This window comes from Microcebus murinus, chromosome 16 (genome assembly GCF_040939455.1).
Source record: "Microcebus murinus isolate Inina chromosome 16, M.murinus_Inina_mat1.0, whole genome shotgun sequence".
Taxonomy (NCBI): domain Eukaryota; kingdom Metazoa; phylum Chordata; class Mammalia; order Primates; family Cheirogaleidae; genus Microcebus; species Microcebus murinus.
The window spans coordinates 45,706,438-45,758,212 of record NC_134119.1 but is presented as its reverse complement, the minus strand read 5'-3'; the positions used below and the strand labels follow the sequence as shown (position 1 = coordinate 45,758,212).

At 48.2% G+C, this 51,775-nt stretch overlaps 3 protein-coding genes across 3 annotated transcripts; 1 reads left to right on the top strand and 2 right to left on the bottom strand.

Moving 5' to 3' along the window:
* Window positions 1-1,124: 1,124 nt before the first annotated feature.
* Window positions 1,125-5,061, bottom strand: LOC105857093 (cystatin-12-like). The gene is made up of 3 exons (XM_075993390.1): window positions 4,867-5,061; window positions 2,105-2,215; window positions 1,125-1,166 (listed from the first exon to the last, which is right to left on the bottom strand). Exons 1-3 carry the CDS (start codon window positions 5,059-5,061, stop codon window positions 1,125-1,127), a joined length of 348 nt encoding a protein of 115 aa, XP_075849505.1.
* Window positions 5,062-26,510: 21,449 nt separating this feature from the next.
* Window positions 26,511-30,189, top strand: CST11 (cystatin 11). Its single transcript, XM_012739190.2, has 4 exons — window positions 26,511-26,735; window positions 27,647-27,751; window positions 29,662-29,737; window positions 30,035-30,189. Exons 1-4 carry the CDS (start codon window positions 26,511-26,513, stop codon window positions 30,187-30,189), a joined length of 561 nt encoding a protein of 186 aa, XP_012594644.2.
* Window positions 30,190-34,017: 3,828 nt separating this feature from the next.
* CSTL1 (cystatin like 1) lies at window positions 34,018-39,669 on the bottom strand. Its single transcript, XM_012739219.3, has 4 exons — window positions 39,531-39,669; window positions 38,821-39,150; window positions 35,256-35,366; window positions 34,018-34,175 (listed from the first exon to the last, which is right to left on the bottom strand). Exons 2-4 carry the CDS (start codon window positions 39,037-39,039, stop codon window positions 34,092-34,094), a joined length of 414 nt encoding a protein of 137 aa, XP_012594673.1. The 5' UTR covers window positions 39,040-39,150; window positions 39,531-39,669; the 3' UTR covers window positions 34,018-34,091.
* Between the last annotated feature and the right edge of the window lie 12,106 nt (window positions 39,670-51,775).

The following is a 51,775-nucleotide window of genomic DNA, read 5'->3' as shown; positions in this document are numbered from 1 at the left end:
ACCAAACTGTGGGAGGTGTGACATTCCTGCACACAGGCCGGTCGAAAGGCCAAAGCTGGCTCAGGATCCCGTCCTTGTGCTATGCCCACTGGAGCTGCCCAGAGCTGTGTCTCAAATCCTGTCCCCTCAGCCCTTATGACACATTCATGGGAATGGGCCAGCCAGAAAAAAGGCAGACTTTTGACCAATGGACATTCAAATCAAAGTCCCCAGAAACCCAGCATGGATGAGGAAAGACCCCTGACTCTTCCATTCAGACCGATTCCCCCAGGTGATGTTGTCCTTGTCTCTCTGTCCCACCCATGTCCCCCAATACCTCCATTGCTGTGCCCCCACAAGGCTGCTGCCCCACCAGGACCCCAGCAGAGGAACTTGCCCATCAGGGTGGCGGTCTGTCCCTGGGACATATACCCCCAGGGCAGGGAATGGTGTTGACAGCTATGGAGGCCAGTCTGGGCCCCAGATGTGGAACTCAGGGATCAGGAGAGGATGGGAACATGGGACTGGAGTTGCTACCATCTGAGCTGTTGTCTGAGCAATACAGAAGACAACCTTGTCAGTCATTCAGCCCGTGGTGTCCCCAGAGAGCAGAGCCTCCTCTCAGCTTCAGTTACCTTCCCTGACCCCTTAGTGTGGCCCTGGGCATGGGCCTGGCCCCTCTGCAGAAGGGCCACCCACTGTGAGCCTGGTCCCTGAGATAGAAACAGAGGGGACACAGGTAGCTGCCAAAATGTTCTGCCTTCCTTTGGACTAGATGAATGGGGGGACATAGAGCAATTGAAGAATGAATGAACAAATGAGAGAATGGGAGAATGAATGAATGAGCACACAAACCAACTAGTTGGCCCCTACATGAACTGCTCACATCAAATGGGGAGTGTGATTCACTCAATACTCTGCACCTGCAAGCAGAGTAATAACAATAATGATAATAAATTCACCCTCGTGTGTTGCTGGCAGCAGCTTCCACAGCAAATACACAGTATGGAGAGCACAAAACTTCTCAGGGACCCACAAAATGCTGAGATGCGTTTAATTCTGCTGGTGCTGCAGAGACTTGGGACTACAGATTGTCATATTCTAGAGGAAGAGGGGGCTTCCCCCGTGAACTGCCAGGGGCTCCGTCACCACGTTTCCTGCACACAGGTGCTGTTCAGGAGTTTGAACTCAGAAAACCAAGGTCGGACATCCACGACAAACGTGCAGAGAACCTGAAATGAAATAATTGCAACACAAAAATAAGAAAATAATGTAATGCATCTGAAGCATTTGGCATACAGTAGGGATAAGATGCATTGAAAACTATAAAACCTGAAAATCAAAAACAGTCGCCCGGGGGCAGAGCCTGAGAAGCCCAAGCCTCCACCAGGACCATGGGCAGAGGCGGCTGAATCCTCCCACCTGAGCCTGGAGACTCCTGAAAGGGCTCCTGGCTGGGGCCATCACCTGTCCCCTGAAGCATCCTGTCCACTCACAGCCTCCCAGGGACAGGAGCTATCCCCAACCCTTGTGTTCTGGGGGAGCCAGCAAACTGCTCACTAGACGGGCACCCCTCTCCTTGCAGCTATAAACCCACCCCACGGGGAGACTGCCCACAGGATGGGGTGGGAGGGTGAGACCAGCCCCAGTGACCTCGTCACCCTGATCGAGGCCCACGCCCAAGCTCTGAGATCCCATGGATCAACTGTCAGTCATAGGATCATGGTGTCAGAGCTCAGACTGACCCAGAAATGTCCTAGTGGCACAGGGACTAGAGGGACAGCTTGGGTGACCATATAAACTAAACAGTCCTCCAATCTCCGGGAACACGAGCAAAGAAGAGTGAGGACCACAGGGAGAGCATCATCTGCCCAGATCTCAAAGGTCTCAGGAAGGTCCAGGGCTGGGACCCAGAGAGAGGGCTCCACGCAGGGGAGAAGGCCATGGGCATGTGCAGGTGGCCTGTGCAGGAGCCCTGACACCCAAGTGAGAGGGTCTCAGAGTCCCCATTCTGCCCCAAGATCACCCCTGACAACTTTCCTGAGCCTCCTCCCAAAGGTGCCCTGGAGGTTGTTTTCATTCCTGAAAGATTCAAGATGCTTTGGGGCTGATTTTGTTCTCAGACCGTTTTCTCTCCTGCGCCGTCTTGCAATGGGCAATTGTCGATGTCTTCGTCATGTTTTTTACAAGTTGTGCGGCCCAATTCCAAATCCATTAGATATATCAGTGTGTCTCTCTGTCAAGAAGATATTTCAGAAACAGCTGCTCAATATTTGCCTTTCGTAAATCAATGAAACAGGAGAGAAACAAGTTGAAAGTGGGCAAACAACTGGAATATGCGCGTGCATTTATGTAGGGATATGCATCCGGTGCAATTTCTCTGTTGGTCTAGGGAAATGTGCCCATTAAGTGCACCTAAAAACACACTCTGGAATCTGGGCTGCAGGGTTCTTCCCAGTGGCTAACACCTGGCGGTCACATGGACAGGGATGAATATGTAGGGTGTGGCACGTTCACACAGTGGGATCCCACACAGCAGTGAGCCTGCTCGTGCCGCGCCCACACCTGACAACACAGACTGAGCCAACACGTGGCTGAGCCACATCGGTGAGACACGAAGGTACCTGCTGAGTGATTCCTCTACCTAGAGTAGGAAAATGGGTAAGACCGATGCCTGCACATAGAAACCACAGTGCCAAGATCCCATTAGGGACTAGAATTTAGATCAGATCACAGCGAGGCTCCTGGGAGCCGGGAACGTTCTGTGTCCCGTGACAGCTCACTGCACAACAGTGCTCATCTTGCCAATGTGCACCGAGCTGAACGCACATGTGCACCATGCTGCGGTGTATGTGTCTTAGGCTTTAATGAAAAGGTTTGGAAAATTAATGTCATTTCCTAATATAGAGGCCCATATAGAGACTCACAGAGAACCCAGACAGAGAGAGAAACTAATATAGCCAGGAAGTCTGTGCAGGGTGGAACACTGTCCTGAAAATTGACTATGATGTTCACGGTGTTTGGGACTCAGCAGTCCATGGAGGTGACAGTCCCCACTCATGCCCTACACACACCAACACGCTAACACACGCACATGCCAAGCCCTGACACACACCAACATGCTCACACACATTCATGCTCTTACACACACTAACACGCTCACACGCACTCATGCCTGACAGACAACATACACACTCATGGCTGACACACAGCAACACACACAGACACTCATGTCCCAACACACGGGCAACACCATGCACGCCCAGGCCCTCCTGGGGCACGGGGCTGGCGCGCGGCTCCCCGCTGGGGCAGCAGAGGTCCAGCGCCCGCCTCCGCGGGGGCCCCAGCAGCCTCCCTCCCCAGGTCCCGGGCTCGCCATGGAAATGAGCAACGTTGTGGAAAGCTGTGGGCTGTGGGCAGGAGGGAGGGCCCCCTGAGCCTTCTGCAGGAGTGGGGAGCAGGTGTGGGAGCCTCCAGGCCCGGCCCCGCTGACACTGTGCGGGCCTCAGGCCTCCTCTCCCGGGAAGAGAGCTCCGGCACGGGCACGCCGCGTGCCAGACCACAGTCGTGGTTCCATTCAAAGGAAGCAGGAGGTGACAAGAACGAACAACCACACGAACGCTTTGCCTAAGCTGATGCTGAGGACACCTGTGACCATTCTTCGGGGCTGTTTCAGAAATGCTCAATGTGGCCTATTTTGCCCGACCTCTTCATCCTCAGCTCCCCTCCTGTCTCCTGTCTCTCAGCTGGCAGTGCCCTCTCCCCACAAGCCTGGACAAGCACCTGAGTCCTTCCTCGCCCCCACCCTGACCTCGCACACACAGTGCAGTACGCAGCCACCTGCCCCCATGGAGACCCCGGAGCTGGGACGTGGACCTCCAGAGACCAGGTGACCACCCGCCCCGTGTAGCCCCGAGCCTGCCCGGGTGCTGCGCAGGTCACCGCAAACACGGCAAGCGTCCAGAAAGGAGCCTGCCAGAGCATCTGGGGGACACTATCTGGGGATTCCTGTCCTCGCTCCTCAGCCCCACGGCCCCCCACACCTGCCCCTCAGGGCCTCCTGCCCGGGCACACAGGTGCAAGGACACTCGGGTTGTTCCCTGAGCTCACCTCCCAGCCCAAGGGCCTCCCCGTGACGGCCTTCACTTCCATCTCCCACACCTCCCCGTGGCTGGGTCCATCCAGACATACCTTCACACCATCCACCCAGATAGCCGCCCCCTTCCAACTTTCTCCACCCCCCCCCAGGACCCCGCGTCACTGCACGGACCACACCTGCCACGTCCCCTACGTCATCCTGAATTAGGGGCTGGTTTCTCTCTCTTACACAGCATAACAGCCATGGAAGGGTGGGGCCCCGTCTGTGCAGAAGCACAGTCTACATCAGCCGACTCCTTGCATGAATATCACCTCAGCAGTGACGCCCATGTCACCAGGGGTCTGGCTCCATGCAGCCCAGCTCCCCTGAGTGACAGGACACTCCACGTCCAATCTGTCCCAGAGGAGACCCCAGGCTAGCTATGCTGTCCCCTGCCAGGTTTCTGCTCTGTCGGCCACTGCTCCTGCTTCTTCCTCGCCACCTGCCTGTCTCGGCTGCCCTCAGCACCAGACCCTGTTCTCTCCCTCACTCAAGGCCGAGTTCCTGACTTCAATCCTTTCCTTTCTGCTTATCACTATCCTTCTCTCGCCCTGTATGTCAGGGGCTACACTCATTAAGGAGACAAAACAGAGAGCTGGAGCTCTTCTAATGATACCTTATATTTTTAAATATATATATATGCCAAATTTAAAAAGCCATTGCTCTTTCCTGCAGACCTAGCATTGCCTCACTCCACCCAGGTCCGGGGTACCTGGGAAAGCCACAGAGGAGAGACTGAGGCCACTCACCTTGTGCTGGCTCTTCTGGACCTGCAGAAACTTGTAGGCGTACTCATCTTCCTGGTTCTCGTTGAACTGAAACACAGCATACTCCAAACAGATGGTAAAGTAGCCATAGTTCTGATCAATGTCCACAAATCTGCAGCTGCAGACCTGGGTCTGCAGCACAATGAGCCCTCCAAGCAGGAGCACTTTCTGCCACATGGCTGTCCTCTGCGTTGGCACTGGAGGCCAGAGACGCTCAGTCACTGGAGGACAGGAATGCTCAGTGAAGGGGACAGTGGCAGCTGCTGCTGGTGACACCCTTCCCAGCTCCGGTACCCTCAAGGCCCTGCCCACTAGAAGCCCTGAGCTACTGACCGCCTCCCTGTGACTAGCGCCTCTGTCCAGTGTCTCTCTTCACTCCCCCGCCATGTCCCTCCTGTCTTCTCCAACAGAAGGCAGAGTAGGAGGCCACATAGCCTTGGGCCCACAGGCATGCGTGCACTGTGCCTGCTGCCTGAACCTTGCCAGGGCTGCCTCCTCCAGCCCCAGCCCAGCCCTGAAGAGACCCACGTGGAGGTCTCAAGCCCACCTGGCTTGGCTTCCTGGTGCTGCACCCCAGGAGCGGCAGAGCCTTGGGAACTCTTAGGAGTAATGCTGGGCTCTGAGTGCTGAGCAGTCGAGGTAGGAACCAGGTCTGCAGCCCACACCCTGCAGCCTCGGCTGCAGCCCACACCCTCAGGGAGCTTCAGGAGGGGACAGAGTGAGGGTCCAGCATCAGGGCTGTCGGGTGGTCTCTCCACCATCGCTGGTACCTGTGGCCAACTTGCCACATGCCACTTCTGCCCTGAGGCCCGGGCCTGCAGGGAGCAGGGCTACTAATGTCCTAAGGTGGGTGGTGAGAATTCCCAGGACAAGAGAGAAGCCAAGTCCAAGGCAAGAGCTCCACTGGGGTGGGCGTGGCAGGCAGCCACAGGCCCAAGAAGGGCTCAGGGGCTGGTGAGGGGCAAGCCCTGCCACGCACCAGCTGACATGAGTTCTCACAGCTCTGCCCTGAGTTGTCATGTGGCACTCTTCTCAGAGGAACCAGCCCATGCCCTGCCTCCCCCAGGGGCAATGCTAGGAGCTAAGCAAGGCCAGGACACGGGCAGGTACAGAGGCGCAAAGCTGCATGAGGATGCTCTCAATGCAACAATTGTCCCTTCCTTGGCTGTGGGGTCTGTACTTTGATGATCCCAAAAAGGGTCCCAGGGCCTAGGCCACTGCCTTGGGGACAGGTTGTAATGGCTGAAGGAGGGCTGACACAGCCAGAGATGACGGTGTGGACAGAATGAGGGACACAATTGTGACCACTTTCCTGGGCTGCTCCGTAGAGCAGACAAGAGGCTCAGGCAGGCTGTGGTACAAGACTGGGTGGACCACCAAGGATTCCCGTCGGCCCTGAGCCTCCATGTTTCCGCCCACCGAGAAGGTGCAGCTCCCAGCTCCTATTCGTCTTCACCATTCCTGGCAGCAAGCTGATTACAATGTCACCTTATTGCCTTTGGGGGTCTGCAAGATCTGTAATAAGACCCCCTCTTCATGGCCGGTGGGTCATGGCTGCCTCTCCAATTCTAGCTCTCTCTTGCCAAGGGTTAGGAATTGTATTGGACCTTTGAAAGGACCAACTGTTGCATTTGTTGATCCTTTCGGTCAATCTCTGCTTTGTCTTTCATCATCTGTGCCTTCTTGCTGTAATTTCTTCCCTTCTGTCTTCTCCAGGTTCAACTTTGGAGTCCTAGATTCTTGAGATGGGAACGTGAGCCATCCATCTCCAGCGTGTGCACTTCCGGTCTGCCACGTGGCCCTCAGAGCCCAAGGTGAGCAGTGTCTCCCATCTTGGCCACTTCAGAAAGCTGTAATGACAGCTGGACTTTGAACAGTACATGCTGGTCTGAATCAGGATTATTTCTCCAACCTGTTTGTTATTTAGAGGTATGTAGCTGAATTTTCAAATATTCCTCTCCTTAATTTCTACCTAAATTTCACTGTGGTCAGAGAATATACCTTGTGTAATATCAGTTCTTTGAAATTCAGTGAGAATATTTTCAATTTTGATAAATGTGTCATCAACTCAAAAAGAAGGCACGTATTGCAGTTGGCGGGTGGTGGTGTATAGAATAACAGATCAGATTTGTTTAATGGATTCTTAAATTTTTGTGTGTCTCTTCCAAACTTTACTTTGTGGATTTCATGATTAATTAAGAGAGGTGCTTGAAACTCACCCACGAGGATTAAGGATCTGGTGTGTTTCTTCTGGCTCTGGTATGTGCTACTTACGTATTTTGAGACTGTGAGTACAGATGGTACCACATATAGAATTGTAACTTCTACAGTCAAGCAAAGCTCAACCTTCAGTTCTGAAAACCCATGTTTTTAATCCCAAAAGTGTTGACAGTGAGAACGAGCAGAGAGAAGCCACAGTCATAATTAGGCACCCCCATTTTACCAGGGTGTCCAATAGGAGGCTCATGGGGGTGACTGGGAGAAACTTTCAAATGACCTAGTACCTGAGCCCTAAGAGTGGCTGAAGAGTATGCCATGGACACTCAGAACATTACCAAAGTGCCTGGTGCACTTAGGGTTCACTCCAACTACAGATTTACATTTAAAAAGTGTGGGACCCCTGGCCATCCTGATGGAGCAGGGAGGTGAAGGTAAAGGAGCTTCCATCAGTGAGCAAGGCTGGCCAGAGCTCTGGGGTCTGCTGTCCTTGTCCACAAACAGTGGGCCTGGGCTCCATGAACAAGGCTCCAAACCTCTGAGCCTGACAGCCCTCAAAGCCAAGGGCCAGCCATAGACCAGCTCCGCTAAACACACACACCCCCTTGGTAATGTGAATATGCCCGACCAAACTGTGGGAGGTGTGACAATCCTGCACACAGGCTGGCTGAAAGGCCAAAGCTGGCTCAGGATCCCGTCCTTGTGCTATGCCCACTGGAGCTGCCCAGAGCTGTGTCTCAAATCCTGTCCCCTCAGCCCTTATGACACATTCATGGGAATGGGCCGGCCAGAAAAAAGGCAGACTTTTGACCAATGGACATTCAAATCAAAGTCCCCAGAAACCCAGCATGGATGAGGAAAGACCCCTGACTCTTCCATTCAAACCGATTCCCCCAGGTGATGTTGTCCTTGTCTCTCTGTCCCACTCATGTCCCCCAACAGCTCCATCTCTGTGCCCCCACAAGGCTGCTCCCCCACCAGGACCCCAGCAGAGCAACTTGCCCATCAGGGTGGGAGCCTGTCCCTGGGACATATACCCCCAGGGCAGGGAATGGTGTTGACAGCCATGGAGGCCATGCTGGGCCCTGGATTCAGAACTCAGGGATCAGGAGAGGATGGGAACATGGGACTGGAGTTGCTACCCTCTGAGCCTCGTCTGAGCAATACAGAAGACGTCCTTGTCAATCATGCAGCCCGTGGTGTCCCCAGAGAGCAGAGCCTCCTCTCAGCTTCAGTTACCTTCCCTGACCCCTTAGTGTGGTTCTGACCTCTCTACAGAAGGGCCACCCACTGTGAGCCTGGTCCCTGAGATGGAAACAGAGGGGACACAGGTAGCTGCCAAAATGTTCTGCCTTCCTTTGGACTAGATGAATGGGGGGGCATAGAGCAATTGAAGAATGAATGAACAAATGAGAGAATGGGAGAATGAATGAATGAGCACACAAACCAACTAGTTGGCCCCTACATGAACTGCTCACATCAAATGGGGAGTGTGATTCACTCAATACTCTGCACCTGCAAGCACGGTAATAACAATAATGATAATAAATTCACCCTCGTGTGTTGCTGGCAGCAGCTTCCACAGCAAATACACAGTATGGAGAGCACAGAACTGCTCAGGGACCCACAAAGTGCTGAGATGCGTTTAATTCTGCTGGTGCTGCAGAGACTTGGGACTTCAGACCGTCAAACTCTAGAGCAAGAGGGGGCTTCCCCGTGAACTGCCAGGGGCTCCGTCACCACGTTTCCTGCACACAGGTGCTGTTCAGGAGGTTGAACTCAGAAAACCAAGGTCGGGCATCCACGACAAAAGTGCAGAGAACCTGAAATGAAATAATTGCAACACAAAAATAAGAAAATAATGTAATGCATCTGAAGCATTTGGCATACAGTAGGGACAAGATGCATTGAAAACTATAAAGCCTGAAAATCAAAAATAGTCACCCAGGGGCAGAGCCTGAGAAGCCCAAGCCTCCACCAGGACCATGGGCAGAGGTGGCTGAATCCTCCCACCTGAGCCTGGAGACTCCTGAAAGGGCTCCTGGCTGGGCCATCACCTGTCCCCTGAAGCATCCTGTCCACTCACAGCCTCCCAGGGACAGGAGCTATCCCCAACCCTTGTGTTCTGGGGGAGCCAGCAAACTGCTCACTAGACGGGCACCCCCCTCCTTGCAGCTATAAACCCACCCCACGGGGAGACTCCCCACAGGATGGGGTGGGAGGGTGAGACCAGCCCCAGTGACCTCGTCACCCTGATCGAGGCCTACGCCCAAGCTCTGAGATCCCATGGATCACCTGTCAGTCATAGGATCATGGTGTCAGAGCTCAGACTGACCCAGAAATGTCCTAGTGGCACAGGGACTAGAGGGACAGCTTGGGTGACCATATAAACTAAACAGTCCTCCAATCTCCAGGAACACGGGCAAAGAAGAATGAAGACCACAGGGAGAGCATCATCTGCCCAGATCTGGAAGGTCTCAGGAAGGTCCAGGGCTGGGACCCAGAGAGAGGGCTCCATGCAGGGGAGAAGGCTGTGGACATGTACAGGTGGCCTGGGGGCAGCTGGCTGCACTGTGGGCAGAGGGCTCAGCCTCTGAGCTGGGGGCCAGGCTCTGTCTGCTTTAATGACCCCCTCCTGTCTCCTGTGGGAGAGCACTGAGACCAGAGGGAGAGGGGTTCGGAGCCCTCATTCTGCCCCAGGATCACCCCTGACAACTCTCCTGAGCCTCCTCCCAAAGCCCCCCTAGAGGTTGTTTTCATTCCTGAAAGATTCAAAATGCTTTGGGGCTGATTTTGTTCTCAGACCGTTTTCTCTCCTGCGCCGTCTTGCAATGGGCAATTGTCGATGTCTTCCTCATGTTTTTTACAAGTTGTGCGGCCCAATTCCAAATCCATTAAAAATATCATTGTCCATGTCTGCCAAGAAGAAATTATACAAACAGCTGCTCAATATTTGCCTTTCGTAAATCAATGAAACAGGAGAGAAACAAGTTGAAAGTGGGCAAACGACTGGAATATGCGCGTGCATTTATGTAGGGATATGCATCCGGTGCAATTTCTCTGTGGGTCTAGGGAAATGTGCCCATTAAGTGCACCTAAAACACACTCTGGAATCTGGGCTGCAGGGCTCTTCCCAGTGGCTAACACCTGGCGGTCACATGGACAGGGATGAATATGTAGGGTGTGGCACGTTCACACAGTGGGATCCCACACAGCAGTGAGCCTGCTCGTGCCGCGCCCACACCTGACAACACGGACTGAGCCAACACGTGGCTGGGCCGCATCTGGGAGACACGGATGTACCTGCTGAGTGATTCCTCTACCTAGAGTAGGAAAATGGGTAAGACCGATGCCTGGGATTAGAAACCACAATGCCAAGATCCCATTAGGGACTAGAATTTAGATCGGATCACAGCGAGGCTCCTGGGAGCCGGGAACGTTCTGTGTCCCATGACAGCTCACTGCACAACAGTGCTCATCTTGCCAATGTGCACCGAGCTGAACGCACATGTGTACCATGCTGCGGTGTATGTGTCTTAGGCTTTAATGAAAAGGTTTGGAAAATTAATGTCATTTCCTAATATGGAGGCCCATGAAAACTCACAGAGAACCCAGAGAGAGAAACTAATATAGCCAGGAAGTCTGTGCAGGGTGGAACACTGTCCTGAAAATTGACTATGATGTTCACGGTGTTTGGGCCTCAGTAGTCCATGGAGGTGACGGTCCCCACTCATGCCCTACACACACCAACACGCTCACACACGCTCATGCCAAGCCCTGACACACACCAACACACTCAAGCTCACTCATGCATGATACACATCAACTAGACACTCACACTCATGCCGCAGTACACACCCACACACACTGACACCTGACACACACCGACAACAAACTCACACACTCATTCTCCCACACAGAACAATAACACATTCACACACATTCATGCTCTGAAACACATGGACAACACACTCACACACTCATGCAACAACACACACCAATGACATGCACACTCACACCCTGACACACACCAAGAAACTCGCACACTCATGCTTCCACACAGAGCAACACACATTCATGCTCTCAAACACACCAAGAACACACATACTCATGCCCCAACACACACCAAGAACACACACATTCATGCCCCAACACAAACCAAGAACACACACGCTCATGCCCCAACACACACTGAGAACTCTCATGCACACTGAGCCTCTTTGCCTGGTCCCTGGACACTGAGCTCATGCAGGGGCTCCGTGGCTGGGGTGGGGCAGCAGCAGTCCGGTCCTCAGTGCCTGAGGGTCCAATTTAGCCTCCCAGAGCTCAGGGCTGGGGGTGCAACCCACAGAAGGGGCAAATGTCACAGAAATAGGCAGAGATGCAGAAAGCTATGAGCTCTGTGCAGAGGGACGGTCCACAGCCCCTCCGTCTGCAGGGGCGGGCAGCAGCCAGTCCCTGCTGACATTGTGCCTGGCTGAGGACTCTTCATCCAGGAAGGGAGCTCTGGGAATGGACAAAATGATGCCACTCACCTTTTGCTGGGCTCTCCCGACCTCCAGCAACATGTATGTGTACTCCTCCATATTGTCGTCATTGAACCGAGCCACAGCAAACTGCACCGATGCCACAAAAAAATCTAGGTTCTTACTGATGTCTACAAATTCCTTATGAATGGTCCAGACATGGGTGCCCAGCACGATGAGCCCCCCAAGCAGGAGCATCTTCTGAAACATAGCTGTCTTCGGTGTCAACACTGGGAGCTGGGGAAGCTCAGTGGAGGAGGCAGTGGCGGCTACCGCTGGTGACGTCCTTCCCAGCTCTGAACCACGTGAGGCCCGGCCCACTAGGGGCCCCGAGCTGCTGACCACCTCCCTGTGACCGGTGCCTCTGTCCAGTGCCTCTCCCCAGTCCCCTGCTGTGTCCCTCCTGTCATCTCCATACGGAAGGCAGAGCAGGAGGTAACATAGCCTAGGGACCACAGGCACGCCTGCACCGTGCCTGCTGCCTGCAGCTTTGCAGGGCTGCTCCCTCCTGCAGCTGCAGCCCCACTGTGGGGGCCTTGAGTCCACCCAGCTTGTCCTCATGCAGTGCAGGAAAAGATTACCAGGGACGAGGGAACCTCCAGGAACTCTGCAGAGCCCATTCCCGGGGAGCGGAGGCAGTTGCCAAGCCTGCCCGTGACCTTGGCAGAGCCCACATCACCCGCTGGGCCCAGGAAGCATGGCGCACAGCCAGCAGGGGGGGAGGGGAGCGTGTGTATGAGAGGCCTTTCTCCCACTGCCTGACCCTCCCTGCCAGAAGTACATGTGACCTCATCCTCCCAGTCTGACATGCCAATGATTGGTTTCTCCTCACTTCAAAACCTGTTCTCATTTCCACTGAGACTTCTTTGTTGACCTGTGGGCTATTATAAGCTGTGTTATTTAATTTCCAACTGATTATCTTTTCTCTCATCAACTTCTCACTCAAGTCCACTATAGCCGAAGAATATCTGTCATTATTTCTCTTCTTCAAGTTTGCTGAGATTTATTTTTTTTCTGGAATATGACCAATGTCCTTTGTGCTCTTGAAAAGGATGTGTGTTCTCTATTTTTTAGGTGTAGAGTTAGGTCTCTATTTATCTCAGTAAGGCCATTTTGTGGAAACTTTCTATAGATTTACTCTTTTCACTTCGTTTTGTTTTACTGAGTTTTGTTTGGTTTGGTGTTGGATTTGGTTTTGGTCTTTTCTGCCAGTTACTTAAGGATGTGTTGAAATCTCTCACTATGATTATGATTGTGATTTTTGCCTATTCTTTTTTTCTGACAGTCCTTGCTTTATGTATTTTGAGATGGTTTCATTAAGTGCTTGCACAAAAAGAATTGTTATGCCTTCTTGGTGGCCGACCCTGTTGTCATTATGAGATGTACCTTTTTATCCCAAGTTATACCTCTTGTTCTAAAGTCTTTTATGTCAGATGAGCTACATCTGCATTGTTCTGATTAGTATTTTCACAATATATCTTTATATTATTATTCTCAAATGGTATCTTAATTAATGTGTGTCTTTGTAAGTATCAAATAGTTTCTTTTAGACCAGTCTAAGAGTCTTTCATTTGGAGCATTTGTTCTATTTACAATTACTCATATTACTGATTACTGATGACTATTACAATTGAGTAATGAGTATTACCATTGATGAGTATTACCAGTGCCAATATGCTTGGGTTCAAATATACCATGTTACTATTTGTTTTATGTTCATCTCATGTGTCTCTGTTCCTTCTTTTTCCTTTTCTTGCATTCTTTTAGGTTATTGGAGATCTTTTTATTATTCCATTTCTTCCCCTCAGTGGCTTTTAGTTTAGTTTTTCCTTCTTTTACTCTTCTTTTAGGAGTAACTCTAGCAATTGTAATGAGCATGATTGACTTGAATCTATCACAAATTAGTACTTTTACCACTTGAAAGATGGTGGAAAATCTTAGGACACTATTACTCCTTTGCCCCTCCCCCTTCTACCTTATATGTTATTATTGTCATGTATTTAAATTCTACATATTTGAAAGCCCATAAAACAATATTATCGCTGCTTTATATCTTCACTATTCACATGGATGTACCAATATATTTATCTTTCTGCTGAGCATCATTCCTTCAACATTACTTTTCTTCCACCTGAGATCATTTCCTTTCCCCTCTCAAAAGAACATTTTTTAGTATTTATTTTTGGTTGTATCTTATTTATATAACTTTTAACTTTTTCCAAAAGCTATCTCCTTACTAAACAAGTCTACTTCTATGGGAGACCCTGTCCTAGGTGGTTAGCTGAGTCTTCTTCCTTTCTCTTCAAGTGTCTACCAAGTATTTCTAATATGTGAATTTAAGACTATACATTTTCCTCTAAACCCTGCTTTGTCTGTATCCCAGAAGTTTTGATATGTCATATGTTTATTATCTTTCAATTCAAAGAATTTTATTATTTTCTTTTTTATTTCTTCTTTGACCTATGAATTATTTAGAAATATACTGTTAAATTTATAGGCAGTTAGAGGTTTTTAAATTATGATTTTTTATAATTGCCTACTGTGACCAGAGAACATACTCCAAACCATTTCCATCTTTGTAAATTTTCAAAGTTTTACTCCTTTTTGATTTTTTGAAAATGTTTTTATTTGCCTTCATTTCTGAAGAATATCTTTGTGGCTATAGAATTCTAGGTTGTTAATAACTTTCTTTTAGTTCTTTAAAAATTCAAAGCTGGGCTTCTGAAAATGGTCTGTTTTCAGTTCCCTTTTACTCCTAGGACATGGTCCTTCATGGTCTCACCTGAAATCCTGGGATATTTACCACACCCCTGAAGGCAGCGGACTTCAATTCTTGTCCCCCCATTGGAAGCAAAGAGAATGCCTTTTCCCCCATGGCATTGAAAGGCACTGCCTTTCTCAACCTCAGCTTCCCCCCATTCCCCCACCTTCCCCTCCAAGTCTTGCTCTGAGTCTGGCAGGACAGAGCTGAGCCTGTTCCACATCAGATCGAGTGTCCATCACCATCATGTGTCTCTCAGGGGCAGGGGGTAGTGTCTGCAGCCCAATTCCTCACCATGGAGACCAGGATGGGGGATTTGAGCATCAAAGAGCAGGTGGGCACATGCTGTGTTTAGCTGCTGCTTCTGAAGTCATCTGTGATCCTGACAAAGGTTTTTTTTCTCAATCAGTTGATCAGGCCCCTAGGGACAGGGTCATGCAACGGGACCCTCTGGAGACACATGGACAGAGCAAAGAGCTGCCTGGTCAAGGCTCCTGAGGTCCTGCTGGAGCCCTGGCAGCTCTCCTCTGTGATGACTTCACTGTCAAAGGTGCAAAACCAGAGGCTCGGGATTGAACAGATATTCACACAGCCATGTTCACAGCAGCATTGTTTGCAATAGCCAAGAGGTAGAAGCAGCCCAAGTGTCCATCATGAATGAATGGATAAACAAAATGTGGCATTTCCACGCAATAGAATATTATTCATCCTTAAAAGGGAAAGAAATCCTTGTGCATGCTACAACATGGATGAAACTTGAAGATGTTACACTAAATGAAATAGGCCAGTCATGAAAGTACAAATACTGTGTGATTCCACTTATATGAGGCAAGTACACTAGCCAAATTCACAGAGATGGGAAGCAGAATAGGGTTGCCAGGGGCTGGAGGGAGAGAGGCATTAGGAGTTGTTGTTTAATGGGTACAGAGTTTCAATTTTATAAGATGAAAAGAGTTCTGGAGATGCATGGTGGTGATGGTTACACAATAGCATGAGTGTACTTAATACGACTGAATTGCACACCTTAACATGGCAAGTTTTATGTTATGTATATTTTACCACAATAAAAAAAAAAAAAAAAAGCAAATCAGGAGTCCAGGAGGATTCAGAATCACCAAAGAAAGAAGTTTATGGTGGGAAGGCTAGCTGTTCCCTGTAAAGTCCTCCATCTGCCCCGTCTGGGAAACAGAGGGAGAGTTCCCTTTTCCCCACACACCGCCCCAACTCCTGACCTGCTTGGTCTCCTCTGATCTCCCAGCTGGCCTGCGAGTTGCTGCCTCTTCTAAAGCATTTGTGTCTCCCAAGAGCACCGGGAGCTAAGGATAGCCACTCTGGAAAATGCGTTTCTGCCCTCTGGACTTTTGCAGCGTTCAACTGTCTCACAACATCTCTGCTCAGGTGTCCAATTCTTGTGTTCCACTTGAGACTGGTTATTCCCAGAGGACCATTGAAACCCAGCAGAACAGAGCAGAGTTATTGTCCTGGTATTAAAATATTTCATCCTTTTGAGAGCTCTGAAAAGTAGGTCTAGATAGAAAACAAACAAACAAAAAAATGCCTTTTCCTAAATCATGCATCCAAAAATCAGAACCAGGGTCAAGCATCAGTGCAGTTATTTCATCATTTGGAAAAACAAGAAATTTTCTTCCTGGCATCTGGCAAAATACTTTTGTGGGTGTCTTACAGAAACTTGCTGGAAAAGAAGGTGGATTCTGGAGAAGACAGAGATGCTGGCAGAAGCTGTTCCTAGGGTTCAGATGCCAGAGGATCCCAGAGTGAGGCTGACGGGCCCCATCCCATGCCTCTTGCCCCTTGGATAACAAGCCACTGCATAAACATGTTTGCTACAGGGACAATCCGTTCCTTAGCTCTCAACGGGTCTGAATGTTGCTATTTCAGAAGCCGGGAGGGGCTAAGACAGTTGGCAAGGCACCCACTAAGCAGAGGTTTCCTTTCCCAGGCTTGACAAGGACTCAGAAGGGAGAAGGGAGCCCTCGGAGGGCCACAGAGGACTGAGCCTGGTCCTGGGCCTTGAGGCGATGTGGGAGATGTGTACTCACTGAGGTCTGCAGGACCAGACCAGGGAGGTCTAGAGAACGGCTTCACCCAGGGGTAGCATTAACCAGGATGCCATCCTCATGTGCACACTAGGCAAAAACAAACTTAGGGACATTCCAAAATATACTGACCCTTCAAAGGTGTCAAGGTCATGAAAGCCCAGGAAGGGCGGAGGAGCCACTCCACATAGAAGAAGAGCAAATGCAGCAGGTGACTCTGCACTCTTTAGTTAGAAAGCACACTTGGGGGAAAAAAGGAGGCTCCCTGTCCTAGGAGCCCAGCACACGTCCCCTGAGAGTCTGCCATTGGCTGCGTCAAGGGGAAGTGTCCCTTGACATTTGACTGGGTCTGAGGACAGATAGAGGGGATTCTTCTGTGTTCATCCCCCAAATTCAACGGTGGCATTGGATTAGGGAGGAGAATTCACCTGTTTGTAGAAATCACTCAAAAACGTAATTGGGGATGATACAGCATCATATTGTCAGTTTCCTCTCCAATGTTTCAGGGGAAAAGCTCTTTGCAATGTAATTAGGACATTTCTGTAAATTTGAGATTCTTTTAAAATAAAATTCATTTTGGCCAGACATGGTTGCTCATGCCTATAATCCCAGCACTTTGGGGGCCAAGGCAGAAGGAGGCCACGAATTTAAGACCAGCCTGGACAGTATAGTGATACTCCCATCTCTACAAAAAATAAAAACTAAAACTTATTTTTAAAAGCTCAGCAGAATCAGGACACAGCAGTCCCCTCAGCACATGGAAATGGGTAAGAGAGGAAGGGAGATGCCCCCAGCAGGACGGGGCATTGTCCCAGCACTGGGGACACATAATGCAGTGATGGGCGTGTCCTGGTTGCTTCTGAATACGAACCACACAGGATTGCAGCTGGAGGTGTCTTAAACGCAGCCCGGCATCACCTGTAGAGAGAGAAGAAGGCTGAGACACAGGGAGGTTGGGCAGCCTTCCCAGACAGCAGTGCTGGGCCTCCTACTGTCATCGCACTGCTCCATGGGGGGCTTCTGCCTTCACCAAAGTCCCCGGGAGCCATCAGAAGGGAGCACTCACACCTGGCATAGTGTCAGGTTGCACTTTCTCAGGCAGATGAAGGCTCCATGGTCTGTCTACACCTGCTTGTTGAGCAGATGCAGAGCATGCACTGTTGGTGCCCAGGAAGCCAGGGAGAGGCAGAGAAGGAAGCCGTCCAATCTGTGCTGGTGAGCAGGGGACTGCTGTGGGTGACTGGGGCTGCATCCCACTGGGGAGCTTGAAAGGACAATGGAGCACATGCCTTGGAGGTGGCCCATCTGAGGGGCACAGAACCTGGGGATCCTGAGTCCCCTGTTCCTATCTGTCATGTGTAGAGGCTGCTCCCAGGTGCATAAATAGCCTGGCATTTTCAGCCAATGCCACCCATGGGCAAATGTGTTCTGTGACCAGAGAAAGCCTCAGGCACAGCCAGGGGTCAGTGGTGGGAGGCCTTGAGGAGCACCTGCTGCACCCCAGATGGGGAGTGTGAGCAGGAGAGAGCTGATTCCAGACTCACTGCCTGGACTCACTTCTGTCCTCCTCTCTGCACTGTTCCTCTGAAGTTTGGCCCCATCCTTGGGCTGGCAATAGCTGTTAGCAAAAAAAGAAAAAAAAAAGTTACATTGAAGAATATAGTGTATTTACACAATGCAATCCTCTGCAGTAATGAGGATGAACCCACCACACCTGCACAAATATGAATGAGTGTCACACACATAAAGTTGAGGGAAAGAAGCTAGATACACAAGAGCACATACTAGATAATTTTTTATGTAAGTTTCAAAACTAGGCAAACTAATCGTGCGTATATGCACTTTGTGAAAATTCCGTACACTTGCAATTTGTGTACTTTTCTGTGTGTATGTTATATTGCAGTAAAACATTTATGAAACACTTAAAAATAGGAGAGGATGTATTCGTCTCCTATTGTTGCCATAACACATTACCACAAACTTAGTGGCTTAACACAGCTCAAATTTATTATCTGGATGTCAGGTGTCCAAAATGGTTTTCACTGGGCTAAAATTAAGGTGTCAGCAGGGCTGCATTCTCTAGGGAAGGTCCATGGGCTCTAGGGAAGGTCCATTTCCTTGCCTTTTTCAGTGTCTAGAGGCCTCCTCCATTTCTTTCCTTATAGCCCTTTCCTCTGCCCCAAAGCCAGAGGTGACACATTCTTCACAGCTCCTTGTGCTCCATTGCTGCATTACTTTTACTGCCTTCTAAATTCTACCCCATTTCTATAAATTCCTTTGTGGTTCCATTGGCCCCTCGGATTATCTAAGATAATTTCTCTACCTCAAGATCCTTAACTTGATCATGTGTGCAAAGACCCATTTGCCAAGGAAGGTGATACACTCACAGGTTCTGAGGGTTAGGGCATGGGCATTCTTGGGGGGCCACTATTCATCCTATCATAGAAGGGGATAGAAGTGCACATGCTAGTTCAGAGGAAAATACTCCAGAAAGTCCTCTGGCTAAAGCACAACCAAATCCAAGCAGAGATATTCAAAAAAGAGAAACCAAAGAGGAGATCATGTTGAACAATAACACTGTTTTCTGTATATAAAACATATCATTACATCTAAATGAATGACCAGAGTGTAGCTCAGAAATGTTAATGTATTCAGAATTCTTGAAAAGATGAAACACCCCAGAAGTGAAAACGTTTGGCACCAACATTTTTTCAACTATCTCATAGAGACACTGGTTTTGGATGGAGGAGAGATTTAGGAAGGGAGAAATAAAATCATTCTGCTAGGCTCACCATGTGGAGTAGAAGAACAGGGAAATCAATCAGGTCTAAAGTGTTCATCTTTTGGGAGAGTGAACATGTAGTAGTCTTGCAGGGGAGTAGATGTGATTGTCATTTTATTTTAATTTAGCAATAGGAAATATAGTTTTATTTGGAATTAATACTCTATTTCCAGATTAAGGAGATGGCTACAGTTCTTTAATTCTCCCTGTAGTCACACCCTCTGCAGTGTGACTTTGTGACTCCTCTCATGGAGAGGTGGCGTCTGTTTCCCCACACAATGGAACATGACAGAAGAAGTCTGTGAGCCAATTCCCAGCCTATGCCCCAAGAAACCGAGAGCACTTCTACTGTCACCACCATGGGAATGTGCTGGGCTAGCCTGCTGCAGCATGACAGGCCATGTGGAGCAAACCCAAGGCAGCCTGGTGGTCCCAGCCAAGGCCTTAGACACAAGAGAGAGCCCAGCCAAGATCAGCATAACCACCTAGCCGACTGTCACTTACTACAGATAAGGGATCCCAGCCAAGATTGTGAGAACCACCCAGCTAAACTGCAGGCTTGAGAACTAAATGTGTGTATACCGTTTTAAGATACTAAGATTTGGCATAGTTTGTTACACAGCAATAGCTAACTGATACATCCTATGAATACAAAATCCGTGAATTAAAAAGTATCTATAACTGGAAATTAGAAAGTGAAATTATCATGATATGCTGACAATATGATTGCAGACAAGGATGATGGAAGAGAATTATCTGAAAAATAATTTCAGACAAGAAGAGGAATCAGTACAGGGGCTGAGTCTATACAAAATCTACACTTTTGAAGCCAGTTAGAAAATATAATGGAATATCTTATTTGCAATGGCAGAAAAAGAAAACTACCTAGGAAATAAATAAAAAAAAAATAAGCAAAAAAAAAAAAATCCATGAAGAAATATTTTAAAAACTTCCAAGAGGAGAGGAGGATCAAGATGGCAGACAAGAAACACCGCCAGAAAGAGTGTCTCTGCAGAAAAGACAGATTCTAGCAGAAATTAGAAAAAAGAAGCAAGAAGGTGAGCATACAGCAGACGAGGGCCGGAAGGAGGGGTACCTGAGACCCCGGGAGACTCCACGGGAGAAGGCTTCGGAGCAGAACAGGAAGCTGAGACCACCAGAGCAGCCCGGAGACCAGCGGGAAGGGTAGGTGGATAAATCACCTTTCCCCTCCCCTGCATTTGGGACTGCTGGTGGGCTCCCCAGCGGGTGGAGAGACCTACGGACACCAGCCGAGAGACAGCCGCCGCCAGCTAGCGGTGAGCCTATAGCGGACACGGCACCAGACTCCCAAATTCCTGTGCACCTCCGTGTGCACAGACCCGAGCCATGCGGCAGGCGCCATATTGCCTCCTTCTCCCCTCCGCCGACCCTACCTGCGGCTGTCCAGAGAGACAATACAGCCACCAGCCGAAGGCACCTCCAGGGAATGGGACCTTCTCTTTTGGGACCCTACAGCTGACTAAGGGGAACTCAGACTGTGAGCTCCCTACCCGCCCGCCCTCCCAGGTGCTGCTGGCACCGTGTTCCCAGGAGAATGGTGCCGACTCAGAGGCTGAGAGACACAGACACAGCTTGGGCTCCCTGTGGGTGAACTGGGACCAGAACTCCTCTCCCTGGTGGGGATACAGTTTGAACTCTGGGACCCAGAGGTCGGACCTGCAGACCAGATCCCGGGCACCAAGGTCTAGCATTCCCCGGGGCACAGAAGGGATATTTGTGAACAGCCTGCGGAGGTGTGTGTGCCTCCAGGGGCAGATCAGCGTCCTAGAGGGCAACCTTTCCACCAAAGAGAGGACGTGCGCTCAGCCCAGGCGGCGTTTCTGCACAGGGAACCTCCCCGCCGGCATCACAGTCCGGGGAGGCCTGGTGACGTGTGGTCTGGCCTGCTGGCAGAGGCCCAGGAGTAGCTGCGGAGTTGGGGAGGGTGGAAAGAAGCGAGGCCCGCTCCAGACTGCGGGTCTCAGACAGCCCCACCCCCACAAGCAGACTTTCTGGCTGAGCGGGACCATTCCAGCCCCTCCCTGACAGCTTTTCCTGGAAGCAGAGAACAGAACTTTGACCCCTGCTAACAGCCTGAGGACAGGCTTACCCAACCCAGCTCCGCCCAGAACAAGAGCTGATGACAGGACACAAAAACAACAGTATAGCCTGTTCCTCCAAGCAAGCGCCACCTACTGACAGGGAGGGCATCCTGCACAGCCTTATCACGGCACCCACTAACTCATTATACAGGGAGTGGTCGAATCTCACCCACAGACACCACCTAACGGCTCAGAAACTAAACAAGGCGTGTGAATATCCCTAGAAACGGACACCAACCCAAATCAGGCAACCAAAATGACAGAAGAGGAATTCCGTATGTGGATCATAAGAACACTCACCCAGCTGCAACAACAACTCAATAACCAACACAAAGAAACCACAAAAAGCCTCCAGGATCTGGAAAAAGAAATGGACACGATGAAGAAAAGTGTAACCGAACTCCTGGAAATGAAGAATCAATTCAGGGAACTACAAAATACTATGGAAAGTCTCAAAAACAGGGTAGATCAAACAGAAGAAAGAATCTCAGAGCTTGAAGATAACACCCTCCAATTAAATAAATCAGTCACAGAAATAGAGCAGAGAAACAAGAGAAAAGAGCAAAGCCTACAAGAGCTGTGGGATTATGTGAAGAAACCTAATGTGAGGGTCATAGGGTTACAAGAAGGGGAAAATTAAAATGCTTACGCACACTCCTCAGAAACCAGATTTCTTTTTTTTTATTTATTTGTTTTTATTTCGGCATATTATGGGGGTACAGATTTTAAGGTTTCAATAAATGCCCATTTCCCCCCCTCCCCCCACAAGTCTGAGTCTCCAGCATGACCATCTCACAGATGGTGCACATCTTACTCATTATATATGTATATACCCGCCCCCCTCTCCCCTGCCCAATACCCTATTACTGCAGTACCTATGTGACCACTTAGGTGCTGTTCAGTTAATACCAATTTGCTGGTGAGTATATGTGGTGCTTGTTTTTCCATTCTTGGGAAACGTCACTTAATAGTATAGGTTCAAGCTCTAACCAGGAAAATATGAGATATGCTATATCACCAAAGTCCCAAAGGAAACTGGAACCACCTCCAAGGTTTCCGGGACCTTCTCTTCTTGGGAAGGGATACATCTGCCTTTGTCATCCTCACCATAATTCAGTGATATACGCTGGTGCTCCTGGAAGCTGGCACCATGGGCAACCTGCTAATTTTCCACTTGAGTCGTCTGTGAGTACAGGGAGCTGCATTAGCTCTACTTGGCTGGAGAGAATAGAATTTATGGGACATGAAAGCTGAGGACACAAAGCCAAGCTGGAATCGATGCCTAAGGAGATGCAGACACCTGGACTATGGGAAACTGCTGAGTCCAGCTCTGCACAGGGAACCCAAAACCAAGCGGCTCCTCAGAAATGAAAACAAAGTAGCCAACTATCAGAACAAGTGGGCGCAGGGAACTCAATGCTTCTAAGAGCAAAGATCCTTGGTGCTCACTTTGCTTTTATTTGCACAACTCAAGAGGGAACGAGAGAACTCAAGGGCAGGAAACAGATGGCCGTTTACTCCCCAATCTCTATATTTTGAGAGTGCTCTGTTCAAAGAACATTCCCAGACCTCCTGCATGACTGCAGTCACTGGAGACATGGCTGTTTACTTTGGGCTGCGAACCAGACAGCTTTCCGTCAGTTCGGACTGGGCTTTCCTTCATCCACGCCTGTTCAGCATTAAGGAAACAGTCAGCTCGCAGCTCCTGCTCCTACAGGGAAGCATGGAGAAGCTTTAGCAGGCCAAGAGCATTCATCGACTGCAACCAGAGAACTTACAAAATCACTGGAATTGAAGAGTATGTGGGAAATGTTAGAATCCAGCCAGATGAACTTTCCCAGCATGTTCGTTCACCTATCTGAGATGACAGTTTGCTGGCCAGGTGACACCTTCTAGCAGAGCAACTCCAAGCCTGTGGCTACAGAAACATTAGGCAAGTCCACACAACTCTGAGGTTAAGTCTTCTGTCTGAGGTTTTCTGATAGCTGGAAATTACAAGGAAGCCTTGGTGCAGCCCCACCAACACCTTCATGTTAGGGCCTCTGACCTCCAGAACTGCAGGACGATAAGGTAGATTGCTTTAAGCCACTGTTTGTGGGAAGGTGTCACAGCAGCCACAGGAAACCAACACGGCTGCCAAGAGCGCTGCAGGGGCCAGGCTGCCAGCCATGAGGCTGGGGGAGGGCCGGGAAGGGACCCACAGAGCAGCCAGCTCTGCAATCCTGCCACAGCCAGGGACTGCAGGGGGAGCCACCCGGGAACTCTGCAGGCCTCTGTCTCTTCTTCCTCTTCTAGTTCCGGCACCACGGTTGTTGAGACGGGAGAGGCAGATGTAGTAAACAGGGGAAGGAAAAGAAGCAAGTGCTCTTCCCTCCCCAACACAGGCCTCCGGGAGGGAGAAGCGAACTGTAAAACACCTTCAAAGTTTCAATCATCTCAAGAGATTGTCATTTTAGTAACTAAATTGAGACCATATTGTTTGAGAGTCACTCGAAAGGTCACAGGGACAGAGCACAGTGGAATCCATCTGAAGGGACAGTGGGAAGTGAACACGAAGCTGAGCTGCAGCAGTACCACAAGTGGAGCCCATCCCCCATGAGGACAACACCCTTCATTTTCTGGGGAGTCGACCACGGCTTCCACCAGCTTCTCAGAGAAGGTCCCTGCATTTCCCAAGGTGTAATCCTAGCACCCTGGGAGGCCAAGGCAGAAGGATCTTTGAGCTCAGGAGTTCAAGACCAGCCTGAGCAAGAGTGAGACCTTGTCTCCGTATATTTAAAATATATATAATTTTTAAAAAGGAAAGAAAAGAATTATGAACACCGAGGAAGAAGCCAAGGTTTTGGGCTTGCAGGAGACCTTGTATTCCAGCCAGTGGGGGAAGAAGATAACAAGAAGAAAAATCAGAGGGAACAAATACAGGATTAAGAGGTCAGGCAGGATGTGGTGTTCTGCACACTGCTCACCTGTTCATGCAGGGCCAGGGAGGTGAATGGGCGACAGGAAGAGAACACACAGGACATCAGTGAGACCAGCCAAGAGGAAATGCTGCCAGTGCAGCCCAGTGGAGGACCAGCCCCCTTGGTCTCCTAGCCGGCTTCTGTGGTTGCTGCCCTCTCACCATGTTACCTGGGACCTGAGGGAGCTGCTAAGGTGTGTTTGAGGTGATCAGGGTGAATGCAGACTGGCTGCCCACCAAGCTCAAAAGTGAACATTGCCAGATCTGTGCAGCTATAAGCGCACACAGGAGGGGATCCACTGTCAACCCCTCAGCAGTCATTTGCAGGAAGGATTCTTCTTGAGCTCTACCTGCTCTGGGCCCTGCCCCGCCAAGTGCTGGGAGCTTACATACACGTACTACTTCTAGTCTCACAGCAACTCTACAAGACAGGTGTAATAGATATGTCTATGTCATATTTCACACATGCAAACACACTCCCATTCACTTGCACAAAAGTTAAGCTTTGGTTCCCTCCTCTGGCTCATCCTCTATGCCCAGTCAGCGGTCACGAGGTCCCATTGGGTCTTTCTTCAGAACACGTCTCAGAGATCACTAACATGGAAGTGCATGGAGCAGGACTTGGTGTCATTTACAGCTGCATCCTCAGGGTCTGGCACAAAATCGTTGCTCAAAAATATGTTGAGTGAATGAATTCATGAACACAAGAAGGAAGGAAGGAAGGAAGGGAGGGAGGGAGGGAGGGAGGGAGGGAGGGAGGGAGGGAATTTCTTTTCCCCCAAATTGCATTCCCATGTCACCTGCTGGCCCATTCTTCCCTGAGTCCTTCTGGACTCATATACTGTCCTAAATGCTCCTGTGCTGCCCACTCTGGCCTCTGCCTGCACACCACAGCCAGTTTGGCCATGACTGCGGCTTGCTGTGAAGTCTTCAGTAGTTCGCAGTTGCCTAGCAAGCAAGGAACAAACTCAAGAGACAGCCTGTGCGTATAGCATCGCTTCTGTTTAGACTTCCGTCTGTATTTCTGCCAACAGTGTTTGAAATGTATGTATAGATGTGTGGGTCTGTGTGGAGGTGTGTCTGTGTGTTGCGGTGTGAGTGTGGGTATTGGTGTGTAAGCCGCTGTGGGAAGGCTGGGCAGGCTCCTTGCTGGCCTCCCCTGGGAGGCAGGCAGGGACCTGGCTGACCACTGATGGAAACACTCAAGCAGGTGTTGGCCCTCGGGGACCTCGTATCTGAGCTCTCTACATCCTCCTCACACAGGAGCCATCACTCCACGTCCTTTCCTTGCACCGTTCCAAATAACACCATGCAAGGCTTCTTAGTGACAGCACGTGATAACTGCATCATGCCGACACCTCACTGAGTGTCGCCAGACCTGAGTGCCACCTCCACTTCCTTCTTCCTTCTCCACTTGGATGCCAAGCCTGGGCACTCCCATGGGGTCTTGTCCCAGGAGACAAGAGTGACCGGCCAGAAGGATCTCAGTGCCTCACACCTGCAGATGCAGAGCTTCCATCCCTGCTGCTTCTCCACTTCCTCTGCCTCTAAAACATCTACCAGGCAAGCTGAGACCACTCCGTAATTTGATGACACTCAGGTGTCATCCATGTCACAGGTAAGACTCTCTCATTTCACACTTTTCTTGGGTCCCCTGGCTTCTTTGTCCTTGGGGGGAGGGCAATTGCCCAGAGTGGTCTCCAGGAGCCAGGCAGGGGAGGGGGCATGTAGGGCAGACAGCGCCCCCAGGACCCTGCCCCACCGCTCACCTACACCTGCTCCGTCCTCAGACCTCCCGAGGCCGCTGCTCAGGTGTGCTCAGTGGGCAGAGGCCCTTGGTCCACAGAAGGCCATGTGTCACTGAGGGAGCAGCCTTGAAAATAGAAGACATGGGTGTGTGTGTGTGTGTGTGTGTGTGTGTGTGTGTGTGTGTGTGTGAAAAAGAGAGAAAGAGAGAGAGACAGGAACTTATGTAAAAAGAATGAAAGTGGGAGTGAGCTTGCCAGACATTGCAATGTGTCCTTACTGCTCTCCCCCGAGGCCAGCTGCGGACAAGGAGGGAGGTGGAGGGGGGTGGGGAGCTGTGGGTGTCTAGCACAGGCTGCCCTTAAATCCGCCCAGGACAGGTAGGGTCAGTGTGATCCATCTGGCCCTGTGGGGTAAAGAGGGGGCTGTTCTCGCTCCTCCCCAACTGAGGGACGATGGCCAGGCCCTGGCAGGCCCCACGACCCCTGCTGGCCATTCTGGTGACTCTGGTGGCCTTCACCTACCAAGCAGGGAAGAAAACCTTTATAGATATCCATGAAGTGTCCCCAGAGGATAACCACGTGCCTGGCATCTTGAACTTTACCATCAACAAGTATAACCAGGAAAGTGACGACGCGTACAATTTCAGGGTCTTCCGAATCCTGAAGATCCAGAAGCAGGTCAGTGTGACTTCCTCCCTCTCCCGACACCATATGCCTATGCCATGGGACCACTGCTGCACAGGGGAAAGTCCCACTCCAGTGACATTCAGCCTCATTTATTTCAAAGTGGGCATTTTAAGTGAAACAAATTCACTAGAGTGAATAAAGGTAAGTCACTTAAATGAAACCCAAGACCAGTGGTCATCAGCAAATTATATCCCAAGGGCCAAATCACTATTGTAAATAGTGTCATTGTAACCCAGCCCTACCAGGTGCATGTATTAATGTATTGTCTGTGGCTGCTTTCATGCTACAATGGCTGAGCTGAGTAAAACCAAAAAATGTTTACTGTCTAGCCCTTCTCAGAAAATGTTTACAGGCCAGGTGCGTTGGCTCACACCTATAATCCTAGCACTCTGGGAGGCCGAGGCTGGCAGGGCAGATCGTTTGAGCTCAGGAGTTCAAGACCAGCCTGAGCAAGAACGAAACCCTGTCTTTACCAAAAATAGAAAAACTTAGCTGGGCATGGTGGTGCATGCCTGTAGTTCCAGCTACACGGGAGGCTGAGGCAGAAGGATCGCTTGAGCCCAGGAGTTTGAGGTTGCTGTGAGCTAGGCTGACACCACGGCACTCTAACCCTGGCAACAGAGTGAGACTCTGTCTCAAAACAGAAAAAAAAAAGTTTACAGACCCCTGCTTGGAACCATCAGTATCACTTGTGTTGTTCAAGGGGTGGCTTTGCCCACAGAAAGATTGTATGTTTCTGGTGGCTTCTGGTGAATTCTCTCTGAACGAGAGAATGAACCATAAAGTCTGATAAGAGGGGAGAAAGGAGCCCACCAGTGGGCCCAGGACTAGGAGTCCCACACACAGAAGCTGCAGGGCAGGGAGAAAAGGCCAGGCTAGATCTTGCCACTTGCTGCCCACAGATAACTGACCATATGGAGTACCACTTGAACATGGAGATTCGGCGGACCACCTGCCGAAAGCTAGAGACGACCAACTGTAAACTCCAGCAAGGGCAGCTTTACAAGGTACTGGGTAAAAGCACTTTATCTTACATAATTTACTTTTCAATGAGATTTTCTGTGATTTTAGGATGAGACAGGGTCGAATTATTTGGGATGTGTCCAAACTTGCCTGAAAAGAATGCACGAATAATACCTCCTTCACCAGGGAGGAACAGTGAAGGCGGAAGGGGCCAGGGCTCTGCTTCTTTATTGCTGGAAGGGTTACGAGAAGGCTGAAGAGGTCCAGGGGAAGAGGAGAGGTAGCCAGGTTGCAGGGAGACACTCAGGCCAGGGAGGCAGCAAATTACTGACACTATTTTAGCAGCTCACGAGACCTGGCTAGTGCACGCGCTGAATATTTGAGCGTCAGCATAACAAGGGCGCGCAGCCTCTGGGCTCCTGCCCTTCCTCCCTTCCATCCAGCAGTGTTTGGCCAGGAGAAGGAGGAGATGAGAAAACAAGTTCAGAGATGACCGGGCTGGTGGTGAGGGTGGCTTGAGGGGGACAAACCTGCATGTGTGTAATCTGCTGAGGGGCCCCCTCCCCCAAAGGCAACTCAGGCCCCTCACACCGTGTCCTGGCCCAGAGCTGGCCCCTTGGAGGGAGGCTGGGCAGATCCCAGCCCACACCAGCAAACAGAACATGCACAGTCAGGGTGGGGCGGCATCCATAGGAGCCTTGGAAGTCACAAGTCCTACAAGCCCTGCAAATCTCATGACTTTCCTCAAATGAATTACAGCAATTAATACCATGACTAAATGTCCCACCTTGAAAGAATAGTTCTGATTTATGCCTAACTAAGATTACACTAAGAAGGATAATATTAACGACATCCCTGTTGCTTATAACATGTCCTGGTTTGGTTCATAAATTATATGGTCACGTAGTTACAACTGCCTGGGTGTTTTCAGCATAGAAATGTGCCATCCATAGGCTTCCTCTTCACTTTCTACATGGATAATTCTTCAAAATATAGCAAGGTAGATTTCTTTGGTTTTTCCCCGAAGAAAATCATGAAATGTACAAAAATAATAATTGAAGATAATAGTAAAATAAAATTAAAGGAATTTGTAACTTGAGAGATTGAATTGGTGGACTTGGTGTCCTGAATCCTATTTTAAGAGAAGTGTAAATACTTGAGCCTTCCGCCTACCACCCCAAGCTTTCCAGTGAAGACCAGGAAAACAAAATCACATGAAGAAATGATAATCAATAATACACAAAATATGTTTACAGTATGGATTTTTCATTATGGGAGAAGAGGGAAGTAAAACACAGGTAAATTTGGGAGGGAATAAAGAGAAAGAAAGGAGAGATACTGCAATAGACAGATTGATAGACACATGAAGGAAGGAGGGTAGGAAGCAAGGATGAATGGATGGAAGGTGGATGAATGGAGATGGATGGGTAGATATGTGGATGAATGGATAGATGGATGGGCAGATGGATAGATGGAATAGATGGCTGGAAGGATAGATAGATGAATGAATTAACAGATGGGGGGACAGATGGATACATGAATGGAAGGATAAATGGTTGGTTGGAAGGATGAATGGATGGATGGATAGATAAATGAAGCCAACAGAGGTACTGAAAGGCTTGAAGTTAAAAACAAACCCCAAAAAACCCCATATGAGTAAAAATGAAGAGGGAAAGAAAAGAAACAGTAGTTCTCATGGTGAATATGGGCTGGGCAGCCATTTTATTACTACTTTCCAAATCAGATCACAAATAGAAGGACATTTTTGAAAAAAGATCCTAGCAGTATTGCCATCAAGTGGCTGAAATCAAAATAAATATCGAACCAGATCTGGATTGGAGGGTGGTGAGATGGTGACCTTTTCCTCATCCTCATATCTCATATCCTCATTTTTCCCCTTTTAAATTTTACCTTGCATATTTTTAAATGATGTTCTTTTGTTTGTTTATTTTAGAAATTCACGTGCAACTTCACAGTGTTTACTGTACCCTGGTTTGACGAGTATGAAATTCTGAAAAAAAACTGCAGCAGTAAGTAGCTACATGTCCACAAGCACACACCTGTGCTCGCTGCAGCTGAGAGTATCCTGTGATGAGCAATAATCCTCACACAGACAATAAATGTTTGTCAACCTGTTCTCTTAAGATCATGATTCCACCCTTTTTTATTTCTATTTTTCCAAACTTTTCAGCTCATAGCAATATAATCTGAAGGGCTTCTGGGCCAGGGCAGCTTTGGAGTCCAAATGAGGTGACCTGAATAATTCCCTGCCTTATAGCCTACGTCTGCATGAAAGCAGAACTTCAATCCACCCTCACATCCGGTAGGATTCTTTAGCTTTTTAAATGGGGAAGATGGGGCGAAGGAGAATAAGGAGGAGGGAAGATGTTCAAAGGAACTGAGCAGCCAAGAGATATTTGCAAGAATGGCCTATGATGGCATCCCTCAGGAGCCACTGGAGGGCAACCCCCTCCTTGCCTAAAGTGTGAAATGAGGAGAAATAATACAAAGAATTAAGATGAGGCCCTTGTTATGATAAGAACTAAGTTGAGAGATATGCCTTATTTTTGTAGGCAAGTGCACTTTCTAATTCCAAACTCCAGAATTAGACTTCCCCCACCTTGCACCAGCAACGTTGGACCAGAACAGGTCTGTCCATGACCACGCCTCTCCTGGAGGGGCAAAGGAAAATATGTGCCCCTGTGGGAAGGAGGAGGACATGGACAACAATGCCCTCTTTATTCTTCCCAGACAGACCAATCAGATTAATTCCACCAGGAGAGGAACGATTGGGGACGGGAGAAGCCTGGAGTGCTGTAAAGGGGGCTCTCTGCCCATGGATGGCACCAACCACTTGATGGAGGATTTCAGACAATGTCACCAGGCTCATCCTAATCCACCTTGTCCACATGGTGGTGTCAGGAAGGCTGCCAGCAACTCACTGGGTCACGTCGGCCCTCACTCGCATTCACTGAGTGAGGAGGAAGAGCTCAGGCAAAAGCCCTAGGGTTTAGTAACACTGACACTCTGGGGACACCATAGAAAATACACACACACACACACACACACACACACACACACAAAGCATTTGTCTACTTGAGGGGAGAGGGAGTTGGAGCATTTATCCAAAAGTTCTAGTCAGTAGTGGCCGGGAGTGGCTCCTAGAGGAAATTAATTCCCTAGTACTGCTGGCCCAGGGTGGCTCCAGAGCAGAGCAGGCAGCAGAGAGGCCACAGAGAAAGGGGCACAGGTGCTGGCATTTGGAAGTGGAGCTAGTGTGCACAGAAAGGGTAAGACCTGAAGAATGGAGTCAGAGCTCCAACCTGATACCCTTGCACATGTGAATTGTGAACTGAGATACACAGTAGCCATGCCAAGTCTCCACCAGCTGTAAATAGCTGGGAGCTTTGAAAGAACAAAATGCTTTGGCTTTTACATTCCCTACCACAGTCCTGGAATGCTCAGGACCCTGTCTCAGGCAGGGTCCAGGTGGGACTCCCCTCCACCAAATGTCTAGGATAACAGGAACCTGCAATTTCCTCATCTTTCACTGAGAATAACAGTACCTACTTCTTGGAGCAGTTCTAAAGATTAATGATGATAATGCATAAAAATTGCTTACTCAGAGTCTAACACAAACCAGGTATTCAAATAAATATTAACTATTAGTAGGAATACTGGCAGTAGCCATGGAAATTTAATATCAACATTCAATATTCTTCTGGCCTCTTGGCTATTATGGCCCCAAGGATAGGATTACTATCCTCAGGGAGAAAGAAGAGAGAAGGTGGGGAACATTTGTGCCCATTAATCTCTGGGCTTCTCAGACAATATTTTCTTGTTTTGTACTTTTTTAGTAAGTTATATAGTCACAGGAAGTTACAAAGGCAGAACAGAGAAGTCCCCTGTATCCTTCATCCAGCTCCCCCTAATGCTCACATCTTATGTCATTATAGAAAAATATCAGAGCCAGGAAATTAACATTTGTACAGTGTGCATGCATGCCATTTAGCCACGTGTGTACATTCATGTAACTCCCATCACATTGAAGACACGGAGCTAGTCCATCACGGAGGTCTCCGTTGTGCTGCTCTGTATACTCAGTCAGTGCCCAATTGATGCCCCACTCCTGTCACAGGTGCGTGCTTATGCTGACCCTTCCTGTGCACCAATTATAAAAAGTAAGGTGGGTGGGTGGGGTGGGGAGAGTTCACTTTTAAAACTTCAAAGCTATGCCGTAAAGTTTGGTAAAACATTATAAAAAGAAGACTGTGTCAAAGTGAAATTGCATAAAGATAGAAATTGAGCAAGTAGGTTATATAAATAAATCATATAAAAAGTAAGAACTTTAAAAGCAGCTTATTTTGGAAGGATAAAAAAAAAAAAAGTAAGAACTTAGAGGCGGAATACGATTTCAATCAGTAAGTAATATTAGAAAGGCAAAATAAGTAAAACACAAAACATATTAAAAGATCTTGAGCAAAAATAGCTAAAGGCTGAACATATGCACATACTATTACCAAACAATTTCGAGTAAGCGTGTACCCCAAAGAAACACGTGTATATGTCCACCCACGTCCATGTCCGTTACACACGTACCAGAATGCTTATCGTTAATAGCTATTATTCTCAGAAGCTGAAAACTACCCCAAAGTACATTATCAGCACAATGGATAAATAAACTATGGTATATTTATTTACACAATGGAATTCCACACAAAACTAAAAGTGAACTGGAAGCACAAACATCAGCACCAATATATTGAATGAAAGAAATCAGGAACGAAAGAATATATATTGCATGACTCCTTTTCCAAAAATTCAACCCATATGCCAAACTAAGCTGGGATGTTAGAATCTGGACAGAGGTTACCTTTAGAGGCTCCTTGCCCAAAAGTTGCTTTGTCATAGGGTTGTCGGGATGACAAACGAGACAATGAGGGCAGCAGGCCAGTGTTAGGTGCCTGGCCAGCCCTAATACCATTAGATTTGCAGAACTGGATGTTTTCTGGCTTTCCCCCTACCCCTCAGGAAAGTCACAGACTTTAACTCTTTTCCTCCCTGCTCTCTCCTCTCTCGGGCCCTTCTGGCAGGCTTTTGCTTGTGAGTTCATGCTCCTCCTCTAGTGACAGCCTCTCAGGTTGCCAGGATGACTGTGCTGCTGCACTCATGCCTGCGAAGAGGCCAAATGGCTGAGGGTACGCTTGGTACACCCTCCGCCCACGTCCATGCCCCATTTCTGGTCTAGTGTGCACCTTCTCTACTCGACTACGGGTCACAGGAAGGGAGAAAGCAAAGGTCTCATTTCAGCAGCAATGAGAACACGGGAGGCTCAGCGCCTCCGTGTGCAGAAAAGAGTTCACAAGGCAGCCTGAACTGCTGTCCTTAGAAAGGTGAATGGCAATGACAGCCGTGGCTGGAGTCTGGGGACTTGGATGGCAGGCAGTTCCTTACACTGACAGAAAACTTGCCCTGCATGAGAGGAGGAACTTAGTGTGTCTGCACTGTCTGTCCCAGCGATGGGGCTGGTGCTGAACACCCGCCCACACTGGGAGTCTGGAATTTGGGCAGGTGCCAGGCAGAGACTGCCTACGTGAGCAGCCCCCAACAAAGACCCTGGGCTCTGAGTCTTAACGAGCTTTCCTGGTAGAAGACATTTCGCACATGTTGTCACAGCTCGCTGCTGGGGGAATTAGCGTGTCCTGCGTGATGGCACTGGGAACAGACTCCAGAAGCTCCGCCTGGTCTTCCCTGGATTTCACCCGGGCATCTTTTCCCTTTGCTGAGTTTGCTTTATATCTTTCCACTGTAATAAATCGCAGCCGTGACGTACCCTGAGTCCTGTGAGTCCTCCTGGCGGGTCACCCAACCTGGGTTTGGTCCTTGGAACTTTAGACACACTCACAAAGACATGTGTGAGCCACAGTGTTGTGCGTGTCAGAGGAAGAAATGGGGCTGCTGCACACCTGGGCCAGGGGTCAGGGATGTGCCTGGATCCAGAATAGCCGTAGAGAGGTGGGCCGAGGTAAAAAGAATGACGAAGTTTCCCCAAAGATTATCAACATTCTGTTCAAATAGCGAGAGCCCTTAAAGACCACTGAATGTGTATGCGAGTGAGCGTGTGAGACGTGAGTATGCATGGGTAGATGGGTGAGTGTGAGAAGGTGTGAAAGTGTGTGTGCACATGCGTGGTGAGAGTGTGAGTGTTGCTGTGGGTGTGTGTTGAGGTGTGTGTGTGCGTGTGTGTGTGTGTGTGTGTGTGTGTGTGTGTGTGTGTGTGTGTATCAAGACACCAACAAGGAAGACAAGGTTCTTTACAATTTTATAACAGCCAGTGCACAGGGCGGCCATCTGAGGCCCTGTCGAAGGTCTTTGCAGGAGCCCTCAGTAATCCTGGCAAGAGTTGTTCCAGAGCTGGTAATAGTTTATCCAGGGCACAGTGTATATCAAAGACTCGCAAATCAAACTCTGGAAATGGAAGAAGAAAGAAATCAGACAATCAGCTTTGGGGGAAAGATTTTTTTAAAAGTTCCTGCTCCTCAGGCCTGGTTTGGGAATCTGGAGCCGTCACTGTGGCTGCTCACTGACCATGTGGGCACAGGAGGAGCTGCCCACAGACACACATGGGGGCAGGAGGGCGGGCCAGCCAGAATAGGAACGTCACTCTGGGTTCATCCTACCCAGCAAGTGCACCCAGAGCCTGTGGGACCCACACAGGTGCACCCAGAGCCCACAACCTAGCTGGACCCTGGGATGAAGGGCAGGCAGGACACTGAGTTCCAACAGCATTGTCCCCTGCCCCCCACACCTACACCCAGCATAGGGAGAGATCTTGGTATGTGCCAGCTTGCAGAGGGTGCTAACAAGGGACCAGGAAGGCCGGGCACAATGGCTCATGCCTTTAATCCTAGCACTCTGGGAGGGCAAGGCAGGAGGATTGCTTGAGCTCAGGAGTTCAAGACCAGACTGACCAAGAGTGAGACCTGTCTCTACTGAAAATAGAAAAAATTAGTCAGGCATGGTGGCATGCACCTATAGTCCCAGCCACTGGAGAGGCTGAGGTAGGAGGATCACTTGAGACCAGGAGTGAGGTTGCAGTGAGCTATGATGATGCCACTGTACTCTAGCCCAGGTGACAGAGTGAGACCCTGTCTCAAAAAAAAAAGGACTAGGAAAAACAGAAAAGTACAAGAAAAAGTTGGACAATCCTCAAAGGCCTGTAGAGTGACAACCAAGACCAGATCAAGGACCCCAAGGAGAAGGAAACATCACTTTCACCCTGAAGGCCAGGGCTGGGTGGGAGAGGAGTCCAGGAGAGGGAGGCCTGGGTCCAGGGCTGTGCCGGCATGGGCTGGTGAGACTGTCCAAGTAAAAAGCCTTCCTTCCTCCTCCAGGTGCCTGGGAGGTGTCAGGCAGCTCCGGGGCTGGGCCCTAGCTGGCCCCCAGCCATATAGCTGGAAGAGCTGCCAATGTCCAGGTGGTGCTTTTCAAAGTGTTCCCTTTTCCCTGTTTGGTCAGAAGCCCCATTTGGATGCCCCCACCACACACCTTTCTCAGCTTCTTGCTCTGCAGGGGGCAGGAAGGATCCTTCGTGACATTCTTCTTGCATGTCGTCCGGGCAATCTTCACAGTGACCATATACTCCACTCCTGTGGTCAGCTGCCGAGAAGCGATTGCACTGTTAGCCTGGCTCCGAGCGTCCAGTGGCTGGTGCTCTCTTGGAGAAGCTAGGACTGAGAGCAAAGCCCCCAGAGCCACAGTCCTTGTCCCCTTGTCCACCAAAAACATAGCTCCCTTCTCCCCTCCCAGCTGCAGGGGACACAATGGCAGCCAAGGCCACTGCACCCGACCCCCACGCCTGTGCTCTGGACTGTGCCGTGGCAGCCACAGGTCAGCCATCTCCTTTCCACCCTCGGGACGAGGGAGGGAACATCAACCTGAGTTGCCACTGCCAGGCCTCATGAGGCAGACAGCCAGCATCTCAGCCCTGCCCTCCCAGCCCCTCAGCCTCCCCGCCCTCCTCCCCCACTAACCTGAAGGAATGCAGTTCAGCAACAGCTAAAAGCATGGGTTTGGGACTCAAATTGATTTAGGGCACTCATTTCCCATTTACTGACTGCTATAGCCATGAGCAAGTTACTTAGCAGACTCCGTTTCTTCAGTCACATAATTATTTTAATAATTACAAATTATTAAATGTCTTAGCAAAGTATCAGAAACATTACTCCGAAGCAGCGAGGGAGCTAGGTGGGTGACAGAACAGAAACCGGAAGAATTGTGCTGGAAATCTGGCTTTATCCCCTGCAGACTCTGTCACCTTGGACAAGTCCCTCCACCTCCCTCAGTCTCAGTTTCCTCATCTAGAAAATGGGAAGAATAATGCCAATTTCCTCCTGGGGTGTGTGAGAATGAAGGAAGGAGTCGTGGTGGGTATGTAAGCCACAGAGAATACAGGCCAGGGCCTTGCCTGTGGGTGTGATTTTCTTCCTTCGCTCGTGACCAAGTATGGGACCGTGAACACTGGAGAGGTTGAAGACTGGGCTGTCCCGCCCCCAGCAGCAATGAAGCTCAGGAACTGAGCTGGACTCCCCCAGGTAAATGTGTGGACTAGAGAATCCCGCCCTGGTGAAGCGACAAGCTCCTAGAAGGCCCTGCTGTTTTGCCCAAATGTCAGCAGTTGAACCAAATGAGATGGCTTGGTCCTCTCTGTGGTGGTGACAGAAGCAGAGAGTGCCCACTCTGCTCCTGGGAAGACTACACCCTTAGAAAACTTCAGGGCAGGCCAGGCATGGTGGCTCACACCCATAATCCTAGCACTCTGGGAGGCTGAGGCAGGAGGATCGTTTGAACTCAGGAGTTCAAGACCAGCCTGAGCAAGAGCAAGAGCTGTCTCTACTAAAAATAGAAAAATTAGTACACTCTGAAGTCCCAGCTACTTGGGAGGCTGAGTCAGGGGATGGCTTGAGCCCAGGAGTTTGAGGTTGCTGTAAGCTATGATGATGCCAACACCACGGCACTCTACCCTGGGCAACCAAGTGAGATAAAAGAAAGAAAAGAAAGGAAGAAAGAAAGAAAGAAAGAAAGAAAGAAAGAAAGAAAGAAAGAAAGAGAGAGAGAGAGAGAGAGAGAGAGAGAGAGAGGGAGGGAGGGAGGGAGGGAGGGAGGGAGGGAGGGAGGGAGGGAGGGAGGGAGGGAGGGAAGGAAGGAAGGAAGGAAGGAAGGAAGGAAGGAAGGAAGGAAGGAAGGAAGGAAGAAGGGGAAGGGAAGGGAAGGGAAAGGGGAGGGGGAGGGGGAAGGGGCAGGGGAAGGGAAAAGGGAAAGGGAAAGGAAAAGGAAAAGGAAAAGGAAAAGGAAAAGGAAAGGAAACGAAACTTCAGGGCAGAGCAGCAGGGAAACTAGGCCTGACGGCAACACTGGGATCCTGGCCGCAGCCACTTGCAAGGCTGTGCCAAGCAGTCACACTGACACTGACCTTCAGCACACTCTGTATGTATGAAAAAACTAACACACTGGTCATAAAGTTAAACTAACATCTCAGTGTGCAGAGTACTTTCTTATTCATTATTAGACTTGATTGTTAAATAATAATAGGAATAGTCATAATAACAGCAAATATCTTTACAAATGCTACTAGATGTCAGCACTGTGCTAAGTACTTCCCTCTGATTCAGATTCACTTTGCAGGGGAGGAAACTGAGGCATGGAGAGTCTAGATGTCACTTGACCAAGAGCCCAGGCATTGGCAGCCCACCAGTCCTGCCCCTGCACCCCTCTGTGAGGTATGTGGACAGACACAATTATGTCTGGGTGTGGGGTTGCCCAGAGACCCATGCCAAGATCACCAAAGGGCAGGCTCATTCTGTCCACTTATCAACTTGAATGATATCAAAGGTTTGCTCACAAACTATTCTTTAACCGCTAACTGTTAATGATAATGAGTTGATTTTGCAAGACAATCCTCCTTGGAGTCTCAGATTCATCCTTGGGAAACTGACCAAAGACAAGCCAAATGAGCAACACTGCCACCTTGCAGTAAAATTGCCTAACTGAGCCTGGACCCACTGGACACCTCGGCCGTCATGAGGCCAGCCTCTGTGTCACACTGACACTGCCCACCCCACCCCCATGTGCCCTCCCGCTTTGCTGGTTTTCCTGTTACAGCTGTCCTTCTCTCTGGTCAGAGACCTCATCCCCTCGCCAGTTGTTTTTCCCAAAATCTGGCTTAACATATACAGTCAGCCTGCTGTATCCCTAGGTTCCACATCTCAAATCCAACCAACCATGGATCAAAAATATTCAGGAAAAAAAATGGATGGTTATGTCTGCACCAAACATGTACATTTTGTTCTTGTCGTTATTCCCTGTGAACGACTATTCACATAGTATTTACATGGTACCAAGTATAATAAGTAATCAAGAGACGATTCAGAGTATACAGAAGGATGTACATAGATTATAAAATGCACACCATTTTGTACAAAGGACTTGAGCATCTGCAGATTTGGTATCAGGGTGGGGGTGTCCTGGAACCAGTCCCCCACAGATATGGAAAAATGACTGTATAATTTACTATCTGACCCTGAGGGAAGGAGGTTGGATCAATAAAAGTGGCTCTCAAATTTTCTTTCCTCTGTCATCCTTAAATTGATATATTTCAGAGAAATTTTACATGTAAAACAAAAGGGGAGGTGATCTGGTTGAAGTATATCCCTCCTTCCCCAAAAGTCCATCTCCCCCCATAAAAAAATAAACATTCTGCATAATTACGAGTTTTTGCAGAACACAGAAAATCCAGCATCCTCATGTGCTGTCACTCACCCAATGTCAGAATGGAAGGCAGTTCTTCCCAGGCAAGAACAATTGAGAACCTCAGTGGATAGTTTTGCCTCTGACTAAGAATGATGGAGTTAGGGTGCCCTCCAGCATTTTGGAAGCACAATAAAGAAATTCTGGGACCTGAACAACTCTGAAATGTGCCCGTTCCAAGTGAAGCTTCTCCCCACTTGCGGTCGCCATGGATTGGTTCTCTTGGGAACCATAAGGGAAGCCCCGTGTGTCTGAGTGGGCAAGAATGGGGGATTCTGCCGGCGCCTGGAGGAAGAAAGTTACAAACCTGGACCTGACTTCGAAGTAGTTCCTGGACTCGAAATAAGTAGGTGTCATTGCTGGCATTGTTGTAGGATTGAATGAAGAAGTTGAGTGTCGGATCCATGTTTTTCTTGCTCATGGGCATCTCCCGGAAGCCCTCCCACCTTTCGAAGTGACCCAACTTGGCCGCCAGCACCAGGGCAACCAGCAGCACCAGGAGGTTCCTCCAGCTTCTGATCCCCATTTCTGCAGCCTCAGAAGCCACCTGTCCAGCTGCAAGTGGTGCCAGACAGCAGCTCGCTCCCTTGTCCACGGCAACCCTTGTCAACGCAGGCTTTCCTGGGAGACGGCTTGCCTGCATTTAGACAGAGACTGAGACCCCAACCTAGTCCCTGGAGACCCTGACTGAAGACCAGCCAGGGAAATATCCCTGCGGGGCCGCCCAGCCCACTCTTTAGTTAGTTCGTTTTCCACCCACTTATGACATCCATTCGGTTCTTTGGTGTTCTGGGCAAGCGGAACTTCTAAACCCCTACCAAGGTGTGCTAGACCCTCTTCCCGCTCTTGCACCTAGCAGGGAAGGAATCCCTGAGAACAGACCCATGCAGTGCTCTGCAAGAAGTGCTGGAGTCATGGGCAGAGGGGCTCCCTTTATGGGAAGAAGGAGAAAGTAACATTTGAACTGAAATATAAGGACTCTGTAATGGGGAACAAGGGGAAGTACATTCTACTTACCTACCCTGGGATCCAACTGTCTTACCAAGCCATCAGGTGTTCCCTATGTTTCCTCTAGAGACAGGTTCTCCTTGTTCACGTGCTACTTACTCACCACTGATCCTGCCTGCTGGATCCCACTGTACCTGCAGGCCCTGAGATAGCTTTTGCTATCTTGTCACCCCAGTGGAGCTTTGTGATGTAATCCCAGCCTCCCTGTGGGGGAGGAAGAGCTGTGGGCCTTATAGGGAAATTAACCCTGCAGACCCCTGAAGGTTAGGCGTCATTTGCACACAGAAGCCCATAAGAGTACGCTATTTTTAAAACATTTGTTAAGGTGAGATCCTAAATGGGATCCTACCACAAAAAGAACATTAATTAGAAAGTTGATGAAATGTAAACAAAATCCATAGATTAGTTAACAGCATTGTACAGATGTTAACTTCCTAAGCTTTCACCATTGTATTGGGACGTTAACATTTGGGAAAGTGGGATCAAGGGCATATGAGAATATTTTTTGCTGTTTTTGCAATCTTTTTGTAAGTCTGAAATTACTTCAAAATAAAGGTTTTAAAATGTCTAAAACCAAATATATAAAACACTGGTCTGTGAGAAGTGTCATGCTGTGGTAGGGGAAGTGCAAGCCTTACTTAGAAACCAACTGTCCTGGGTTCAAGTCCTTTGCTTGGGATGCTGGGAGAGTTAATTAATCTCCCTAAGTCTCCATTTCTTCATCTATAATATGAGAATGGAGAAAAATACTCATCATGAATTGTGGTAGAGACTAAATAGACGCAGGCAAAGAACCTGCTCCCTAGTCAGGCATCAGTGGGTGCTCACGAGCATCTTCCTGATTCTTCCATGACTCTGACCCCACATTTTTTGTTGAGTCCATGGTCTGTTGGTCCCCTCCTGCCCCAGAACTCAGGCCATGCTCCATCCTGACAACCCTGCTAGGACCCAACACAACATCCTTCCCTGACCTCAGAACCTGCCTTGTTGGGACTTGTCCAGCCAGAGGAGGTGGCACCTGTAGAATTCCCTGAGTCTAAGATGCAAAGTGTCCCTGTAGAATAGATAAATAAGCATTCTGAGTAATACGTGAGATTTCTCAGACCTGGACAATCTCAGCCTGCCCTGGAAATCTGGCATAGAGTCATCAGACCAAGGACCTTAGAGAAGAAAAGTAGTGTTTGGTGGGTCATATTAGAAAACCATGAACATGGGACAAAAAAGCATTTTTAAAAATCCGCTTAAGAAATATGGAAGTTGGTTACGTCCATGAAAAGGAAAGTGTCACTGGTAATGTTCAGGGAAGAGAAGGAAAACACAGACCTGGGTACCCCCACAGAAGGAGATAAGAAGGGGCATGCCAGGCCCCCCTGGCAGGAGAGTACCCATCTCCACCTTGGGTGGGCAACAGTGGAGGCAGAGATGGAGTTTGCTGCCACGAGCCAAAGAACACTGTTAGCCTTCCTATCTCCTTACATGGATATAGAATAAGTAGGAAACAAGATTCCAGTAAGGTCCACAGTAAAAAGGGAAAACAAGGGACTTGGTGAAAACCGTGGAATAAAGAAATTGCTGGCCTGGTTATGGCCATGGAATAAGGGGAAATAGGCAGCAATTTAATGTCCATAAAATAGGGGGAGGATAAAGGGCCCTGTCGTGTCTGCGAAATATGAGGAATATTGGACATGTCCATGTAATATGGTGAAAATAAGAGGCCTGGCTACAAATTAGCAGGAAAATATTGAGCCTTGGTGAAACCCATGCAAAGGAGAAATATTAAGCCTGATTATTTTCATGCAATGAGGAGAAAATAGGGTGCCTGGTCATGTCTACGGGACAAGAAGAAAATAGAGGATCTGTTTATTTTCATGTAACAATAGGAAAACAGGGTTCCTGATTATGGCCATGAAGTAAGAGAAGCCTGCTGGCCTGATTATGGCCATGAGAGGAAATGAGGAGACTGGCCATGCTCATGGAATAAAAAGAACCGAGGGGTCTTAATGGCCATGAGACAAAAAGCAGTTGAGGGGCTTGGCTATGTCCATGGAAAGGGGGGAAATAGGTCCTGTTCATGTCATAAAAATAGGGGAAAATAAATGCCTCTTCGTGTCCACAGAATATGGGGAAAGTGAGGCTTGGGTGTGAATGTGGGGTAAGGGGCCCTAGTCCGGAGAAGGAGAAGGAAGGGGCCCCTGGCTGTATCCACATGACAAGGTGACTGCAGGGACACTGATCATGCCCAGGAGTCATGAGAAGAACCCTAGTTATGTACATGAAAGAGGGAGAATGAGGGACCCAACTGTGTACACACAGGAAGAGGAAAATATTAAGACTGATAATGTCCATGGAATAGGAAAAAGTATGAGGTCTGATTGTTTCCACGTAATAACGGGAAACAGAAGCCCTAGAGGTCTAGACATAAGAAGAAAACTGGAGCTCTGACAAAAAATGGAATATTTGGAACAAAATTGAATAATGGAATAAAAAAAAAAAAAAAAGAATGCTCTGGTCCTGCCTAGTACTAAGGAGAAACATGGTACTCTGGTCATGTCCATGGACTAAGGGGGAAAATGGGAGTCTGGGTAAGTGCATGGAATGAAGAAGAAATTGGGGCCATTTAATAGGGGGGAAACAGGGAGCTGGCCATGTCCATGGACTAGGGCAAAGCAGGGTCTCTGGACAGTTTCACAGAAAGGGGAAAATAGGGAACCTGGTTATGTCCGTGAAATAACAGCAATACAGGCCCTGGATAAATCCATGGCCCTGGTTATGTCTACAGAGCAAGGGGAAACAGGGGACCTATTTGTTGCCTGGTTATTGCCAAGGGATGAGAGGAAAGTAGGTGTAATGGTCCAAAGCGTGAGAAAAGACCACCTTAGAAACCAAATTGAGTCAAATTGTGAGTCTTTATTTACTGGCCAGGACTACTCCTGTCCTGCAGAGCGGCAGGCACAGAAAAGTAGTGATGAGCTAGAAAAAGCGGCCCCTTTTAAAGACAAAAACCACACCTTAAAAAAATTATCTAAATGTTCAAGCACAGTCACAGGCGGCTTCCGTGACTAGAGAGGCACATGAGCGAGGGCATTGTTTTCTGCATTTTATCATGCTGTCTCCAGACGGCCGGAGCCCCGGGCCGGCCTTGAGCCCCTGCACCGAGAACTCTCTCAACGCAAGCCTTTTACAGAAGCAGATAGCTGTCAGCTAGTCTGGGGTACAGTAAAATGTTACAACATCGGCTGGCAGAACATGCATTCAGTTACAAGTGGATTTCTTTGCTTTCTTCTACAACCAGACCCTTATTTTAGCTGTCCTCAACAGTAGGGGCCTGAGTATTCCGATGGAATAAGGTTAAAATTAGGATTGCTGGGTATGTTCCCAGGAAACATGACAAATAGGAGCCCTGTTTTCGTCGATGAAAGAAGGGGAAAATACGAGGCCCAGTTACATCTTCGAATAATAGGAAATATGAGGTTTGTGTATGTCCATGGAATACAGAGGAGCGGGAAGGACAGAAAAGGGGCACGAGAAAGCTTTAGGTGATGGCTAGTTCATCGTGTAGACTGTAGTGACGATTCCATGGGTGCATGCATATGTCAAAACTCATCTAATTGTGCATTTTAAATATGTGCAACTTATTGTACGTCAATGTACTTCAATAAAGAAGTCTGGATCGATGGATTAAGGGATGGAAGGGAGAATGGGTGGATGGGTTAGTGGATGAACTAAATACAGTGCTTTCTATGGAATAGATACTCCTCCTGAGGTGTCCTGTCCCCACTGTGCCCCTTTTCATGGCTGGTGCCTGGGGCGCTGAAGAAGAAAGAGCTGCCCTTGGTCAAAGCCCCACGGGTGCAAGACTGAGAGCAATGAGGCCTGCGCCAAAGCCCCTCCCACCTGCATGTGCCCTGGCCCCCTTATCATCTGCTGCCACCCAGAGGAAGGCAGACAGCCTCTTTGGGAGTTGTTTCATAAGAAAGAGGAAGTATCTTTCCTAAGAGACTTGCAAACCTGGCCTCCTGTCTCCTGAGCTGCCCCTGGGAACAGGCCACTGCTGGACCAGTCACCCTGGGGCTGGGTGCTGTGTGGGTGACACGGTGCGGGCCCTGGGGACCCTCCATGAGCTACAGAACTTCCTGGTTTTGACTGTCGGCAACTAGACTTGGGATTTGTCAGTCCAGCCCCCAGAAGAAAATAAGCAGGAAACAAGCAAGGGGATGGCGTGTATTGTCACTGCAGGCAGCAAGGCCCTGCTTGTGTGGCCTGAGGAACCCGCAGACAAGGGAGTTTCCTGGCCGTAACTTTTGCTCACTCACTGTCTGGTAAACATGGCATCGGCGCTGGGAGAAGGGTCACAGTGGGACACTGTCTTCATGAACGTACATCTGGTATCTAGAATCTGCTCCTCACTCTGGAGGAACAAATATGCCCTTATAAACAACACAGCTGATCTCAGTTGCTTTCTTCTCTCCATTCCTTTTTTTTTTTTAATGTAGCATTATTTGATAAGCTCCTTTTTGTTCCCTAAATAATTCAGTTCTAGGCTGGCTGCTGACCTGGATATAACCCAGTCAGGAAGCAAATCTATCTGAGACCCCCCCCCCAACTGCTGCCAGCACCCCTCAGAGATGGCCCAAGCAGGAGCAGTTGGCAGTCTGTGTCCCTGCTCGAGACCGCTTCGAGGCACAGCTGCAGGAAGCAGCGCCCACTCGCCCCGGGCATCGGCAGAAGGACAGGGCTGACCTTGGCTGGAAATGCCCTCTGGTCCCAGAAGCAGACAAGCAGCAGGCACACAGAATGTCAGCAACAACAAGGTGGTGCCACAGATGGCTGCTAACTGGGCATTGCTCCAAAGAGCCTCAGTGTACAGTTTCTCTTTCCAGACTGAGAAACCTGAGCGATCACAAGGCTCTGAAAGTCAGAGTGTGTCACGGAGGCTGTGCCTTCTCCCTGTGTGTGTAAGACTCCCACCTGGGGATGTGAGATGGACGAGGACACCATCTTCCCGGCAGGTCATCTTCCTGGTGGAGGGGCATGTTGGCAAATCATCCTCCTATCCAGCCTTCGGGCTCCTTTCTGCAGATGTTTTCCACAATGCAATATTGATTTGCCAGCTCCCAACCAGACACTCCATTTAAATAGACATTGGGTCCCATTTTGAAGGCAAATAAAACGCAGGCGGGTTCTGCAGGCTGTGGCACTCCTGCTCCCGCTGTCTCCTGCTATCTTCCTGTTTTTCTGTGAGCAGATGACTGTCCCCCTGAAACAACGAGCAACTAAAAGCTGAAGAGGGTCAAGGGTTTGCTGAAATCTTTAAGTCTTCAAGTCCTTTGCCCATTTTTCTATCTAGTTGTTTGGCTTCCACTGATTTGCAGGATTTCTTTACCCTTAATAAAGTCTTTTTTGAGTATATGTGTTGCAACATCTTTTTCTGGTTGTGGCTTGTCTTTTCATTTTATTTATGGCACGTTGGTGAAAAAAAAGTCTTAACCTTAATGGAGACAGTGTATTGATTTTTCTCTCTTCCGGCTTGCATTTTTGATGTCTCATTTAGGAAATCAAGGTCATAAAGCTACCTTCCTGTATTTTCTTCTGAAAGTTTTAATGTTTAACATTTCTCATGTATGTCCATAATCCATCTAGACTTTCTGTGCATGGTATGTTTGTTAATATTTTGTTTAGAATTTTTGTATCTATGTTCGAGAGTGAAACTGACCTATGATTGTTCTTTCCCATGTTGTAATTTTCTGGTTTGTGTCTGAGGCCAGGTTATACTGGCCTCACACAATGAATTGCAGAGCACGTCAGCTGGGGGCTCTGCAGTCAACACAGGCACACTCAAAACAAGAGAGTTCACATGGCCTATTTATAGGGTTATGTATGATGGTGCAGGTGCCTGGGAACCACAGGGCACAGGGCAATTGTCTGCAGCTCTCAGCAGCCATGCTAGCTGTCCTGAGCCCGAAGGATGAAGAGAACAATCTAGAAGGAGTCAGGGACCATCAGCTGGCCCCCTTGTGGAGGGAACAGGGGAGTGAGCTCTCACTCAGCTTCCATCCTCCACCTCATGCCTGGGCACCTTCTTGGCCAAACACAATCAGAAGTTATAAGGCACAGGAGCCCCGCTGATGGGGTCTACACTGGCCAGCGTCCTGGGGCAGAGAGCAGCATGAAGAAGGCGTATTTGTCAGGCTTCTCCAGGGAAGAAGAACATACTGGAAACATATATACACACACATTCGTATATATGTATTCATATATATGTATGTATGTATGAAGAGATTTATTATAAGAGATTGGCTCACACAATTATGGAGGCTGAGAAGGCCACAATCTGCCATCTGCAAGCTGGAGACCCAGGAAAGCCAGCAGTGTAGTTGGACGTCCTAAGAGGAGTAGATTTCTGCTCTGAGTCTGAGTCCTAATTACCCGGAGCACTGAAGGAAGGGGAAGATTGATGTCACAGTTCAGAGAGCCAGGCAGAGTTCATTCAACCATCTTTCACCTTTCTGTTCGATTGAGGGCCCCAGCGAATTGGATTGGATTGGGTGCTGCCCACCCAGATTAGGAAGGGCATCTGCTTCACTCAATCCACTGATTCAAATGCTAGCCTTTTCCAGAAACAGCCTCACAGATCCACCCAAAAATAATGTCTAGCCAGATATCTGGGCATCCCGCGGCCCAGACAAGTTGACACATAAACAACCATCTAAGAAAGGTAGTGAGTGGGACTGAGAGGCAAACAGAAATTATCCAGCACAAAAATGTTACCCTCTGTCTTAATTCTCTGCAAGAGTTGCTAGTTTTCGTACATTTATTTTAGGAATTGGGAAAGAGAGATTCTATGATCTGGCTTTATTTTATTTTCCTTATCCAAATAACCTTCCCGATGTGCAGTGGATTCTCATATTCACAGTAGTTATCTTCTATAAAGTATGTGCAAACACAAAATTAATGAATGCTGGACCATTGCGCCCAGGAAAAGCACAAGGTATGGTTCCTGTGAGTCTCTGGTCACAACATTTTTGTCAATTGATCAAGACATAACCTCATTTTACATGTGTTTCTGTTTAAAGGTACCTTCTTCACTACATATTGTTGCTTTGTTCCCTCAAACCCGTGGCTCACAGCACTGTACGCATGTCTGAATGAAGTTTATCTAACACACATTTGCTCCATCAGGCACAGGCAGCCTCCTGTGCTTAGGGACACCAGACAGCACTTCCACACTATGCTCAGTGGCCATTTTAAAAAGCAAGCTCAGGCCGGGCGCAGTGGCTCACACCTGTAATCCTAGCACTCTGGGAGGCACTAGCACTCTGGGATTGCTCAAGGTCAGGAGTTCAAAACCAGCCTGAGCGAGACCCCCATCTCTACTATAAAAATAGAAAGAAATTAAGAAAGAAATAGAAAGAATTAATTGGTCAACTAATATATATATAAATTAGCCGGGCATGGTGGTGCATGCCTGTAGTCCCACTGGGGAGGCTGAGGCAGTAGGATTGCTTGAGCCCAGGAATCTAAGGTTGCTGTGAGCTAGGCTGACGCCAAGGCACTCACTCTAGCCTGGGCAACAAAGTGAGACTCTGTCTCAAAAATAAAAAAAATAAAATAAATAAAAAGCAAGCTCACCAGCAAAAAAAAAAAAAAAAAAAAAAAAATGTGGCAGCAAACAGGCTGAAATAAAGGACACTTAACAGTGTGAGAGCTGGACCAAGAAGGCAGAGTGTCACTGTATTGCCCTCAGTGGGGAACACATGTGTCAGACCACTCACACATTTTTTGCCACTCCGAAAGTATCCATGAATGACCATGAAAGCATCACAAGCATTGATTTTAGGATTACAAGTAAATTTTAGCAAGCAGGTAAATGTGCAAATGTGGAATCCATGAATAACAAGGACTGACTGGATTTTCAAAGCCAGTTACTGCCACGCAGAGTAGTTGGTGAAGACTCAGTTTCTCCCGACTGATGAGGAGGAGATGCTAGCACCATCCCCTAAGCAGGCCTGGGCCATGTGGTCTGGTTATGGAAAAACCCTCTCACTTCTCAGCACAGACCTGAATAGCTTCAGAGGAGCCAATTTTTTTTTTTTTTTTTTTTAGACAGAGTCTCACTTTGTTGCCCAGGGTAGAGTGAGTGCCATGGCGTCAGCCTAGCTCACAGCAACCTCAAACTCCCGGGCTCAAGCAATCCTTCTGCCTCAGCCTCACGAGTAGCTGGGACTACTAGGCATGTGCCACCATGTCTGGCTAATTTTTTCTATATATATCAATTGGCCAATTAATTTCTTTCTATTTATAGTAGAGACGGGGGTCTCGCTCTTGCTCAGGCTGGTTTTGAACTCCTGACCTCGAGTAATCCGCCCGCCTTGGCCTCCCAGAGAGCTAGGATTACAGGCGTGAGCCACCGCGCCCGGCCCAGAGGAGCCAAATTTGAAGCAGTTCATATGCCACAGTGGGAAAAGGTTACGTACAATTTGATTCATTCAATTATTGGCCATTAACAATCAATTATAAAATCTTATAGCAACACAGAAAACATGTTTCATAAACAAAAATACAAACTATGAGCATACATCCTAGTAATATCTACATATTTGTAAGTTAGGTGGATAAAGATTAGATAGAAACACACACACAGATACATATATAAAAAACATGAAAACAGCAGTCTCATTGGATAGGTAGAATTATGAGTGAATATCTTTTTTCCTAAAATTTCTCTTAACATTAAATAATAGTATAAAAGAAATTCAAACTGTATGTGGAAAATAAATCATTTTTTTCCTTTAAGTAATTGTATTTACAGTTCAGAACTATAACTTTGAGAAAATTTTACTAAGCATAGATGAGAAATGTCTTAGAACATATCATATAAATGAAAGTTATCATCTTTGTTTTATGCCCATTTGCCATATTTAAAAGTATCAAGTTAATTTCAAAACTTGTTTGTAGATTTTCTCATCAACTAGTGAAAAAAATAACATTAAATAATGACAATAATATGTATTTTCTCATAAGCATCTATATTAACTTAATTTACCATTTTTGTTTTCCTTAACAGATATTTATGTATATTTACATTTTCTAAATTTTTGGTCTAAATTATATACAGTAATTTTTTAAGAAAATGTTAAAGAAGATTAACGAAGCTAGATTTGAGAAAATTTGTAACAATTTTGACACAATGTGAAATGTCACTCCCTCCATACACACAAACGCACACAGATATAAACTAATGTTGCTTCAAAAATGTATCAAAAATTAATAAAAGATACTTGTCTAATTATCAAATTAGATAAGTCATTCAAATGCTCTTAGATTTTCCAAGTGCATAAGGAAAATGAAAAGAACCACTATAAATAGAACAATTTAATTCTGCCCTTAAAGTTGCATAGAGATGGGGGACACGTATTTCCGTTAATGCATCCCTTGGATGATTTGGGATGAAGAGCCTGCAGGGCACACTGCTCTCACTCAGTGAGCCACTTTTATCATTGCAGGAAGGACCAAGGCTGAGCTGTTATTGGAGGAAGCAGCTGAAGACATGGGCAGGGCCCCTCAGGGCAGCAGGGCCATGTGAAGTAAGGGCTGCTTCTCGGCCTAGGGGCTCCAGTTTTGCAACTTTGTCAACGCAACCAGAGCAGACCAAGGTGAGGACTGACTCCCTAACCCAGGTGTCCTCAAACTTTTTAAACAGGGGGCCAGTTCACTGTCCCTCAGATTGTTCGAGGGCCATTGGAAAGTGCGGCGCATATTCCACACATGTGCACTGTGGACCCGGGACAAGTCGGCTGCTAAGCAGGACAGGCAGTGGTGGCAAAAACACCAGGAGGGCCGGATAAATGTCCTCGGCAGGCTGCATGTGGCCCACGGGCCACAGTTTAAGGACCCCTGCTAACCTAACTGGGGTGGTTTTAAAATGTCTGCAAATCCTTGCAGACCCCTCCCATCAAGAGATGGCATCTAATTCCCCTTCCCTTCAATGTGCACAAGGCTTCTCAATTTGCTTCAGTGAAGCAGAAGGGATGCCCCATAACTTTTGATATGGATCTTTGCCTGGTGCGCTCTCCCCTTCTATGAACATGTACAGACAACCTCACCTTTTCTCCATATGGGTCCTTTTCTGACCCTGCCTCTCTAGGAGCTGGTGTTCTCAAATGGCTTCAGCCCTGCCTTGGTGGGCCATTTCTTGGGAGAAGTGGATGGACACTAAACACTCCAGTCCAGTTTCCTGTGTGTGGAAGTCTGAGTGTCCAGGTGTCCATCTGCTCACAGGGAGAGGCCAGCAGGTTTTGCTGGTTCTGCCTTGTTCAGGGTGCAGGCTCCTCCTTTCCTGCTCCATCTTCTCAGAAACTGCCTGAAGCCTTTTTCCTTTGTTCTTACACGAGTCCAGGGCTGCTGAAAGGGAAGATGCGCTCAGGCCAGTGCCATCCACTGGACTGTGCAACAATAAAAATGTTCTCTTTCTGTGCAGTCCGGTGTGGTAGCGTAGGGAGGCAAGACTCCACCTCCATCCTCATTGGGTCCTGTCTGAGTCCAAGATTTAAATTGACAGAAGACAGATTAATAGGAGAAAAGAATACATGTGCATTTAATATTAATTTGATGTGTCCTGGGAGCCCTGACAGTGAAAGAAAAGCCCAAAGAAGCAGTTAGAGTCTACTACTTATATATTGAATTGGACAAAGAATAACAAACTGTGAAAATGTGATAAGGCAAAGAGGCTTGGGCTATGGTAGTTAATTGGGTAGAGAAGAGTCTAGGAAGATAAGGGTTAGATTAACAGGGTTTGTTTGTACAGAATTCTCTTGGCCTCAACTTCCTTTCTTTGATGATAAGAATTGAGGACTGAATTCTTGACTTTTTTCCCTTGCTCAAATTCCTTTCTAAGGAACCTGGGGAAAGCCATACCTTACAAGCCATATAATCTTGTTAAATAGATCTTTTCACAAGCCATACCTTACAAGCCATACGATTTTGTTAAATAGATCTTTTCACCCAGTATATTGCAGCTTGCTTTCCAATCTGACTCTGGCATGGCATCACTTGAATGATAAAAGACCCCCCTTAACTTAAGCATTCCTTTCTACTGACCCCAAGTTTTTAAACAAAGCTTAGCTCTTTCAACCAATTTACCAACTAAAGAATCCCTAAACCCACCTATAAATTGTAAGCCCCCGCTTTGAGATTTCCCACCTTTTGGGGCCAAACCAGTATATACCTCCCATGTATTAATTTATGATTTTACCTGCATGTCTCATCTCCCTGAAATGTATAAAACCAAACCATAACCCGACCACCTTGGGTGCATTTTCTCAGGACACCCTGAAACTCTGTTTCCTCAGGCTGCAGGAACTCAAATTGGCTCAGAATAAATGTCTTTAAATATTTTGGCAATTTGGTTTTTCCATAGTCAAAATATTGCTTTTTTTCCAGTATAGGGAGGATGCTTGTCTCATGGGAATTTTATCTCTTGCTTTTAAGCAACAAGGTCAAAGTGTCTAGTGTGCATGCTGTATGTTAAAAAAAAAAAAAAGAAGAAGGTCAAAGTGATCTTCTTGACCTATTGTTTTTCACATCTCTAACTTAAATAGTCAATATGCCAGGCAATATTTTTAACTCTTTTAGTGGCCACTAGCTACATATGGCTATTGAGTGCTTGAAATGTGGCTACTTTTTCAGGTGAGAAGTGATTTTTAAAAAGAAAGAAAAAGAAAGGGAGGAAGAAAGAGTGGAAGGGAAGGAAGGAAGGGAGGGAGGAAGGAAGTGGCTACTGTGGCTGACAAATGGAATTTTACATTTTATTTAATATTGATTAATTTAAATTTAAATGGCCACAGGTGGCAAATGGCCCTATCCTAGACAGCACAGGCATAGGCAATGGGTTCTTTGGCTCTTCTCCAGGACAGCTCCTACTCAAGATCCTTTTACTCCTTTCCTGAACCAGGGATGCTTTCTCCTTTTCTTTTCCCTCCTGCTTCAAGGATTCCTCATCTGTCCCTCTACTCAGACCTCATTCTGTGAGGTTGGTCTCTCTGCCCTTCCCCCTCCACTCCCCTAGCCTCTGGGAGAAGAAACACTTGCTCCAGCAATTAAGGTTTGAAGTTTTCTCCCACTTTGGTGTTGGCTGGGGGAAGAGCGGGACTGTAAGGAAGAAGAGAATGAGGGAAATCACCAGAAACTACCAAAAGTGTCAAGAAAGATCCCTGCCACTCTTAGTTGCAAGTTCCAGTATAGAGGAGGCAGTCCAT

Bases quoted from the DNA above. Each gene is read 5' to 3' on its own strand.
- LOC105857093 (XM_075993390.1), bottom strand. From the start codon at position 5,061: ATGTGGCAGAAAGTGCTCCTGCTTGGAGGGCTCATTGTGCTGCAGACC. The intron at 2,216-4,866 runs GTGAGTGGCCTC...TCTTCTTGACAG, and splicing joins TCCAGAAGAGCCAGCACAAG to AGAGACACACTGATATATCT. The intron at 1,167-2,104 runs GTCTGAGAACAA...TGGTTTTCTGAG, and splicing joins ACGGCGCAGGAGAGAAAACG to TTCAAACTCCTGAACAGCAC.
- CST11 (XM_012739190.2), top strand. From the start codon at position 26,511: ATGGCCAGGCCCTGGCAGGCCCCACGACCCCTGCTGGCCATTCTGGTG. The intron at 26,736-27,646 runs GTCAGTGTGACT...TGCTGCCCACAG, and splicing joins TCCTGAAGATCCAGAAGCAG to ATAACTGACCATATGGAGTA. The intron at 27,752-29,661 runs GTACTGGGTAAA...TGTTTATTTTAG, and splicing joins AGCAAGGGCAGCTTTACAAG to AAATTCACGTGCAACTTCAC.
- CSTL1 (XM_012739219.3), bottom strand. From the start codon at position 39,039: ATGGGGATCAGAAGCTGGAGGAACCTCCTGGTGCTGCTGGTTGCCCTG. The intron at 35,367-38,820 runs GTTTGTAACTTT...GCTTCTCGGCAG, and splicing joins TACTTCGAAGTCAGGTCCAG to CTGACCACAGGAGTGGAGTA. The intron at 34,176-35,255 runs GTGTGTGGTGGG...TTCCATTTCCAG, and splicing joins AGAGCAAGAAGCTGAGAAAG to AGTTTGATTTGCGAGTCTTT.